This window comes from Gambusia affinis, linkage group LG11, assembly GCF_019740435.1.
Source record: "Gambusia affinis linkage group LG11, SWU_Gaff_1.0, whole genome shotgun sequence".
NCBI classification, from domain to species: domain Eukaryota; kingdom Metazoa; phylum Chordata; class Actinopteri; order Cyprinodontiformes; family Poeciliidae; genus Gambusia; species Gambusia affinis.
The window spans coordinates 28,381,527-28,452,450 of NC_057878.1; the positions used below are offsets into that span (position 1 = coordinate 28,381,527).

General features: G+C 42.1%; 3 protein-coding genes across 5 annotated transcripts in view; 2 read left to right on the forward strand and 1 right to left on the reverse strand.

Moving 5' to 3' along the window:
* The first annotated feature begins 1,212 nt into the window (after positions 1-1,212).
* Positions 1,213-28,618, forward strand: slc4a3 (solute carrier family 4 member 3). 2 transcript variants are annotated; one of them, XM_044132176.1, is made up of 23 exons: positions 1,214-1,364; positions 4,373-4,600; positions 6,774-6,939; positions 7,618-7,862; positions 7,946-8,115; positions 9,469-9,686; positions 14,857-15,002; positions 15,081-15,261; positions 15,350-15,485; positions 18,523-18,694; positions 19,397-19,502; positions 19,578-19,762; positions 20,523-20,742; positions 21,570-21,788; positions 21,876-22,024; positions 22,224-22,418; positions 23,095-23,271; positions 23,993-24,082; positions 24,154-24,320; positions 25,096-25,349; positions 25,585-25,754; positions 26,764-26,937; positions 27,866-28,618. In XM_044132176.1, the coding sequence occupies exons 2-23, from the start codon at positions 4,475-4,477 to the stop codon at positions 27,941-27,943; spliced, it is 3,744 nt and encodes a 1,247-aa protein (XP_043988111.1). In that variant the 5' UTR covers positions 1,214-1,364; positions 4,373-4,474; the 3' UTR covers positions 27,944-28,618. The 2 variants fall into 2 exon arrangements, with proteins under 2 accessions (XP_043988112.1, XP_043988111.1); XM_044132177.1 differs by lacking the exons at positions 26,764-26,937; positions 27,866-28,618 and having other exon boundaries at positions 1,213-1,364; positions 25,494-25,585.
* A 4,658-nt stretch (positions 28,619-33,276) lies between these two features.
* On the forward strand, positions 33,277-54,452 carry LOC122839550 (insulin-like growth factor-binding protein 2-B). Of its 2 annotated transcripts, none has more exons than XM_044131245.1 (5): positions 33,277-33,339; positions 41,887-42,234; positions 49,705-49,853; positions 51,357-51,497; positions 52,844-54,452. In XM_044131245.1, the coding sequence occupies exons 2-5, from the start codon at positions 41,898-41,900 to the stop codon at positions 52,994-52,996; spliced, it is 780 nt and encodes a 259-aa protein (XP_043987180.1). In that variant the 5' UTR covers positions 33,277-33,339; positions 41,887-41,897; the 3' UTR covers positions 52,997-54,452. The 2 variants fall into 2 exon arrangements, with proteins under 2 accessions (XP_043987180.1, XP_043987179.1); XM_044131244.1 differs by lacking the exon at positions 33,277-33,339 and adding an exon at positions 36,972-37,078.
* A 4,180-nt stretch (positions 54,453-58,632) lies between these two features.
* The window catches only part of igfbp5b (insulin-like growth factor binding protein 5b), a 13,922-nt gene continuing 1,630 nt past the window's right edge, over positions 58,633-70,924 (reverse strand). Inside the window, exons 2-4 of the mRNA XM_044131243.1 lie at positions 63,620-63,831; positions 63,394-63,513; positions 58,633-62,075 (exon numbers count right to left, since the gene is read on the reverse strand). Coding sequence (XP_043987178.1) covers positions 61,944-62,075; positions 63,394-63,513; positions 63,620-63,831 — 464 coding nt within the window. The 3' untranslated portion in view covers positions 58,633-61,943. The remainder of the gene's footprint in view (positions 62,076-63,393; positions 63,514-63,619; positions 63,832-70,924) is intronic.

Genomic DNA, 70,924 nt, shown 5'->3' on the forward strand with positions numbered 1-70,924 from the left:
CCCTAATGTGGTCGGGAGGGTTGATGGTTTCTCTCCAGCTGCGTTCCGGGCGAGAGGCGGGGTCACCCTGGACAGGTCACCAGTCTGTTGCAGGGCAACACAGAGACACACAAGACACACAACAAGTCACACACACACTCACACCTAGGGAGAATTTAGAGACCAGTTAACCTGTCAGTCATGTTTTTGGACTGTGGGAGGAAGCCGGAGAACCCGGAGAGAACCCACCATGCACAGGGAGAACATGCAAACTCCATGCAGAAAGACCCCGGGCCGGGAATCGAACCCAGGACCTTCTTGCTGCAAGGCAACAGCTCTACCAACTGCGCCACTGTGCAGCCCCATATTTAGTAATCATTAATAATAATAAGTAAGGAAAACAAATAACACAGTTAGAAAGCAGCTACTGATACAATTTAAAAATATTTTTAAAATGATTAGACACATCTTTAATAAATAGGGAGAGTTGTCAAAATTTGGAAATGTTCAACATATGATTGGAAGAATGTTGGGGTTGTGTAGTTAAAGTTTGCCGTTAGTAATTACTTCAAATTAACTTATTGCTTTATGTAAAATTATTCTGTATATGTACTTGTTAATACTTATGGTAAACTTATTGTCAGTAAATTGGTTTTCATAGAGGTAAGAATAAATCTTACATTTTCTATAATTTGCTTGTACTTGTGGGGTTTGTTATCGAAAGAAGAAGAAAAAGCTGTGGCTGGTGAAATGTCTGAGAATTTCAATATTAATTTCCACTCGTGCATGAAATAAGAAACGTTCAACCTAACAGGAAACTATTGAAACTACGTGATGTTTTACTGAGACTATATTTGTGTTTTTTGGTTGATTCATTGTCTCTTTTAGCAGCAGATATGTGACAAAAGTGAGATGCAAAATTAAATAAACACATGCATAAATAAATAACTAATTGAACAAACTATGAAACAAATAAATATTTACATAATTTAATAGTAATTTACTTATATATGTCAGTTTTATTGCTGCTGACACAGAAAACAAATAAAAGATTAATATAAACCTTTTGGCAGAAATCTATTCAGTTTTTCTATTTACATAACATTGAATTATTTTTTAAATTTTTTTTTATTTTTTTTTTAATGAGATCGAAATGTACTTAAACTGACTTAATTCAGATGTGAGACACTGAAGCGGTCTTTGGTTTTATTTTTTTCTCGCAGTCCGTCCACGGTCACGTGGTGTCGCATCCTTCCAGTGGGCAGACTGGCGTGTCTTTACTGGGTTACGGAACCGCGGAGCAGTCGGGCTGGTTCCGCGCATAGCCGCGGGATACATCGGCTCGTTCCGCCTCTGCAGCCGGACGCTGCGCTGCCACGGCGCAGGTAGGTTTCCGCTGCTGTGGAAATGATCCCGAGTGGGTGGCTGCAGCAAAGACACGCATGTTGCGTGTAAATAGCAGCTGCAGATTACAGCGCTGATTGTGCAGCTTTACAGCAGCGTGGTGTGTTCAGGTGCCGTGAGGAGAATCGGAGGCTGCCGTTTCCTTGGTTAGTGTCGATGCGCTGCAGCGGGAAATGCATCGCAGGACACGGAGCCTGTTGGACAATCATGACTCAGCAAACATCGAGATCCGCTACACGACAGGCGGGCGATTAGATTTTATATAAATCGAATATTTTACTGTGAAAAGGATCTATAGGAAGGATGTGCTGCTTGTAAAGTTACTCAGTAAAAATTAACAGCAATCATTTGGGTTTTTCAGCCCTTCATAAGAGAAAAAGTTATACTTTTAACATCAATTTATATAAAGGTCAGTTTTAATCGAAATATTTAATTAGCAAGCTAAATATTTAGATTGAAGCTAATTATTTTTGTTTTACCTTGTTAACTGAATATATACAAGTTAAATATTTAGCCTGTTAACTAAATACTAAGTAACCAAACTTAATATTTAGTTTAAAATGAAATATTTAGTTATCAAGCTAAGTAGGCTATTTAGTTTCAAAATGAAATTTTATATTTTGTCTCTATACAAAATATTTACATAGCTCGCTTAAGTATTTAGCTTCAAACTAAATGCTTACATTCAAATTAAATGTTTAGCTTTAAACTTGTTTAGTTTGCTAAATATTTGTTTGTTTTCATATTTGCTAAATACTGCAGCTAACCTGCTGGTGAGTAATTTGTTTCAGAGGAACCAGATTGGTCTTCTGTCTGGAATCACTTAACGTCTGTCACGTTGATTTTGTACAAATGAATTCTGAATCTGCTGATAGTTTCTGGTTTAGACTCTGGATTTAATGTATAAAGATTTGAATTCTGTCGCATCCATTTTGGGAGAATGGTGCATTTTATTTACTGGATTAACTCCAGTAAAGTCACAATCTTCCACTCTCTGTTTGCTGTGCATGAAAAAAACCTGTCAGTTTGTCAGTGTGGGCTGTGAAACTCTGCAAGATGTCTCTGCAACCATGCCAAGTCCAACTGTGTTAAAAAAATCCAAAATCACAGGATTTTATCATTTACAACAACCCATCTGTACAACCAAGAGCTTTTCTTCAAGATTTATTAAAATGGTACCTTTGTTGCCTAAAGTAGCTGACATGTTTTCCCACGGTGAATGTTTTATTTATAAATTATTCAACTGCTTTGTTTGCTAATTTTATTCCCATTCAGTACCCAAAGGAACTGAAGGAGAAGCTGGGAGAGAGGAGATGGAAGGACATCGAGTAACGAAGGCAATCAAGCTAGCTCTGCTTTTTAATGCTAACAGTGGAGCGCGTTAGCCATGCCTTTCAGTGCTAAAGCTGTTAGCTACCTGTCATTGCTAATGGTCAAGCGCTGTTAGCGGCCTTTCAGTGCTAAAGTTGAAGCTCTAGTAGCTGTCATTTTGTGCTAACTGTCAAGCCTTTACAGCTGCCTTGATAGCAAAGCTATGTTAGCTGCCTAACAGCAAACTGCTGGCTGCCTTTCAGTGCTAACAGTGAAGCTGTATTAGCCACCTTGCAATGCTAAAGACAAAGCTGTGTTAGCAGCTTTTCAGTGCTAAAGGTGAATCTGGTTAGCTTCCTTTTTAGCTCCAGCTCTGTTAGCTTTATTTTGATACCAACGGTTCATCTTTCCATCGAAGAGGTCGTTGCCCACAGGTTTTATTTCCCTGTCTAGCCTCTGTTTTGGTATTTCTCATTCACCTTTAGACCACACTGTGTGCTAACAGAGAATTACTAAAGCTTCATGTATCACCGTCTCCTCCAGTCGTTTAAAAGCTGATCCATTCAAAGCTATCTCATTACACAGACATCTGATATTATCATTGTAGTAAATACTATGGAGCTGGCTGAGCAGAAGCTGAGCCAGCATTTCAGTAGCTTCACATGATTCAAATTCTGCAAAAAAAACACCAATTCCTATAAGGAGATTATAGGTTCTCCAGTAATTAAATCAGCTAATGCAAAAAAAGAATCAGTTCATCTACAAATGATGACACGTACAATAGAGAAATGCTATGTTGTTGCATTTTATGCAATACATTTTTATTAAAAAAAGAATTTGTTTATTTAAATCTTAGTGTATTTGAGATATTGTATGAAATAGGCTGAAGTGGTTAAATGAAAATCTGCAGTGCGACATCTTTTATCCAATTACTTGTGTGATTACTAAAATACTCACTGTCTGCCACTCTAAACAGATTCATATTTTACATATCAAAAGCAGTTTTCTCAGCTCTGATTTTAGCCATATATTATAGAAATTAAATCAGAAATAAATGAGCTACGACTAACTTTGTGATGGATAATTTTGTTGACATGACTCAATGCCTAGCTATAACGGCTAACAGCTGTCACTAGCAATAGCGGCTAACAGGTGTCACTAGCAACAGCTGTAACTTCTGCAATCACTAACAGGTGTCACGTTGATTTTGTACAAAATAGAATTCTAACACCTGTCACTAGATAGCGGTTTAACAGCTGTCACTATGTATAAAGATTTGAACAGGTCATCCATTTTAGAATGGCTAACACCTGTCACTGGATATAACTCCAGTAAAGTCACAATCTTCCACTCTCTGTTTGCTGTGCATAACAGTGTCACTAGCTAGTGTGGGCTGTATCACCTGTCACTAGATATAGCGGCTAACAGGTGTCACTAGCAATAGCGGCTAACAGCTGTCACTAGCAATAGCGGCTAACAGCTGTCACTAGCAATAGCGGCTAACAGCTGTCACTAGCTATAGCGGCTAACAGGTGTCACTAGCAATAGAGGCTAACAGCTGTCACCAGCTAACAGTTGCTATGCTATCCAGTGATAAATACTGATAGTGTTTATCTCTCTAACAGGTAAAAGTGATAACTGAGAGGTTGATGTGTCTCGTTTTGTCTTTCCCCTTCAGGTTATGCCACCCCAAAGGATTACTGGACCCCCTGCGGTGAGAAGAGGAGATGGAAGGACATCCAGGTTCTCTCAGGCTTTCCCGTCCTAGCTCTGCTTTTTAATGCACCATGGCGCTAGCCTGCCTTCAGTGCTAAAGCTGTTAAACTACCTGTCATTCTGTTCTGTTGGCTGCTGGTTTGGACTCATGGCTACTGGAGGTCATGATGTTCTGGTTAACCTACAACAGGTAGGAATTCCTTCAGATTAATGTGAGTTTTATCTGTTCCAGGTGAGACTTTACAGACATAAAGCTTTTGTTTCATTTCTAAAACTGACGTAATGTTGACATTCTGGACAAAACACTTCATCTAAATGAAAAACTTCTTGCTCTGTCACTTTATTTTTGTTTTAATATCACTTTATTCTGGCAATTTTACGAATTTAATCTCATATTCTGATGACTTTAGTCTCATACTATGACGCCTTCATTCTGGTTGTAACACAACTTTATTTTCATATTTACTTAACGCTGGGATCCAACCGACGGGCTCCGTTTAAATTTCTTCAGAAATTTTCTAAGTTTCCTTTGGCAGTTGGTGGTTACCATAGCAACCAGTAACTGCCGGCCCCTCCCCCGTTTTTCTGTGACTGTGATCTGCATTCGGATTGGCTCTGGCTTTTATTTACAAATTTTATATTTTAACATTTATTTTAGACAAATTTAATCACATACAGTGTTTCATGAGTAAATTTGCTTTGCTTTGTGTATGTTTATAACTTAACATAATTAATGTTGTGCATCTTAACCATGTTTACTTTTATCACTGTTAACTGCTGCTAACGGCTCAGTGGAAGCTATTAGCTATTAGCTTGTTTATTTACTGTATTTTATTTAATGTAAGGCTTCAGAAGCTGCCTGATGATATTAACCACCAACTTTATTTCTTCTTTTGTTACATTAAATACGGTGAACCTGAATGTGTCATGAAGTTAGACTAGTGGAGCTGAAACAAACACAGACGGATCAATTAATCAATAAAAATATTTAAATAATATTAGAATTTATTAATGTATTATGTACAAAAAAACCTCATTCCCCAAAAACTGATGAAAATGTTGATACTACTGAATCGTTTCGAGCAATGCTGAGACTGAATGTGAAGGTACAGAAACGTCTCACACACACACACACACACACACACACACACACACACACACAGGACGTCTGGAAGGTAAAATCATTACAGTCTTTTAAATTTAAAACAAAGTGTTCACCCTGAAAGCGTTTTGGTTCAGAACCACAGCAGATGGCCGAAGACGTACAGAGAGATGTTGTACATGTGATCTCACTGTGCATTTCTGCATCAGAGCTGCTGCCACCAACAACCACAGTAAACTGACTGGGTTCCAGTTGTTGTATAAAAATGGGATTTTATTTGTTTTTTCAGCAAAAATCCCAAAGATTGCACAGACTGTGGGGGAGAAAAGGACAGTTAGTTTGTGCCAAATCAAAGAAATGAACAAAACAAATCTGGGTCACATTCAGAAAATATTTATTAATTAAATTTAATTTAAGGATTCTGTCATGTTCAGTCGGCTGAAATAGTCTCTTTCTGGTGGAAAAAGTTCATTTCCGTCACATCTGGTAAATTCAGGGTAAATTCAGAGTTGTCCAGTGATGAGTTGGATTTTTCCCCCAGTAGAAACCCTCTTGCCCCTGCCTGCCCCCCGCCTCCCCCCCTGCCTGCCCCCCGCCTGCCCCCCTGCCTGCGCCGCCCTGCAGCAGGTAACACATTAAATGCATCCCGTCCCCATGTCCCTCTGGTGATTAGCGGCTAATGGAGTCTGCTCAGGGATCAGACTACTTCCTGGGTCAGCACCAATCGGATGCTGAGTCAGCGACTTGTTTGAGGGTTCTGACCAATCAGAAGCTCCGCATGGCGAGGACACGCCCCCTGACCCCCAGGGAAAGAAGTGCATTATTTTTTGTTGCTGCTCAGCACTTTGATGTATTGATTAGTTCCCTTCATGCAGCTGCAGTTTTCTTTGAATGTTATGTTTGAGGTGAATTGAGTTTACCTGGGCTGGAAATGCAGTTAGAGACAAACAAACAGTTTTCATGCAGAGGTATTTATGATTTATTAAACTAAAACTAAAACTTCACAAGATGCTCAACTTTATTCTCACATTTTTGTGACTTTATTTTTGTCCTTTTAGAATTTAATTCTCGTATTATTATGACCTGGTTCTGCTATTTTTCTGACCTTATTCTTCTATTTTTGTGACTTTGTTGTTTGTGTTACAAGTTTAGCCTAGCGTTAGCATCCATCATCATTAAATCAAAAAATGAATTATTCTCTTATCTGTGGGTGTAAATGGAGTTGGAGACATTAAATGTTTTTTGTCCTGTTTTCCTCCAGGTGAAGGTGGAGGACCAGGATGCAGCTGAGGAGGAAGAGGAAGAGGAAGAGGAGGAGAGCTGGGAGAAGGCTCTGTCTGTGGAGCGCTTCAGAGACATCATCGGAGATTCAACGTCCTGCGGCGCCGAGCGGATGGGCCGACTTTACACCGAGAAGGACTTTGAGAGTAAGCCTGGTGGCACAGCGCAGACAAACACATTTAGCTTAAAGTTGATTCATTTTATGTGCTGCTTTATGGCTAAACGGTAATTAATGGGGAAAAGCTATAACTAACTGGAACTATAATTTGTTTATGAAACTTTCTAAACCATTAGAGATATTGGCTATTATGTTTATGAATCTATTTATTAGCCTTTTGAAGTGAAATAGATTTTATTTTTCCCATTAAAGCAGTTTATGTCACATGACAGCACTCCGTAATCTTCCTGGCTAGTTCACAAAATGGCAGACTAGCATAAGTCATCCATTATGCTTATGCTACTGGCAGACCTGTCATTAGCATTAGCAATTAGCTTATGCAAACAGACTAATGGCTAGTCCGTTACCCTTTTGTTAGCCCATTAGCTGACGGACAAGCCATTTGCCTATCAAAATGGTGGACTAGTATAAGTTTGTCATTTGTGCTAACCGAGCTAGCTTAAATCACTTGTTGAAATAATTGAATACAGTTTAATCCTCTGTTAAGTATTCATGACCCAATCAAAACTAATAGAAACTAAACAGCGTTTAACTAATGAATGCTAGTAAAAACACACTGAGAGCTAAAGCTAACTGAATCAGAGCTGTGGTAACCCTGGATGTTTTTCTTCTTCAGATCCAATTTAAGGTTTTGTTTTGTTGGCAGATCACAGACACGCGTTTCTCCACACACACCACCCGTTATCCACTCACCTGCCCGCGCTGCAGCGCAAGCGGCCGCACGCCGTCGACCGCAGGCACAAGAAGAAACGCAAGAAAAAAAAAACCTCGCTGCCGCCCTCCGACGTCACGCCCACCATCCAGGAAGTAGACGAGGAAGAGGCGGAGTCTGACGCAGACGGACGGCTGGCGACCGCCACGCCCACCGAGTTCCCCGACATCCAGCCGCAGGTAAAATAAGTCGGAGAAACAAACGTTCCCGTTGAATAAACGGACGTTTCCTCTCTTCTCACTGAGCTTCGTCTTCCTCTCAGTTTAGTTTTGGGAGCCAAGAGGACTTGGAGGAACCGCTACGACTTGCTGCCGTCAATGTGGAAAACGAAAAATGTTCCGCTTCCAGGAAGACGGCGCTCACGCTGATAAGGGAGGCGGAGAATAACGACAGAACCGAGGAGAAAGATGGAGGACAAGCAGCTTCCCGAAGGTTCACAGTTCCCTTTAAACCTGAACATAATCTCTTTTCCCTCATATCTGATGTTTTTGTATTTCCATTTATGTTTCTAGTACTTCTGAAAACAAACCAAACACTTAAAAAACTCACCCAGCTGTTTTCTGGTCAAAATTTCTTGTTTTTTAGAAAACAAGTTGTTTCAAAAATCCCCCAATGTTAAGTCACTTCCATGGAACTGCGCCGTTACCTAGCAACCCAAGCTGAGCACCATTACCTAGCAACCTGATCCAAGCTGAGCCTCGTTACTTAGCAACCCCAGCTGAATTCCAGGACTGAATTCCAGGACTCAAGTAATTTTATTTCTGTATGTGCTGTTGAAAATACAGAATACAAAATAAAAAATATCTAAAGTACTGAAATAAAATATTAGATCAAATACAAGAATACATTGATAAATATTTAACTAATGTATATAAATTAATAGTCATGAATAATAAATTAAATTACTAAAAATGCTCAAATTAAATAAAGTAATAAATGAAAAATAAATATAAATTAAAAAATAAAGGAATAAAATTTACATTAAATAAAAAATACACAGAAAATAATAAGAATAAAATTAAATGTTCATGAATACTAAAGAGAAAATTAAAAAGTAAAGTACTAAAAATGAAATAAATGAATAAAAAGTCAAATTAAAAATGAAAAAGCCATGAATATTAAAATAAAATAATAAAGAAAAACTATTCAGAAAATAATTACTAAAGATTAAATAAAAATAATAATATGAAAATAAATCATTTTAAATACAATAACCAACTTAATGAGTAAAAATAATAATTAAAAAAAAATTTTTTGCAATCAAAGGTGAATTTTATTTTTGCCAGTTTGACCCCCGATAATCTTCTGAACACAAATCATAAAGTCAGAGGAAACATGACAGAAGTTTATTTTTTTCTTCTCTTGTTTTTACATAAAACCATTAGAACCAGTAAGTGTTTCCCATAGGAACCAGTTATGAGCTCAGGCTCCTACCATCCCTGAATGTTGCATATTAATTGGGCCAGCTGGGCGTCTGACAGGCAGGACCATCAGAATATGAATAATTTGTTGAGTCTGTAAATCATGCATGGCATTTTGCTACGGGAGGCCCGGGGCCCCATGGCGATTGGGTCGGGCCCCACGGCCCCATGTCGATTGGGTCGGGCAGAAATGTGTTGCTGCGATTACTCAGAGGTTTCCATCAGAGCCCCCTGCTGGCCAACCTGTGGCATTACAATTCACACAGTGTCAACAGAAAACCCTGATTTATTTAAAATAAAACAAAGCTGGATTTTGTAGCTAATGGAAACATTTGCTGATTTTTTCTTTTGTTGATCTTGTCAGTTCGTCGGAAGCCGTCAGTCCGGCGCCGAGCCGCGGCTGGCTGCGGCGGAAAGCCGTCCATCATCGGCTAATGGCCCCCCAGCGCAGCAACTACAACCTGCGGGAGCGGCTCTGCATCGGCAGCATGACCGCCATGGAGGCCGCCGTCTACCAGCAGGTGCCCACCGACGAGGCCGAGGCCCAGATGTTGGTCAGCGCTGACCTGGACGATATGAAAAGTATGATCTGATTATTATTCTGTTGGTTTATCAAGTTAAATTCAAATTAACCAAATTATCAAAATGATCCGTTCTGTGTTATTATTATAAAAACTTTTCTTAAGAAAATCTGCCATCAGTTTGTTTTTCATAGTGAAGATCTGGCGCCACCTGCTGGCTGAGTCGAACAAACACTGCTGAGATTAACGGCAGGATTTTAATTAAAACTTCACTTTATTTCACGGGAGGATGAATTTATTAAAGCAGAGAAACATAAATAAAAGTACAAGTAATCATTTAATAAAATAAAATCTAAAGTAATAAATTTTACATAAAAATAATGAAATAAATAAATAGAATGCAGGTTATTAAAACTAAGAATAAAGTACTGACGGAAATAAAATGATTTAATAAATTAATGAAAATCAAATTAAAGGACTAAAATTAAATAAATTAAAAAGACAAACACAAGGCAAATTAATTAAAATAAAAACAAAGAGCTAAAATTATATTGAATAGACTATAAAAAAGTAAATTATAAAAATGTAAAATAAAGTTCTAAAATGAAATAAAATGAGGTTGTAAAAAGTACTAAATAAATAAATACAAACAAATTAAAACATTTTTAATAAATAATGAATAATATGAGTCGTAATGCCAAAATTAAATATATGGAAGCCCAAACATGGTGAATATTTTGGTAAATAATATCACATAATTTTGCAACTTTTTAAAACTAAAGTCAAACTAAACAAAGTTGCGTTTGAGGTAATGAAGCCCACCTGCACCTGTTAACAACTAAATAAGACAAAAGTGTCATTTGAATCTTTTAATAGGAGATTTTCTCATAATTTCTTATCATTTCTCTGACATAATTTCCGGAGTGTTTTTCTCCAGAGGAACATCTGCAGTCGAAGCGCTAACGAGTTCCTGTGTGTGGAGAGGAAAGCAGGTTTCAGAGTCTGGAGGCGTTAATTAACGGGCGGTAGAGTCGATTCCCCTTCAGCGCCGACCCTGCCTCTGGCGGTTCCTGCATCAACCAGAGCAGAGCAGCCATCGACTGCTCAGGAGCCATCTGCCCTGAAACCTGCAGCGCTTCACATGCAGGCTGCATGCTAACAGCTGCTCTGTTTCTGTGCAAAAACACATGAAACATGAAGACGGACTAAGATTTAGTTACTTTAGGACGTTAGCTGCCTCTGTTCCTTTTTTTAACTCTAAAGGCCTGGAATGAACCAACCTGGCAACACAAAGGCTAACAGTTATAGCTATGCTAACAGTTATTGTTTATTGAACAGATCCTCGACTAGCTGAACACATTTGACTAAATATGTTTTCATTTTTTCTCATTAACCTAAAAACTTTAGGTTATTTACTTGTGATCAACTCTTATGATTAGCTAGAGCTAACACCTAATGCTATTAGCTACAACTACAGCATTAGCTAGAGTTAATGCCAGTAGCATGAGCTAACTCCACTAATTATCAATGAAATTATTTGCACAACATATTCCAGTAACATGGAAGTTCAAAGTGCTTTTCTTCATAAAGTTAGTTAACGACATTAGCTATAGCTAAACCAGCAGCAGATGCTAATGCCATTAGCGGGAGCTAACACAAAGTCAAAACAAATTGGGAGGTAATGAAAGGATGCTTAAAGTAGCAATGAAGCATCTTTATGTGTTTTGTAAAAAATATTTCTTATAAATTAGAGAAAATGTTTTTATCCTGATGCTAACTGCTAACAGCTTGAGTGAGAAACCCACCGACTCGCTCCTCTTCATCAGTTTGGTTTGCCTCATCTTCATCACCTCTTGTCATTTCTGCATCACTTTAACATCAACGAGTTCAGTTCAAACCTAAACATTACTCAGTGCATCAATCAATCAATCAATCAATCAATCAATCAATCAATCCAGTCTATTTGTATATATCAGCAACGAGTCAGCTCAAATGCTTTATGTCATCAAAGCAGAAGAAGAAATAAAACGACAGTAGAGAAAAGGATGTGATGATCATAGATACTCGTCAATAAGTTGGTCAATGTTTCATGTATTGTTGCTCCAGCAGCTGAAGTCAAACTGAAGGAGGGAAACTTTAGGATTTATGAATGAAAGCTTGTTTTGGTTTTTCGGTGAGGGCGGCGTCAGGAGCTGTTTTGGAAAAGAGGCGCAGTGGAAATAGAGGTCGTTCCGTATCCTGCCCTGATCCGCTCCCGCTGTTTTCCAATCCGTCGATAAAAGAGGGCGGCGCGCCACCGCAGCATCAATACCTCCGTTTCCATCCTGCAGCCTCAAACTTTCCCTCAGATCGGCCTCCTTGCTCCCAGCGACCAGCGGGCCGCAGGTTCTGGTTTCTGCGCCCTCGCAGCGTGTCGGCTCGGTTCGCGGGTCTGGATCGCTGGATGATCAGAGCAACTGGTAGTGGAGAGGCGGCCGGCAGGCGGAACGCGCGCTGGAGATGACAGACGTTGAGGGACGGGCGAGCCGCGACGCCGGCTCTTCTGACGCGCAGCATGAGCGGCGTTGCAGCGCGCTGCGCGGCCTCGGCGCCGCCGCCGCGCAGCAGTACGAGCGCCAGGGCTCCTTCTCCCTGGCGGACGGCTTTGAGGACTTTGAGGAGTTTGTTCTGGACTTTGACGACTACGACCTCCTGGAGTCGATTCACAGCCACCTGGAGGCGCCGCAGGAACCGAGCCGTGAGTCCAAACCGCCGAGCTTTCCCTTCGTTTGGAGGGAAAACTTCCAGAACCAGCAGGAACCGTGGAGGATTTCCACTGAGGACGAGATGCCCACTTAAATAGCTTCAATACAGAGCCTCACTGGAGGGTCTTGCAGCAGGATCTCCCTGACTTTGACTAGGACATTCTAAAACCTTAACTTAGTTCTTTGAGTTACTCAGAAATAGGCTGGCTGATGAGTTTCATTTACAGTTTATGGTCCCAGCAAATAGGGGGATATTCTCCTTCCATATCTTCTGTTAGTGAGCCCACATCACCACACTGCCACCACCGAGCTTGGCTGCAGCTGTTCTGTTTGACTGCAGACATTAAACTCGTTAAAACTGTGGTTTCCGTCATGCAGGAACCCAATTAATAAATGAAAGGATGAAGGAAACATCTGGAATGTGTCGTTCAGTCAGTCTGTTACCCATAAATGAAATTTTACGCATCAAATCGTCTTAGCAGGTCAACAGATTAGATGCAACATCAAAACAAAATCCTAAATTAGAAACTTTTTCTTCAAAATAAGATAAAAAACTTGATAATTTGAGTTTGAAAACAAATTGAGGAGCAAAACGAGTCAAACTGAAATGCAAAGCTTGTCAAAAAAAGGAATAAAACAAAATAAATAAATAAAACAAAACTCATTAGAACAAGATTGAAGCATCTCGTTAGAGTGAGATATGAATCTGTAAAGTTTTGGGTTTTTTCCGTTTCATTCGGGTCGTTTTGTCGATCCGGGTCAGCAGTGGTTCTGGCTTTCACTCTGTCAATGGAGGCCATTTTTCTCCTTCTGAGTCATGACCTCTGACCTTTACTGATTCAGTGAGTGTAAACTACTGCCTGTAGTTTTAGCTCTCATATTACTGGGAACTATTGCATCACTGTCCTGGAGATGTGGTGCATTCTGGGATATTTTTACATGACTGATCGATGGAGCAGGAAGTGACTTTCCATGATGGTTCGGGTCGGGACTTCCTGCCTGGCATCGATCAGCGGCTCCCGTTGGGGTCAGCTGCAGCCGAGCGGAAACATCTCATTGACTAACGCAGCGGTTCTGCTTTTTAAGCTCCGTTTGGACCCACAGAACTTCAGCCTGAGGTTTTACTCCTTCAAAGTGTCAAACAGAAACAGGAAGCAAAACGGAGCCATTTTTAAACAGTAAATTTGATGATAATGAATTCATAAACAGTGGTAGAACGTTAACTAAGGCAGGGAGGATTTAGGCCACATGATGGGTTTTTGAATGAAAAGGTTCTCTGTTGTTCACATGGAGTTCCCCAGGGTCCAGTTCTTGGACTCCTTTTATGTCAAATCAACATGTTTCTGTTAGCTGAGATTATAACAGGTAACACACAGAACTCATGTGATGTCACACTTCCATGAACTTTGGAGCTGGCAGCCATCTTGGTAGGCAGTTGCTATGACAACAATAAGCAAGCCACAAGCTCAGAACTAGCTCTCGTCTCGTCTCCTTCCTGTTGATGACAGTTTTTGAGTTCTCTACTCACCTCTATGTAACACTAAGAAAAATGTCAGTGATATTTACTGCAGTACTTTCTGCTGAAGTACCAAAGTTAGCTTGGCTAACGTAGCTTTTCTCTGCTAGCTAACAAAGCAGCTACGTGTTTGTTGCTACATGGATTCCCTCTGCCAGTCAGCAGAGCTTCGTTATTGACAGAAAAGTTTGTACTTCCTTCATAAATCCATTCTGCCTGCTGAGGCGGCGCGGATCACTTCCTGTTCAGGCTGCTGGGAACGTTGATGAGGTTTCTCCTTACTGTCGCTATCTATGATAAGCAGCTCTACGTTAGAGCATCACCAGGCGAACCCTTTCAAACACAAGACGATTTAATAGATCTAGAGTTATAGATCTAGAGTCAACGCACAGCTTCAGTTACTCCAGCTGGAAGCTAGAGATCAGGTTGACCTCTGACCTCTGACCGTTTCTCAGTGAGCCTTTCACCAGCTGCAGAACATTTCAGAGGACTAAAGTCTCGGATCAGAGAAACTCAACCAGCGTTTCTCTTTAGTGGCTTTGATTTGTTTTATTCAACACGTCTCACCAGAGGCAAACCAACATATCTGCATTTTCTACTCAAACAAATCATGCAACTGCATTGGAAAACATTTGAAAAAGTTAAATTTGTCGATATTTTACAGAACATGGTTTCTCTCTGCTAATCTCCGCTTTAAAAAAAAGTTTTAAATTTGTCTCTTGTCACTGTTTTGAAAACGTTTCACTAGATTTATCTCTAGTTGTTTATTTGTAAAAGCAAAATATCTCTGAGTTTGTCACTAATCAGGTTTCTGTAAGAAAGTTGCTAAATCTGTTGCTAGTTGCTCTTTTGAGGAAAAAACCTGCAACAAACCAAAACATTTGTTGCCAGTTGCTCTTTTGGAGGAATTGTTCTGTTTCACGTTGCGTCTTTATGCCCCTCTGACTTTTTATTCCCCTTCGATTTTTCAGGCCACAGGTTTGAGGACAACCCCGGGGTTCGGCGCCACCTGGTGAAGAAATCCTCGCGTTACCAGATGTCGCGGTCCAGCATGAGCTCCACGCCGCTGTCCAGTCTGAAGAAGAAGAAGCGAGCGGCGGATAAGAAGACCCACGAGGTCGGAGGCGTTTCAGGGCAGTTCTGATGCGTTTTCGCGTCTCTGCGGAGTTTAAAAGTGGATATTTCTGCTCTGCAGCTGTTTGTGGAGCTCAACGAGCTCATCGTGGACAAAGACCAGGAGATGCGCTGGAAGGAGCGAGCGCGTTGGATCAAGTTTGAGGAGGACGTGGAGGAGGAAACGGACCGCTGGGGAAAACCTCACGTGGCGTCGCTGTCGTTCCGGAGCCTGCTGGAGCTTCGCCGCACCATCACACACGGTAAACCGCTACCTGCTGCTCCAGGTGATGCTAACCTGTCGCTCCAACCAGACTCCAGTGCTAACACCCGTTCCTGTCTGTTTTCCAGGCGCCGTCCTTCTGGACCTGGAGCAGAACACTCTGCCCGGCATCGCCCACCTGGTGGTGGAAACCATGATCATCTCCGATCAGATCAGAGCGGAGGACCGGCCCAGCGTCCTGCGAGCGCTGCTTCTCAAACACAGGTCAGCCAGCCGGCCGGCTCCTCTGGAGACCGGCTCTTTCAAATATTTTAGAAAATGCTGAGCACTGCTAGCATCTCTGCAAGCTAGCATCTCTGAGCTCACGGGAACAGCCAATCAGCGCCAAGCGGTCCTTGGATTGGCTCGTTTGGTAAACAGCGTGTCAGTCAGGATCTGTTTTCTATCAAATATTTCAGACAATGGTGAGAAACACGAGATACAAGTTAGATGCGCTAACACGAAACATTTATCGTAAACATTAGTTCTGCTAAAGCGCTATGTCAACGTAGCATTTAGCAGGAGCTAATGCTAAATTACTAACTAAAAGCTTGTGTCAGAGACACGTGTTAGAACATGTTATATCGCCCCCTACAGGGTAAAATGTGTCGTTGCTCACCTTTCTGTATGGTTTGTGCTTCAGGAAATGGGAAACACTGAAAGCTAAATGCACAACGTTTTTTCACACCAAACCAAACGCTAAACCAAGAGCTAACAAATTCAGACCTTTTATTTTAAAATTAGCGACAGATTTTTTCTTTTACCAGCAGGAATCTGATCCTGGTTCAAGTAAATATTTGCCAGATTCTTCCTCCTGGTAAAACGACAAACTCTCCTCCCAAATAAGATGCGACTAACTCATCATGAGGTGATGAGGCTGATTGAGATCCAATAAAATCATCCAAAGCTTTCTCCACTGATCAACTTATTGATTAGTGAGCCGGCGCATGCTGCGCGATCGATCCGTTCTTACATAACAGAACAGTCACTCAGTGTCACTGGAGGAAACCAACTGTTGGCGCTAATCCACATTTTGCTAATTCTGAAAACGTTCAGCACAGTTAGCTTCCCCTACATCAGATAATTACTCAATAATTACCTGATAATAAATTTACTTTGATGTTCTGTAAACTTTCAGCTGAATAAAGTTCAACGTATAAAATAAACCATGAGAACAAATATGAATACAATATCAAAGGTAATTATAGAAATTTAAATTATAATGTAAAAATTTAATTGTTGCTCAATCATTGTAGTCTTTGAAGTTCAGATATAATTTGAATTGAAGTTAGCGCTTTAGCATTAGCTTTCGTTAAATACCATGTTGATAATAGCATTTAGCTTCTGCTAACTTCTGCATTGATATAGTGGCTTAGCTTTAGCTTCTGCTGAGTACAATGTTTATATTGCCATTTAGCATTAGCTTTCACTGTTACATTGGTCCATGTTTTTATTGTCATTTTGTAAAACTTTAAGTGCATTATAAATAAAACTGTGTTTATGTAGTGCTTCTGCATTCGCTCCTGCTAAATACTGTTGGCTCTTAAACATTAGCACAACTGATGTTAGCTAGCTTCTTAGCTAGCGGTTCCCACTGCTGGAGGTGAAGAACAGGAAGTGACTTCAGGATTCCTTCCAGAGTGAGAAATGTGGACGTCGTCATACAGAAGCAGCTCTGCTAACCTCAGTCCTGCCGCCATCTTGTTGCTAAAGATTATTGGCTTTCTCTTTAAACTTGTCCAAACAGTCAGACTGGTCGGTGACCTTTAACCTTTAACCTGCCAGCTCAGGCCTGTGATGCTGCAGCAGAATTAGCTGGCTGCTTCCAGCACTCGACAGATGGAGCGAAACAACCAACCAGCTGGTCTTCATGCGCTCATTTCGCCTTCCATGTGAATCCCCGGGGCGTCACAGGCGGCTGCTCGTTCGGGAAAAACAAACGCAGCTATTAGAGTAATCACCGGCCGGAGGGATCAGATTTACGATGCGGTCAGGGGCGCGTTTAGGTGCTGCTGAAATCCAGCTCGTTTCTCTGAGCGCTGTGATGGTCCCAACGGGAGCCGCCTGACTTCAGCGTGACTTAGCGCCCCACTTTGGCTCTTTTGTCTCGGGGCGATGTCACGTCCAATTTCACGGGCGCTCTTACAGTCCGTGAGGATCTCATGATGGCGGTGACGTAACCCGGCGGTGATGTAATGAATCTGCTGAAAAACCCGAGCCAGTGGGAAAAATTCCTGTCCAGGAGGGCTGGGATGTGATCATGACACGCACCAGGAGCAAGAATGAAAAAGTTACGCAGCCGAAACTCTGTTTGGTTCAGGCTCTCCAAACTTTCCTCTAAATAAAAATAGACATTATTCATTTTCTGACTTTTTTAAGTTGACAAAAACAATGACACTTATTTCACACAGTAAAAGGCCAAAATTCAATTTTCACATGGATTTGGATGCTGTCTGAAATAAATGGCTCCAAATTAAAAACTTGAAGGAAAATTTAGTCTGAGATTTTGAAATATTTTGGATCAGAAAGATGATGAATAATGTCTTAATAATAATAATAATAATAATAATAATAATAATAATAATAATAATAATAATAATAATAATAATAATAATAATACAACTGAAGCAACTGCAGTTTAATTGCAGTTTAACTGACTGGAGATGCATTCTGGGATTAAATACAGAAGCCTGGAAGGGTTAGCGACATACCAGCTAAAACACACCCAGAAGCAGAAGTTAAGGTGCCTTCTGTTTTAGCACAGCTTCCATTTAACTGGTTCTGATTTGGCATCAATGTGTTTAGTATGCCTTCAATTTTAACATATTTTTCTTGTATTGTAAATTCTGTTTTAATATAAGTTCAGTGCATAAAATTTGTGTTTGCATAGTTTTGGTTTTAGCCTGTGTTATGCTAAAACTTAAACTTTTTTAAGTTTTTTGCATAACTTCCATTTTTTGCACTTATTTACTATTTGCGAAACTTCAGTTTTAGCATAAACTCCATTTTAGCATTAATTGCATTTTAACTTTCATTTATTAGCATGACCTCCATTGTGGCTTTGTTGGGCCTTCTGGGCCACCGTAGAAAGAAGAAGGATCCAATCATCTTGGCTTGATGAGAAGACGAGGAGAAAATGGTCTGAAGGAATTGTTGCTCCTAGGAAACAACTCAGAAAGTCAAAGAACAGGATGATTCTGACACTGGAGTCACATTTGCTTTTCACAGACTTTTCATTCTGGTTTCTTTGATTCCTCCGCAGCCACCCGAGCGACCTGAAGCACCGTTTCCACCGCCACCAGTCGTCAGCCAGCCTCCACGGCAGCTTCAACCACAACCACGTCCAGGAGACCAGCCTGCCCCAAGTGGCCGAGGAGAACGACGACAAGGGGCCGGTGTACGACCCGAAGCAGGACGTCTTCGTCAGCCTCTTTGTAAGAATTAAAGGGCCGGTACAATGTGTTCTCTATCCACATTGAGCCATTTTACAGCACAGTCCAGTCACTATGCTAACTTCAGTTGCTATAAAAATTGTGTATATATCAAATTTAATGCCTTGAAATTAGGGCTGCGTCTCTTTACGAAGCTTCTGCTCTTTCAGAAACTCCACCTTAAGGAAGTCATTACAACATGGCTCCTATATTAACCCTTTAACAACATTTTGACCAGCGCTGCATATTCCAAAATTAGCATGTTAGCTAACCTTGGAATAGGATATAATTTTATTTTGTATGCTACAGTATTTTATACTGAGTAGAGTAAGTCAATGTTTATCACCATGCTAGTTATAGCATACATGCTAATAATAGCAGTTACGCTAACATTTGCATTTAAGCTAATTTTGAAATCTCAATTTAACATACTGAACAGAGTGAATAAATGTTATTCAACATGCTAGTGATAGCACACATGCTCCACAAGGTGTTTGCTAATTCCTGCTGGCTAGTCTGAAGGAGCTGTGTGGGAAAGCAGGAGGGCAGCGCTGATCTGTGAGGCAGAATCTTATTAGATTGCAGCTCAGAGGAGGAGTTTCTGGTTTGCTTTAGGACTAGAGACTCACCAGTAAGCAGAAGCTTCGGTTCGGTGTTGGATGTGACGGTAAAGAGGGAAACCTCTCCGCTGTTCTTCCTTCCTAGAAATCCCTCCACCCTGTGCCTCCAGAACATCATCCAGCTGCTGCCAGGTCCCTCAAGCTGCTCGCCAAGATTCCCAAAGACGCCGAAGCCGTCATTGTTCTAGTTGGTAAGCGTTTTGTTATTTTTTGAAAGTGCTGCCGGTGACGGGGATAAAGCCACTCCTCTTGTTGTCGTTTCTCAGGATCGGTGGAGTTCCTGGAGCAGCCTGCTATGGCGTTCGTCCGGCTGAGCGAGGCCGTCCTCCTGGAGTCCGTGCTGGAGGTTCCCGTCCCCGTCCGGTTTCTCTTCGTCCTGCTCGGCCCCAGCCAGTCCAACGTGGACTACCACGAGATCGGACGCTCCTTCGCCACGCTAATGTCTGAAAAGGTTCATTTTGCAACGCCTGTGGACTTTAAGCTAACATTAGCATTCTGGCTAATTTTGTTATAAATAGTCATTTTAGCTAGATTTCACTATCAAACCAATGCTTGTGTTTGAGTACCTGATGTGGGATCTAATTTTAGCTTATACCCTACAGCAGTGGTGCCCACAGTGGGTCCTGGAGGGCCGGCATCCTGCGTGTTTTAGTTCTCTCCCTGGTTTAACGCACCTGGACCAAATGACGGCTCATTAGAGGCCTAAGAAGATAAAAAGGTTGTTACTACCAGCAGGGAGAGAATGAAACATGCAGGATGCCGGCAGTGGGTATCACTGCCCTACGGTTTTTGTACTGAGTGGAGTTAGTCAATATTTATCAACATGGTGATGATAGCATACATGCTAATGGTAGAAGTTGGGCTAACATTAGCATTTTAGCTAATTTTGACATACAAGCTCAATGTAACATACTGGAGTGAATCAATGTTAGTCAACATGCTAGTGACAGCAAACATGCTGTTCATAGCATTTTAGCTTCATGGATGCAGAGCAGCGGAAAGCGGAGGAAAGTCAAACCATCTCTTCCATCCGTCGGCCAACGATCAAATCCCCTACTCCAGCATCTTTCTATCCAATCAGCCACATAGCGAAGCTGCAAAAGCAAAGGAGGTGGAGGAGCAGTGCTTACCAAAAACTGATGGTGTCATCCAGAACATGTTACTGTTAATATTGTCTCATTGCTGTCCGGTCCGGTTCTGTTTGGTTGCAGAACTTCCACGAGGTGGCGTACTTCGCAGACGACAGGCAGGACCTCCTGAACGGCATCAACGAGTTCCTGGACTGCAGCATCGTCATCCCGCCGTCGGACGTGGAGGGCAAAGACCTGCTGAAGACGGTGGCTGACTTCCAGAAGCAGCTGCTGCGCAAAAGGAGGGAGCGAGAAGGCAAGAAGCTCCAGTCAGCGAACGGAGCAGAGCAGGACAGCAAAGGTACCGGGCCAGAACCCGCAGAACCCACAGAACCCGCAGCAGGCACTTTCAGTTCCTCACTGGGTTACCATTTTATTTCCCCATTTATTTATTTATTTTCACATTTAGTTATGTATTTTAAATTTTTTCCCCATTTTTTTTTTGTTTATTCTAAAATTTATTTCCTCATTTGTTTATTTTCTCATTTGTTTGTTCACTTTATTTTTAATTTTTTATTTATTTTTTATTATTTATTGTTGTTTTTTTTAAACTTAGACTTTTATTATTTTTACAGAGCAATAATACAACCATACATCAATGGTACGTAACACAATTGTTGACAACATGAAGTTTTCCGTAAAATAAACATCTTATCTTGATATCTTACGACCTCAGCATCACATTTGTAGTTTCATCATCATACAACCCAGAATAAGGAAACACTTTGGGCGGGTAGAGAGACAAACTTGTTGGGTTTATTTACGTCCACAGAGCCTCTGCTGCCCTCAGCGCAGGATAAAAATGGATTTTGGAGTCTTAATGAGTAGGTTGTCTTTTCCATTCTATACAATTCCTTACTTTTTGAACCCAAGAGTCGTAGGAAAGAGGCTCCACCTGATTGTGATGCATTTCAGGGCTGCTGTAAAAAGGACATTTAACAGATTTACTTTGTCTTCCAAACCATCTGGTAAAATACCAAGTACCGCAGCCGTATTAATTTATTGTTTTACATCCTTATCTCGTTATTTCCTCATTTATGTATCAAATGTTTTATTTCTTTATCAACTGCCTAAAAGGCCCCCGCGCCGCGCCTTGAACTCCCCTGACCCGTATCTTCCTCCCTGCAGCCGAGGCGAGTCCGGAGGAAGAAGAGGAGGCGGAACAGGAAGTGGACCCTCTGAAGCGCTCAGGCGTCCCGTTTGGGGGTCTGATCCACGACGTGCGCCGCCGCTACCCGCAGTACGTCAGCGACCTGCGGGACGCCCTGGACACGCAGTGCGTCGCCGCCGTCATCTTCATCTACTTCGCCGCGCTGTCGCCCACCATCACGTTCGGAGGCCTGCTGGGTAATCAGCGCCCCTGTAGCAACCGCGTCGTCGTAGCAACCACGTCTCGCCGCCGCTGACGCTTCTCTGCTCTGATTCTGGTTCCAGGGGAGAAAACCGAAGGCCTGATGGGCGTGACCGAGCTCATCATTTCCACGGCAACGCTGGGGGTTATCTTCTCCCTGCTGGCCGGTCAGCCGCTCCTCATCATCGGTTTCTCCGGACCGCTGCTGGTGTTCGAAGAGGCTTTCTACAAGGTGAACCGGGTTGGGATTGGTTAGCGCCGGCTAGCATCGGTTAGCAGTGGTTAAGATCAGTTAGTGTCGGTTAGCATCAGTTACTGTATTTTATAATTGGTTAGCATCAGTTACTGTAGTTTATTGTGGGTTAGCATCCGTTAGTCTAGGTTAGCGTCTGTTAGCTTTGGTTAGCTCGCTGACTCTGTGTCTGTCTCAGTTCTGTCAGGCGCATGACTTTGACTACCTGACCGGCCGCGTCTGGATCGGCTTCTGGCTCATCTTCATCGTCCTGGTGATCGTGGCGGCAGAGGGAAGTTTTCTGGTCCGCTACATCTCACCGTTCACACAGGAGATCTTCGCCTTCCTCATTTCCCTCATCTTCATCTACGAAACCTTCTCCAAACTCATCAAGGTGACAGATTTTTACTTTTAACACTTTCTTGGAATGAGACAGATAATCTACCTAGAAATAATTTTGAAAGCTAGGCTAGCATTCAAGATTAGTTCAAATGACATTGAATGCTAGCAACTAATGAGGCTAGCATAGGGTCATAGGTTGACCAATGACAGCAGATAAATGGTTTTCCAGTAACTAAGTTGTTTCTCCACCATTAGCACATCTAGCAGCGACTACATGAGGATGATTGACAGCGCTAAGCTCCTCCTCCTGGCTCTGATTTGTTGTGTTTGTTGCATTTCTTCAGGCAGTTATGGCAGCTCAGGGAGGAGGTTGATCTTTTCTCAGATTATCTGTCTCAACAGTTTGGTGGCAGTTTTAACAAATGTGTAAAAAACATTTTTTGAATAAAATTTTACAAACATTTATCACTGGAGAACATATAAAGTAACCAGAATAAATAAACAAAACAATCGAAACAACAATAATATGGATGATGAAGTCTCTGTAGCCAAAATTTCGTTCATGGGACAGGGAAAACAGGCAAAAGGGGGCAGGCCGGGCTACCAGATTGTCCTGAAACTGAACTTTCTTTTCAACAGAGCTGAACAGTTAAACGATGAATATCTTCTCCTTATTAAGCTAACCCCTCTCAGTGTGGCTAACAGTGTTAGCATCTTCTGGCTTCCAGGTGTTTAAGGAGCATCCGCTGATGACGGTTTACCCGTCGGACTCCACCCTGGATGTGGATGGTCCGGTCCTCAACCGGCCCAACACGGCCCTCCTGTCCCTGGTGCTCATGATGGGAACTTTCTTCGTTGCTTTTTTCCTCAGGAAGTTCAGAAACAGTCGCTTTCTGGGCGGCAAGGTAACAGTTTTTACCTCTGACTGCTAGGGGTTTATGCTAACAGGTTAGCATCACATTATACGTTTTAATGTAAATACACATCTTATAAATAATGGGAAAGTGAAGATTCTTGAGATTCCAACGATGCATAGCGATCAAAAATAAACAGTAAACGTTTTTATAAAACAACTCAGAAACATGAAATAATGTCCAACACTCCGTTTGAAGCCTCAATATTGTGTTGGTGTAGCATTTAGCATTAGCTTCCTCTACATATCATGTTAGTGTAGCACTTTAGCATTAGCTTCCTCTACATATCATGTTAGTGTAGCACTTTAGCATTAGCTTCCTCTACATACCATGTTGGTTTAGCATTTAGCATTAGCTTCCTCTACATACCATGTTGGTGTAGCGCTTTAGCATTAGCTTCCTCTACATACCATGTTGGTGTAGCATTTAGCATGTGTGAAACTAATGTTTATGATTAGCGTTCTAAGGTTAGCACAGCCTCAGAGCTGTGCTCACTACTGGTCCGACCATAACACAGTGTAAAATGGCGTAGCGTAGCATAAAATAGCGTAGCGTAGCTTAGCATAAAATGGCGTGTATTAGAATAAAGTAACGTACCAGGAGTGGAAATGAGGGATTCTCTGCCTCACTCAGTTGAGATTAGGATCTTATTAACCGTTTTAATCCTGGTTAATTTGCTGTTTTTTGTCGTTTTTTCACTTTTCTTTCTCAGGCTAGAAGAATTATCGGCGACTTCGGGATTCCCATCTCCATCCTGCTGTCCGTACTGGTGGATATCTCCATTCCTGACACCTACACTCAGGTGAGCTCCGGCTGTGGCGTCCGTCGCCGTCGACATTACGGAGGTCTCATCTCTTTACGTTTGTCCTTCAGAAACTCAATGTGCCGTCTGGGTTTTCCGTCACGTCTCCCGACAAGAGAGGCTGGCTCATCAGTCCCTTCGGAGACAAGCAGCCGTTCCCAACATGGATGATGGGAGCGTCCGTCGTTCCCGCTCTCCTCGTCTTCATCCTCATCTTCATGGAAACGCAGATCACCTCGTGCGTCTCCCTAGCGACACATCAGGATGTTTACACGTCGTTTACGACGCGTTTCAGGGCCGATGGAGATAGAAAATTCAGAAATGTTGATGTTAATCTCATGTATTTTCAAGATTTTTCCAGAAAATTTCTGAGATTGGAAATTGGAAATTTGTGCGAAAAAACATGAAATGTTGAAATTAGTCTGAGAATTTCTTCAGATATAAAAGAAAATGAAAATTCCTGACATTGAAAAGTCAAAAAATTGATTTGGTATAAAAAATTAATAAATTTGGGATTGACAAATTATCTAAAAAAAATAATAAAAATGTCTAAAATTGAAAAGTCGAAAGTTTAATAAAAAAAATTGAGATCTGAAATTTGCAAAAAAATAAATTAAATCTTGGAAATTTCTGAGATTTAAACATTTTACAATTTTCTTTAAAAGAACCTGGAAATTTTAGTTTCCAGTGTTGAACGTTTTTGACTTTTGGAAATTTTCTGAAATTTCAAAGTTTTTCTAGCAATTTGTTGACCATTAAAATTCCAAAAGTGATTTTATTTATTTGTGTTTTTACTTTTGTAATTTTCTTCAGAATGTGTTTTCAAACAACTTTTCAACTCGTGGAGCTCAGAAAGTTTCAAGTTTGTTTCTAGAAATTCTGAAAGATTAACCAGAAACTTTCTGAGTCTTTCAAGCAAATCCTTTAATCTCCTTCTTGAGTCTTTTGTCTGAAATTTGTTTGTATTGTTCGTTGCTCGTTCTGCTCATTTTTCTCTGGTTTTCTGGACTCAGGCTGATCGTCAGTAAGAAGGAGCGCCGCCTGATGAAAGGCTCCGGCTTCCACCTGGACCTGCTGCTCATCGTCGTGCTCGGCGCCGTCTGCCCGCTCTTTGGCCTGCCGTGGCTCACCGCCGCCACGGTGCGCTCCGTGACGCACGTCAACGCGCTGACGGTGATGAGCAAAGCCACGGCGCCCGGGGAGAAGCCCGTGATCCAGGAGGTGAAGGAGCAGCGGCTGACCGGCCTGCTGGTGGCGGTGCTGGTCGGTGAGCAGAAACCCAGCCCACAGCTCTTCCTTCCACTCAATTTTCCAATAATAATATAAGGAGATCGATGATTTAATGCTACTGCGGTAAAAATGTGATTTTCAGAGAAAGAGAGTTTTTGTTGGCTGGAGGTTCTACCTTTAGTGAGCTGTAACCCAGAATGATCAGACTGAGCTCAGCGAACCTCCCAGGCGTTCTGGCGGTGTGATCATGTGACTCTCCTGCGTCGCTCCAGGCATGTCCATCGTGATGACCGACGTCCTGCGCCACATCCCGCTCGCCGTCCTCTTCGGCATCTTCCTCTACATGGGCGTCACCTCGCTGACCGGCATCCAGCTCTACGAACGCATCACGCTCATGGTGACTCCCGCCAAGCACCACCCGGACCACATCTACGTCACCAAGGTAACCCGGATCCGTGGCATCTGTGCTTCCGCTCCAGGTTTGCCACGATTCGCTCCCTGGCCGCATGACGTCTCTGATTCTGGTGCGACAGTTGTTTTAAATCGGATCTTCGTTAACCGTCCTCCAGGATTTCTAAATGTCTTTCAGAAGGAGTTAGCTGCGCTAACCCAAAGGCACTAACTATAAACATTAGCTCTGCTAACGCTAAAGCGCTGCACAAATATAGTAAATAACTCAATATATAACTGTTGTACTCAGCAGAAGCTGGCAGTAAAGTGCTACAAAAATAAGGTATTTAGCAGAAGTTAGCGCTCATGTGCTATAGCAGTATGATATTTGGCAGAAGCTAATGCTAAAGCGCTAACTTTAATGAAGGGAAGCTAAATGCACTCAGCATTTTCAAAGTTTAACCATTTATATACAATGTTGGAAATTCTTAAAATTTGCAAATAAACACATAAATTTCTTTCTGAAATAAGAAGATAAAGATTTTATTGTTTCAAATTCACAGACAGCATTCCTTTAGTGAACTCTTCATAGAGTACTTTTGATTTTTAATCTGCAGCTAAAAAATGTGTGGAAAGTTCAGAACTTTCTGCTTAACATCAATGCAGGTTATTTATTGGATTAAAAACTGGATTAACAGGAGATCAGACTGAGCTGTCCTTCAGAAACTCAATGTGCCGTCTGGGTTTTCCGTCATGTCTCCCGACAAGAGAGGCTGGCTCATCAGTCCCTTCGGAGACAAGCACCTTGCAGTGGCAGGTGAAGATAAAACTGCCAGTAGAAAAGTGGAACATATTTACAGACAAATCAGGTTTTTTAATCTCATCTAAATACAAAATGTGTATATTTTTGACATTTCTGTTGGTTTTTTGAGTCTGTTTTCACCAACATGTTTTTCTAAGAAGCCTCAGACTGACATCAGTTCAGCCAGTGTCCACTAGATGGAGCCAGAAACGCATTTTTGGTTTCCCTGATGGAGGAGAGACTTTGTTCTGTGCTCCAGGTGAGGACGTGGCGTATGAACATGTTCACCATCATCCAGCTGGCCTGCATCGTGGCGCTGTGGGTGGTGAAGTCCACCGTGGCGTCGCTGGCCTTCCCCTTCATCCTCATCATGACCGTGCCGCTGCGCCGCCTCGTCCTCTCCAGGATCTTCGAGGAGCGGGAGCTGCAGGCGGTACGTCTGGCCGCCGCCGCCGTTCAGCGACACGCCGGCCAACGGCGGCCATGTTGTCTCTCAGATTAAAGCTAATTTCGCCCTGGATTATTTTTTTTTCCACTGGAAAATTTTATAAATTACAAAGATTAACTTTAACGTGATAATTAGATTTAAATATTTATTTTTCTTCAAGGTTTTAACCGTAAAGAGACCAAATTCATTCTGGAGCCACAGTAACTTTAGAAATATAATAAATAAAAATAAAACCTTTTCATGATGTTCACTAAAACTGTTGAGCAGATTTTTAGTTGGTTTCATCATCCAATTTGTTTTAGTTTTAATCTAACCTTTAATATAAACTTTTCCCTGTAAATTAAATGTAATTACTTTTTATTTGTACCTTTTTAACACAAAATTAATTGTTTTCAGTCAGTTATGGCATAAAGTTATAGTGTGAATACTCAAAATGTTTTCAAATAACTTTATTTTTCTTACATGAAACAAATAAAATCTAAGAGTTAACCTGTTAATAATAAATAATTTCACAGGTTTATCAGTTAAATTGTACAACCATAAAGTTTTATTACCAGGATTAAGACATAATAATACAAGAACAAACTTCTTTTGTTGAGATTAAGGTATTGACACGATCGTCTTTCTGGACTGAAAATTGATTGGTGGTGGTTACCATGGTTACTTCGACCAATCAAAAGGCTCCAAAGAACGCATCACAGCAGCCAGCCAATCAGTGACGAGCGCTTACTCACCATCAACAACGTTTTTCTTTGGAAAATGTCAGAACAGGATTTTCACAAACGCTGCTCAGAAACCATCTGGTTTTTAAATTAAACTGACAGCTGAGCCTCATCCAGGTGTTTCATGTTTTATCGTTTTTCTGTAAAATCAACATTTTGTTGCTCATTTTAAGACCATTTCTGTTTTGCAGCTGGACTGCGACGAAGACTCCCCCAACTTTGACGAAGACGGCCGAGACGAATACAACGAGATCCACATGCTGGTCTGACGATCAGAACCCGGTTCCTCCTGCGGCGCCGCCGGATCGAAGCACACAGAACCGAGTCACACACTGGATGAATCGACCCTCCGCTCCGTTTCACCCAGAAATCAGACGCTTCAACATCTTATGGATCCTTTTGTCCCTTTAACTTCTCTGCAGGTCTGGGGAAAAGTGCAATGGGGAACAAACAGGATTTATTTTCTTTTTGTAAGGAGAAATCAGAACTGCCTGTAGTTGAGCTGCCTCTTCCTCTGTACTGCCGTTATCACTTCACTTTTAGAAACTAACTTTCTGCCAGATGAACTTCTGGCCGTCTTTAAATGTCGTTTTCTGGTGGAAACTCAGAGGAAATCTGTTAGTAGTTTGACCCCTGAGCGTATAAATATATAACTCACACCCAGCCAACCGTCATTTTCTACTGTGTTTATTTTCTGGTGATTTTGTGTAAAATTCAGTCAAAATCTGGATTTTGTAGAAGGACAGAAAGAGCAAATAGTGACACTGAATGGGACAAAAACGGCTGATTTTGAAATTTAATCAGTGTTGTTGCATAACCGTTATGTGAAGGTTTTGGTGGGAATTTAGTGGATTATGTCACAATATTTCTGCTTTACTGTGACATTTATAAACTGATCTTTTATCCCACTTTTAACAAATCTGGTTCAGAAAGACGACGGTGCATTAATGTCATGGTAGATGGAAATTTTTCATTTTTTTCTAGAAAATTTCTGAGATTGATTTCAAAGGTTTCCTTTTTCAAGCACATTTTTGACTTTTCTAATTTTTTCAGATTAATCTTAGAAATGTTCTGGAAAAATTTTTTTTATTTCAGTTTCAAACATCAAAATTTGTCGACATTTGAAATTTTCTGAGATTTATTTAAACATTTTTGCATTTTTTTCAAGAAAATATTTGACTTTTCAAACTCAGAATTTTTTTTAAATCTCAGAAATCTTCTAGAAAAATCTTTAAAGTCTCTGATTTTAAAAAGTTCAGAATTGTCAACTTGAAACTCAGAATTGTTCTTTTCTGTAGAAAATTTCGGTCTGGTGATATTTATTAATCGCTAACAGGATCATCTTGACGCAGCGTTGCGCTCTTAATGAAAACAAAATCACGTAGTTGGGCATCAAGAGCTGCTCCATGACGTTAGCCTGAGCGGCTAACTGCCAGCTGCTTCGCTACAATCTTCTACACAATTTCAACAGAATGTCAATATGTTAGCTAACATGCTAATGTTTTCTTTGCTAGCATAAAATAATCAGTTAGCTGTGAGTTGCTGCTTTTAGCAGGTTGGAAACAGGAAGTGGTGCCTCAGATCAGGAAGTTATTTCATCAGTTCTTCATACTGTGACCCTCTCATCTCAAACCCAGTAGCTTTTTGGATAGCTAGTAATGCTAATGTTAGCTAATGCGCTAACACTAATTCTGCTAATAAGGTTCAGCTGAACACAACAATCCCAGCTAACTTATTATCTCCGTTTTGTGATAGTAATTACTGTTTGTTTCTTTCTCAGTGGAAAAACTACAAATTACTGAATATTTAAAGTTATTTTATTACTTTCTGAACTTTTTAACATCAGATTTTGCTCAAATCAAACACATTGTCTCATAAAGACGTTCTGTGTAAAAACTGAACAAACTGCCCTACTTCACTCAGAGCCTGCAGGGTTTCTGTCTCAGGGGAAACTGACCTTTGCTCTGTAAATACTCCCAGCAGCCCGTTGGACCGTTTGTGTACATAAAGCGAGCGACGACCAAACTCATGTACCGACTCAGAGGAGACACCGGATTAAAGAGGCAACGTTTCTCCGTTTCCTGTGAAGTGAGGCCGGCTGTGAATGCATGGAGGTTCGTTTCCCTGGCTGATCTCTGCAGTGGCGCTCGCCCTGCTGCACCGAGTTCAAACCTGCAGCCAATGAGCCGCTTTGCATCAGCGCTCTGCAGGAGGTCCACTGGAAACGAGCCGCTTCGTATCGGACCGCACCGGGTTCCTCACCGGGTTCCTCACCGGGTTCCTCACCGGGTTCCTCACCCGGTTCCTCACCTTCTGCTCAGCATGCAGCTCAGAGTCACTTTTGGTTTTTGGAAGTTAAATCACATTTCAGCTGCATCCAAAGCCGTCCTGCCCAACATTTAAAAACATTAAACTGGTTTTATTTGTAATTATTAGTTTAATGTTTAAATCTGAACTTTTCTCAAATAAATGAAAACTAGCAGCTCTGACTATATAAGCCCATATATATATATATATATATATCTCAGTTTGAAATTAAAGTTTGTGTAAATTATATTTGTTATATAAATTAATTCTGAAAGTAGAACATTTTATAGGAAATTCTCAGTTATTTAGTGTTTTTTTGTTTTAAAGATATTTTTTATAAAAAACTCTAACATGCAAAACTTTTTATTAAATTAGAAAATTCTTAATATGTTTATTTATTTTAGTAGTTAGTAAAATACATTATATTGAATAGAAATATTACAACCCACAAGTTACAGCCATGGAGTTTTAGGGCCAAAGTAAAAAAGTTCTTTAGAAATATTATGAGATAATTTGCAATAAGTTCTTAAAATAATTTATTATAATTATTAGTATTATAAATAAGAATTATAACAATTTACTCTAATAAATTATGATGTATTATTTTTAGAAAAATAATAATTTATTAGTTTTTTATATATAGTTTTGCAATGTTTTCACTATATTGTACCATTTTATTAATAGAATTTCATTTTTGGCCCTAACATTCAGTCATAATCATGTATTTTCACAAAGTATACAGGTTACCATGGAAACCCTGATTACTCGTTTGGGTGTTACGGTCAGCTGATTCATGTTAAAATACCAGCGATGAAAAGAAAGACAGTGATTTAAATTTTATGCCAGTGATGATGTGACTTTTCCACATTTTCGTCGCCACGGCAACGAGGCGGACCACCCACGGTCATCACTCTGAGTGAAGACCTGAAGCGTAAACACAACCTGGACGTGTGAGGAGAGACGGGCTCTTCCTCATGACACAAACTGCAACAGAGATGAACTAATGCACATTCATTCATTCATTCACCATCACTGTAAAGACGGTTCACAACTGTTCTACATTATATTTTGTCTGAAATAAAAATGAATGGTGTGACACTGAAGCATTTAGTTTCTGTCCTAATCTACGTCCCTGAGGGACACCAAGAGGTTTTATAGTTTATTATTTTTCCTTACAGCCAATGTTCAAAAAATGAAACTATATATGGAAAAAAAGCTGACATCAATGTGAGCCGATAAATTGGCTCAGAGGTTATCACGATAAACTGTTGTTTTTAAAGTGTAATAATGCAAGAACACATTCTCAATTTTAAATTCTAATTAACATTTTAGACTGGAACTGGCAGACATTTTAAATATCCAAACAAAAAATAAGAAACAACAAATTATTTTTTTAGATCTATGTAAACAACAACACAAAAGGGCTAGTTTAAATTAAAGCATCAGACTGAAGACTTTTATCATTCAGTTTTTGATAAATTAAATGGATATTAACCTTATTGTAATTTATGAATTGATTTGTTGCTGAGGCAAGTCATTAGTCAATAAAGACATGACGCTGAATTGTGTCTTAAATCATTTTATTCATTTTACAAATCAATCATGTTCAACAAAATGTCCCTTTTTGACAAAATAATTAAAATGAAATCACATATATGTAACTTAAAATAAATGATTGCGTTAATATTTGATTAGGTTTGTTTTATTTTCTCATTTTCCTGCTGGAAAATAAATGTTGTCCGCCGCGGTATTTTTCTTGCAGCTGGAAACAATATTTTGCTAATTAGCTAGCTGAGCTCCGGTCGGATGATTATTGGTGTTACGCAACGCTCTCACTTCCGCCAAAGAGACTTGGACGAATGCTAAGCGCTATTAGCAGCCACGGAGGGAGACGGAAAGAATCGCCGCCTGTGAAGAGTCAAAAACATTCCTCTTAAGTTTCCCGTTTAGACCGGGAAGCGGTCATATTTTACTCCTTTTTGCTCCCTTATTACTGTTTTTATTACTGTTTTCCCGTAAATTTTCATATCAGCGGGAAACATCATCTACATGCGATAATGGACCTTACCAGAGGGGCCGCTTTTCATTGGCTGATGCCCATTCTACGTGGTCACGTGGGTGGCCGTCTCACAAACACGAGCTTCCCGTTAGCTAAGTACAGCATAATAGCAGTTCTGATACAACTTCTAAACCTTGAAGCCTGTCTGCTACACAGTCTAACGTTAGCTAAACAGATCTAGAAACCGCGACCAGGACATTTCCTCACTTTCTGACGCCCGGGACAGGACGTGGAATACGGACATTATCCCGGGAAATACGGACGTTTGGTCACCCTAGCAGAAAAGGCTTTGGACTAAACTGTTACTCGTGTTAGCCACTCGAGCACCAAGTACAGCTAGTCAATCAACCATCGCTGTGTTCAGGGAAGCGCTGATTAATAATCCAGAAATAAATATCAAGCCTGGAAACTTGATACCGTAACGGACTGAATGTTATGTTTTAACGTAATCGCAGGCGATTGATACGGTAACAAGTGTGCTTAAACTATAAAGAGACAGAGTAAAAAGGTACGAGTGGTTTTGAGTTGATCACCTGTTCGGGTTATTTTAACTTTGTTTACCTTTGCTGTGGCTCATTACAGCCGCTGTAGTTTCTAAACGTTGGACTAATTACCCTGTTCGTTTGTAAGTATACCTCATTCATAACAAACATCAAATAGAACAAATAGATTTCATAAACTTTTAACAAACAAATGGCTTCTTTACCTTAACAGAGCTCTATGGTTCCTCTTATCAGTCTGTAGCTTCTCATATTGAGGTCATCAAACCAAATTTCAGATCTACCATAACTGACTGACTGACACCTGCTGGCCTCAGGTTTGCAACCAGCTTGTGACTGAGAAACCAGTAACCTCCTCCCAGATGATGACATGAACTTGTTATTTCCTCTGTCTATTGTAGTAGATGATATATTGTGAAAATCCGGTAGAAATGATGCACTAATGGAGTCATGTTTACATAGAAATAATGCGCTACGAGGCTTTGCTTGTGAGACTTGCGGTCACGTGGGTCGGTTGTGGGCGGAGCTTGGTAAGGTCCATGGCCCCTACCTCCGCTTCCGCTCCCTCTCCAACGGCTGGACTGGTGGGACGTCTTGCACCCGGCGGCGGAAAATTTCCATATTTACAAACTTGACAGGTGTGGGCAAAAAGGTCCAAAATGTGGGATTATTTTAAACTAAACGGAAAATATCACCGTTGAATGGGTGAACTCCAGAACGGAAGTGACGTGTATGTCTTCAAACTCCTCAGCGGGAAACCGCAACTTCATGCATCGAGCTACTTCGTGACTGCTAACCGGTAAGGTTTTTGTTCCAATCATAATTTTTACCTGATTATTAATTCAGAATCATATAAATACAATGAATCGCATTTTGGCCGTCATGGAAAAAAGATACTAGAAATATCTACGTTATAAATAATCTTTTTCATGCTTCATGAAGACGAAATGAAGGATAATATAAAAGGCAGGGTTTACTAATGCTCTAATTTAAGTTTACTTTTGAGGGTTTTTTTTAAGTTAATGGGAAATGTTTAATTTCTCATCTGATTTTACACTTGAAAAATGTTTCAATAAAATGATGTTTGAACTTCATCCTAAGCATTTTTGTTTCTTACCAGCTTAAAAAGGTAGGTGTGAATTGGGAGAAATTCTTTTTACTTGATTAATCATCAGAATAATTGATAATTTCTTAATTTTTTAGATGATTGTTTACAGCAGCAGACCTAGATGACAGTTTTGTTGTTGCAGCTAGGTCTGCATTTAGTTGCATTATAAACCAAAACAATATTAATAATTTCTGTTTGCATGATTTATTGTTTTTCTCTTTCTACAAAAAGCTGGGTGATAAAAGCCTGAAATTTGGTGCTTTGATGTCACTTTTCCTAATTAATTTGTATTTGTTGTTTCTGTTTATTTAAAATATCTTCCTGTTCCAGTGTTAAACGTTCATTATAATTTAAAGTTTATTGATCTTTGAGATCAATTACCACCATATTAGTTGAAAAGGTTCTCAAAACAACTATATTATCGTTTATTGCAATAATTTCCGATTTATCGTTCAGCTGTTATGTTTTCTAGTTGCACCTGTCAGCCATTTTACAACAACAGAAGTTGCTGTAAAATTTCCAGTATCTTTGCTGTTTTTTGTGTAAATTAGTGTTTGTTGGTAAACAGTTTCTGGGTTTTTCTACAGGTGTACTGGTTTGGAAAGGTTTAGATAGTTTAGATGTTTAATGAAAGTTTGTATTGATGTGGCTGCAGCTCCATCAGGATCCAAACAACAACAAAAGGTGAATAAGCTCGGATTGATGCGTCGCTGTCCACTCTTTCCATGCTGGTGTTCTTTCCATTACTCCCAGTTCCCAATTAAGTTGCATTTAACTGGATCTCCGTCACCGCATTTTATACCTTTAATTACCAAAGGCAGAAAACATGACATGCACAGTAACATCCAGGCTGTAAAACACTGACTTGGTAGTAATTGAGCTCTAAGCCTTTTCCGTGTAGGTGAGATGAACACACAGAAATGGCAGGAAGAGCGTGATAACTACCCCGGGGGCAATTAACGCCAGCAGGGTGCGCAGTGGGGGATCCTGGACCTGGCTGCACTGGGAGAAGAACGCCTGGTGGACCTCCAGGAAGACGCCGTCCACCAGGAACGTGTGACCCATGCACCAGCTCTGCTGCAGAGAGCTGTCCACACACACCATCAGGCTGTTGTAGAGGCTGCAGGAGGGAGAGAGAGAGCAAGACGGAGGGGAAGCGTTAGCGCCTCATCGGTTCCGATGTCTGCAGAGTAGCTAACGCTGGGTACATCTGGGAAATCCCCACACTGTGTTTTCAACTGGATAACTGGTTGCTAAGATGTGGTAACTGGATTGTGCAGGCCGTCTTTAAACACACCACGAGTTTCCATCACATTTCTGTGGGAGATTTGTCTGCGTCTCATTCAGGCGCTGGAGCACCAAACGGCTCATACCTGGGAGCGTTCTGGGGAAACTATAGTCGGCCATTTTACAAAAGAAATATGGATTCAGCATGTTAGAATATTCTGTCACCATAACAAATATTCCTGAACGATAAATGGTCCCAGATGTTACTGTGATAAATTCTGTTATCTTGAGACCGTTTTCAACTAATATAATATTAACGGTATAAAAATGCAAGAACACATTCTGAAAATCAAACTTTAAATTCTAATGAATATTTAAAAGTGGAACTGGAAGACATTTTAAATGCTCAAAACAAATATGATGAATTATGAAGTCTGTAAACAAAATTATCTGTCAGAAATGATCAGTTGAGATCAAAGGTCCACACTGAATATAGGGGAAAGAAATTCAGTTTTCTTCTTCCAGTAAAAGTGTTGAATGACTTATAAAGTGATAAACCAGGATTCAGGAGGAAAACATCCGGTTGTCCAGTTCGGCGGTGGAAGCTGCAGGGTGCCGATGATCTGTGACGCATTGGTGGAGAAACGGTTAAATCTCCAGAACGTCCGAATGTTTTTGCCAAAGTTCAGGCCTGATCCGAATCCAGAAGCTAAAAGCTGAAAACCAGAAAGATGGCGAGAAATATTGTTGGAGAGAAAATCAGAGATCTGCCTGACGATCTGAGGCCAAAGAAAGGCTTCGCCACTGATACTGGACAGGAAGTCATAGTTTAATATAATGTATAATATTTGGCATCGGAATAAACATTTCTGGTTCGAGTTATGTGTTATTAAAGCAGGGAAAAGGAAAGCAAAGCTGCACTTTCAATCATGTGATCCAGTCGGACGCCATGAGCCAAAAACATCTCGCCTCAGTGACTCCGAGCTTCTTCTAAGGAGAAACCACCCTCTGCTTGAGGGCTAGCTTGTATTTCATGGTCAGATATTAAATTGTCATATCCTGAAGATGTGGAGACAAGCAGAGCCTCCATAAATCATCACAAACCTCACAACCACTCATTGTTACATGATTTCAGAGTGGAAAACATCTGGGACCGAACCGGGCCGCGCAGCTGGACCCAAGCTACACTGTCAAAAATTAACAGCAATAATTTGGTTAATTTAGTCTGTAATAAAAGTGTTTACTGAGATAAATGTTTGGCTAAAGACCAAACATTTAGTTGGCAAGCTAAAAATTTAGTTTGAGCTAAATATTTAGTTTGCTAGATATATTATTAAATAATATTTAGGTAGATAATTGGCTTTAAACTAAATGTTTCTCTTGCTAACTACAATTTTTAAGCTAAATGTTTAGCCTATTAACTAAATATTTAACAAATCTAACATAAATCTTGCTAACAAAATGTTGAGTTAACGAGCTAAATTATTAGATTCAAACTACACACTTGGCAACAACTATGTAGTTTGTGCTATGTGCTTCAAGCTACAAACTTAGCTTGTAGTTAAGTATGTAGCTTTTTGCTACAGATTTGGTATTAAGCTATGTATGTAGTTTGAATTGAATCTAAATATTTATATCCAAACTAAACATTTAGCTCTAAAATAGCTAAATATTTTGTTAGCGCTAAGATAGCAAGATATTTAGCTTACAAACTTTAAACTAAATATTGAGTTTGGAGCTAACTTTAGCTTTCTAACCAAATATTGAGCTGCAAACGTAATATTTTGTTTTGAGCTTAAAAGTTTTGTCTGTAAATTAAATATTTAATTAGAAACTGATATTTACAGATGAATATATAATATGCTGACTTGTATAACAGTTTTCCCTGTTATTTCAGGCTAAGTTACCCAAATAGTTCCAGTTAATGTTTGAGTGTAGCTTCAGAACCGTACTGGGCCGGTTTCATGACCCAAACCGTTTTGGCCGGCAGTTCGAGAGGAGAACCTGGTACTCATCGGATATTTACGGTTTGACGGCCGACCATGGGCAGTCCTGCTGATAGCCGCTCGTCTCTATGCTCCGGTTGAAATCGGACCTGCAGTTCTGGACGCTGAAGTGGAACCGGTTCTGGTCGCAGGGCGGGATGGCGTCAGCGTCGGTTCCTGGAGGAAACGACAGGACAGCGTGATCAGAGCCACGGATGGTGGGTTTCAATGCGTTTTTTATTATTACTCTGCACATAATTGATAACTGTGTTGTTTTAATGCGCAGCCTCCAGATTTAAACTTTGTTTGATTTGGACTCGGTTCGGGTTTATATAAAATACAGCAGCACGTTTTCTTTAAGGCCCGCGTTCTGACAGGTTAACGAGCCAAAAGCATTAAATCCACATCATTTCGCTACAAGTTCTAAATATTTCTGTTGGAACCGGCTCTGAGGCTGGACTGGGTCCATTTCTGACATTCTTGTTATTGTTCCTTAAATTATTCAGCGATTTACTGTGAAAACCATCCGGCTGCAGCTGCTTGTTGTTTCACTGCTGCAGAAAAAGTTTTCACCACCTTTCATATTTGTTTGGTCACTGGAATATTCATCAAACGTCGAGAGAAGAAAAACAATCAACTTCTGTTAAATCAGAAAATGGTCAGCAGTTTTAAAACGACGGATCAACCAAACCTGCCTGTAAAAGTAAATTACACCCCAAACCTAAACGCTTCACCAATGGCGCCATCTAGTGTTTGTGATGTGGAGGCATCTGGAGCCGCTCTGCTTTGCAGAATTGTTTTAATTAATGTTTTGCAGCACAAACTGATTGTTTTAGGTCATGATTTACATCCAGACTTTGACTAGGCCACTCAAAACCCATTGATAGAAGCCACTAACTAAAAAGTTAGCTCTGCTAACCCAGATGATATCTAGCAGAAGCTAATGCTAAAGCTAAGTGAAACATGTTGATATCCAGCATGTGTCTCCATGTCACCTTCAGGTGGTCAAATCGTTTCAGGAAGTGATTCAGTAGATTTTAAACCGTTTGCTGTAGAAATACAGCGATGCATTCTGGGTAATAACTGTAATTTGCTGCAACGCAACAATACATTGTATTTTGTTGAAGACGACGTCGTCATTTGTGTTGACACACAGTGGACATAAACATTTTTGAATTTCACACTTTAGCATTAGCTTCTGCCAAATATCACACTGGTGTAGCACTTTAGCACTAGCATAACACATTTTTTTATTACTGCTTTAGTTTAGCAACACCTGCTACAGTTAGCTGTGCTAACCACTAGCTAAACGCTCAGGAAGCAGCAGCTGTAAACATGACCTCGTGTTAATCTGCTCAGTCTGAGATCGTTGAGTCTTTCTGCCCGTCGGTCAGTGAAGCATCGTTGTTTTCAGATTTTTGGACTCGCTGGTTCTGGTAGAACATCTCAGTGTAACCTCACAGATTTAAAATGTTTAAACCAGCCCAAAAGTTTTAATGTGTCTCTTTTGTTTATGATGATGTCATTACCTGGCCAGGTGGCTAAAAGTGTCAGCAGGAGAACAGTCGGCATCATCTGAGAAGATATGACATTCATCTGTGTCACAAATATCCTGAATCTTCTTATTCTAACTCTCAGGACGACCACATCATCTAAAATCAGAATAAATAAAAACATGTGGTTCTTTCCCACACGCTGGTCACCTGGGAAGCAGAGAATTTTAAGTTCAATATTTCTGTTCACATGAAGGAAGCTGAGCGCAGCTGATCTGTCTTTAATAGAAGTATTTAGTACTCACCTCGTCAGTTGTGATCCGTTGGTGTTGGTTTCCTCAGTGAAACCCGTTCAGTCCCAGTCAGAAGAACAACTGATGGGTCCGGTTTTACCTCTGGAGGTAATTGGATTGAGCAACAGCAGTGGGCAGTCTGCTTCCTTTCCCAGGCGGGTTCTGGCCGTTTCCCATCTCCATGTTTCGCCCTCGGCCCCAAAAATACGTGAACTACGACCTCAGAGTCACGGCGTCCGCATGTTTAAAGTCCCTGTTTACATCTGACTGGGAGGCCTTTCCCAGTCACAGCTGGAGGAAGTCCAGTGGGACTGGGATGTTTGAGTGAATAATGATGTTTCTAGAATCTCTCGTTATTAAAACAGTATTTCTTATTCAGGTCAACATGACTTTGCTTGGAGAAGTTGCAACAGAAACGCCCCAACCACACTTGCATTGCTTTTTTTGTTTTTTGTTTCCAGTTGGAACTGCAACAGATAAGGAAAGAAAAATGTGTAATTATCGCAGAAAGGGGGAGGAAGTGTTTCTATAGCAACCGCCTTGTGTTATAGCCACGCCCACTCCATCAGAGAACGGTCTGAAGGTCTGAAGAGACGAAAACAGATCAAAAAATTAAGAATCAATTTGTTTAATTTGTGCAAAATCTCTGAAAATGTAAAATAAACAACTTTATGAGCTTTGAAGATATTAAAATATCGTTTCGTTCCCATGAGTTTTTTCTGAATCATTTGAAAGTTTTTTATAAATCTCCAAACGAATATTCATAGACAGAAAAAAAAATCACACGTGTGATAGTCCGGTATGTTTGGTTCAATTCAGGACCAAAAATGCAACATTTGTTACATTTTCTGCTGCAGTGAGTCAAACTAACAAGCCCTTTGATCAGGCTGGGCGGTCCTGGTTCTGGAGGTCCGGTGTCCTGCAGCTCTTAGAGTCTCTCTGGTCCAACAACCTGAATCCAACAGCTGGTTCTCCTCCTCAGTGCAGTCGGGTTCTCCTGCTGACGACCTCATGATTGGACTCAGGTGTGTTGAAGTGGAGAAACATCTAAAGGTTGCAGGAGACCGGACCCCCTTCGGAAAAGCCTCGTTTCCAGCGGCTAAACGTTCGTTATCAGGGTTAGCAGGTTTTGTTTAACGCCTGTTGTGATTATTAAACGATGTGAAACTATTTTAACTTCTCTTCATGGCTGCTGGCGGAGGATCGAAGCCCCGGACCAGGCTGAACAGGAAAACAAATCTTCTCCCATTAGGAGTGGGACCCTGTGGAAACTGGCCCGCAGCATGACGACTGTCAGGCCAGAAACCATTAAAGCTTATTAAGGTGACGTCCAGATTCCTGGGATAAGGATCCAGTCCTGCTTCCTGCTCCAGAGGAAAACCCTCCGGCTAATCCGGTTCCGACTTTATCACATATTCCAGACGTGTTAGATAATATTCAGCAGCCCTGAAATCTCATTAATCTGCTGCGGCGCTGAATTATCAGGCTGAGTGGAAAAAGTGAGCGGCTTCATCCCGGATCTTTTGGTTCAAACGTCTCTCAGCATCAGGAGGAAAATCGAACGCTCCACATTGTTCAACTGATGCCCATTCAGGTGGAGTTGCTAAGCAGCGGCTACACATAATAACCCACATAATGCAGCGCAGCGGCCGTGAAGAAACATTTCCAAACTGAGCAGACGACTGGAAACCCGTGCTGAAAGATGACGGCTGTTGGTGCTTTTGTCCATTTTTATCGTCATGGAAACGGAAAGCAGGAAGAAAGACAGTTTGATTCCCGAGTCAAATCCTCTCCAAACGTTTCAAAAGCTGCACTTTTTGCAGTTTGAGGTTATTTTGAGAAACTAGGAAGAGTTATTAGTTAAAACCGTGAGCTGTTTCCCCAAGTCATGATTCTACCTGCTGGACGACAGTTATTGCCATAAACGATATATGAAACCATTTTTAAGTAAAATAATATTTCAAACCATTTTTCATCATTACCAGTCTAATAATAAGACTGGTTCTGGTTCTCCTAAACCAATTTTTGGTTGATGCTTTGGACCGTTTAGGCTGGAAGCCATTTTTGTTTTGTTCTGATTAATGGTCTTTAAAATGAAAATCTCTCCACATCCTGCAGCTTTTATTACCGTTGCAGTAGAAACCACCGATGAAGCTGGTAGCCATTTTTAATTTTTACCTCCATTTGCAAAACTTTAGACAGTAGAGCTGATAAAAACACTCTGACAGCATAAATACTTGATATTTATGAATATTGTCAAAATATTCAGTTTTGTTTTTTCTGTGTTCATGTCTTGGACAGAATAAATGCCACCGTCACCTTCAAGCTGCTGCAGTGGCTCCCTGCTGGGCGGCTGCTACCCTCTGTGGTAATTAGTCTCACATGATTTACAGAAGAGTTTTGGATTCAATACAACGCAACTTTCTATAAACTAAGACGCTGCGAGAGCTCCGGAGCCAGAAAAACCACAAACACAAAATCCTCCCACCACTTCCTGTCGTCCTCTTTGGTGTTTCCACCAGTAGTAACTGAACTCATGATGTGAAATACAGTTTCCATTGCAGTTTGGGAAATAAATCTGTTTCAACACAACTGAAAAACCATCTGAGAAACTTGAAGTCAAGTTGGAAAAACTCGAATTTTTTTATGTCTGAATGTTTCTGATAAAGGAATTTATTTTTCAATTTACATAATTTTATGGTTAATAGAAACGCAACTACAGGGTTCTTAAAAGACGTGGAACAAACTTTTCTTTTCTTGTGTCTGAAATATTTAAGATTGCAGTAAAATATCTGCCCAGAGGTGGACAGTTTCCAAAAATTTGAGTAAAAATTACGTCATCAGACGGACAAAAATAAAAAGTTCAGAGAAAATGTTTGTATTTTAAGGACCAAAATGACAATAATTCATATAAATAAAATCAGGCAAAAGAACATTTTTCCAAATCAATTTGGTTCAATATAAAACTTTTAATAAAACCTGCAGGTTTGTGTTCGGTGAATTTAGAGAATCCAGAAATTTTAGAAACACTTCATAATAAAATCACTTGAGTAAAAGTAGAAACTACAGCGTAGCTGAGTAAATGTTTCTTCCAGCTGTGTTGTCGTTGACCCTGTTTGGTTCAGTCAGTAATATGACAGCAGGTAGGACCCTGTCAGCGTGTTTACCTAGCGGGCCGCTAACCTGCTAACGAATCGTCAGGTTCATCAGATAACTGCGGCCTCATTTCCCCCCCAGCAGTCGCTGCAGTGATGTTCGGCTTCCTGCTCGCTCTCCTCGCCCTGCCTGGACTCCTGCGTGGGGATCTGGTGTTCAGATGCCCGCGCTGCACGGCGGAGAACCAGGACGGCTGCCCTAAGGTCACGCTGTGCGCAGAGATAGTGCGGGAGCCGGGCTGCGGCTGCTGCCCCGTCTGCGCCCGCCTGGAGGGGGAGTTCTGCGGGGTTTACACGCCGCGCTGCTCCACCGGGCTCCTGTGCTCCCCCAGCGTGGACGCAGAGTTACCCCTGCAGCAGCTCATCCAGGGCTTCGGCCGATGCACGCGCAGCGTGGAACAGGACCCGGGTTTGGACCTGCTGCCCACTAATGGTAAGAGGTTCATCCTCTTCATGAAACATTTTGGGTTCTGGTCACATTCAGCTAAAAGTCACTCTCACTACAGATGTTGACCCGGTTTACTCAATTCTTCAGATTTATGCAGCATTATGTGTTTTATTGGCACATGGTGCAAAATCAAGTCACTACATTTCCTCCAAACTTTTATAGTTTTTACTACAAATTTCAAACTAACTTTTCAGCTACATGTAGAGGCTTGCTTTAAGTAAATATTACACCATTTTGATGAAAAAGTTCTTTGTCCGTTGGTAGATGCATTAACTTATAACATGTGAAAATGTGTTGTTATAAGTTAAATAATCTGTCAATAGATCTTTTTCATCAGTATTAAGGAATTGGTTACTTAAAGAAAGCCTCTATATGTTGATGAAATGTTACTTTTAAGTTGGTTTGTCTTATTTCAAGTTTACTTGGATATTTGCACTAGAAACTAGACCAAAATGCTGGATGAAAGTTTGTTTTTGCAGTGCAGTTGTTATAAAACCCTGATTTAATACCTTGAAATTGGGCCTCTGTCTCTTTAAGAAGCTCCTGCTGTTTCTGAAGCTCCGCCTCCAGGAGGCCATCCCAACATGGCTCCTCTATTAACCCTGTAACGTTTTCACCAGCGTTGCACTGAGCAGTAGTTCCTATGATCAGCACAGCTGTTCCATCTGGTGGTTGCTAATTGCTGCTGGCTAGTCTGAAGGTGCTGAGTGGGGGAGGAGCTTCATCTTGTAGGCGGGGCTATGTCCACCCAGACGTTTATCAGCTGAATGGTTGCCATGGAGATTGAAGGATTTCTCAAACATGCATGATAGAATCATGACATGATGGAGGATAAAAAAGTTTATTTGTAATTATTACATCATTGAATCTTAAACTTTTTTGTGAAGAGGCTTAAAAAAATAAAGGTAAAAAAATATATAAATATATTTGGTGAAGAAGCCAATAATAATGTCCAACCAAAGACGAGATGGTGAACAAATCCAGTAACCATTTTCAGTCTGAGATTTTTAAAATCCTTTTACCACTGAAGAAGTGAAGGAGGCAGGGCTGTAAGAATATTTTGGGGGGAGTTTTAACATGGTTTGAGTTTCTCCTGACTGGGAAATCCCAGAGAATATGTAATGGTCACCAATTTGTCTGCAACCCGTCCAACATGAACCAGTTTTAGTTTAGTCAGAAACTGGACAGAGTGAATCAGGATGTCATGAAACCAGAATCAGAGCTCCGCCCCTGCAGGAGTTTTAACCTCTTTCATCTGGATGGTAGCAAAATATCACTAATTGGAAATAGTGTTTTTATTTTCCTTTTTTAGATGCCACCTACATAAAACATGTTACTCCAAACAAATAACCGTGAAATCCCCCTGAGGGCCAGAAATGTCAACGTTCCCCTGCTGAGCGATAGTCAGAGAGGTCAAAGTGCCAGTATTGATTGGTGAAAGTTAATGTTGACATATGTAATGCTCCAAACTCACATCTGTGACCGTGAACAAGCAGTGAACCCGCCTCAGGACTCTTATTTTGAAGGGGTTCAGGAGACAGACCAGGTACATTGACATGGAGCATGAACTGCAGAGGTTTGTTGTTAGGAAACATCTCCATGGCGATGAGTTCAGCCTGATTGCTCAATCTCATCTTTGCTGCTGATCCACGCTGTGGCTTCGAACTGAAAACATGAACTTTTGTCTTCTTAACTCCAAACCACAAGTGAAGAAGCAGAGAATAAAAAATCTGCCTCATGGCATCTTGTGTAACTGCAGCCGAAGACATGATCGATTTTTCTGCATCCCCTGTTTGACTTCCCATCTTCTGTGTGCAGACTGCAGAAACCAGCTGAAAACGAGCCTCGTTTCAGCCTGTGGTTTCCTCGGCTCATGACTGTTTTTAAACAGCATCAGCCTCTTCCTGGCTTAACTGGACCTTGAAGATGTTTCTGCTGTTGCCCGCTGACATTACATGCTAACATGTGAAGGATTAGCCGACCGTTTTGGTCTGTCCAGATTTCCTTTCCTCCGCTGCTCCACCTTAACTACAAAAATCAAAGTTTCTGGACAAATGCATTATCTATCTGTCCGGAGGAGCTGAGGCAACATGCCAGGTGTGGCAGATCTGTCAGCGACACGGATACATCATCGTGCAGCAATATTTGTTTTAGCCGTCAACATTTCAACATGTACAGTATTTATGAAGGGAAGGTCTGTCGAGCAACGCATACTCTTCGTTCAGCACGGCTCTGTTATTCTCGCTTAATTGAAAGTTGAAACTTTATACATTTTCCGCTGCCAGCAGCGTCGCCGTTCTGTCAGTGTTTTCTCTGGAGAGCGAGAAAAGCACTTGGGAATCTGGCGGCCGAAGTCGGAAGCATCAAATCCAGCTACCACTTGAAAAACAGGGAGGAAGAAGAAGAATTATTTCTGGAAGTGTCACCATGACAGATACCAGACTTCAGTCTCTGCTCGATTTACTGGACAAATTCTCCGTGAAGATGGAAAAATGAGTTGCTGACTTAATCTCAGAATTCGGTTTCTTTATTTTTGTGCTCCATGTTGTAAACACAAGTGTTTCAGAAAGCCACAGTGTGTTTTTATAAAGTCAGAGATCGTAACAGTAACTAATGTTTCTTCAAAACTGTGAAGCCAGAATCTGTCAAATCTGAGTAACTGGAAAGTTAAACATCTAAAATCGCTAACATGCATCTAAAATGGATAGAATCCAATTAATGCAATTAAAATGACTAATGCATTTAAATTTAAAATACACATTTAAAACAGTAACATACATATAAAATAACTAACAGTCTTAAAATGGCTACCATGCATCTAACATGGCTGCAACATTTAAAGTGGCTAACCTTCATGTAGAGTAGCTAGCATGCGTGCAAACAGCGTCTAAGCAGCTCCTGGCATCAAAATGATTCAGGTTCATAAATCAAGACAGGATTTTAGTTCCTGAAGAGTTAAAAATGCTGAATATTCTGCTCTCCCCAAACCTTATGAAGAGTTCATTAAACCCCAATTACGTTCTTTCTGTAAACGTTTTAGTGAAATTAAACGTGCTGTAAATTGAACGGTGTCACAAATCCAGTGTGAACAGATTTGAGTGTTTCTCTGTGTTTTAACGGTGTGGCTTCGCCTCGGCTCCCCTGCAGGAGATTCTCTGCTGGAACTTGCTCTCCTCCTTCACTCACTCTGCTCTTTAATTACTCCAAGGAGAATATGTGATGGGTGAAGCTCTGGCCCATCGGCGTGTGGCTGCCTGCTGATGAGCCCACGTGCTGCTGCCTTTCTTCATTCACTGGGTCTAACTTTACCTGAGGAGTAAATCTTTTGTGCTGCTGCTTTTGTTTTTCTGAATTTATGACCAGATGTTGTAACCTTTATGTACTGAAGTGGGACTGCAGCTCCAGTCCTGCAGAGTGACCGTTTGCTTTGGGTTTTTATTATAGTTTAGTTTTATTTCATGGTGACTATTTGTCTAATTTAGCTTCTGCTAAATACCGTGTTGCTTTTAGCATAACTAACTTTATGGTTAGTGCTTTACGGTTAGGACAACCAACTTTATTGGTAGCTTTTGAGGCATTTGTCTCCAAATGCCTCAAAATCATTGTTTTCCTCCATTCATTAACTGTGTCAAAATAATTTAAACTTGCTGCCTCTGTCCAGGAATGTGCAGTAGAGTTTTTATTTATTTGTAAGGCGTTACCTCAGTTTAGTCTCATCAGCAGGCTAGAAGCCAAAGAAAACTAGAAATCGATTTTTTGCTTAGCTGGTGAAATAGGAGTAGAGAAACTGCTGTGAGTGATCTGTAGTGATGAAGAACCAGTGAAGTTTAGTCCAGTCCTCGCTGATTGAGTTCAGGTCGTCAACGATGAGCTTCTGATCAAATGTCCTCTGAAGGAACCTTTCTGGTACATTCCTGTAGGAGAACAACCCCAGGTTCACTGCAGAGCTGCACAAAACGTCGGTGTTGGATTTCTGGACCAGAATTAGCAGAAGACTGCAGATGTTAGGTCAGCGATTTGAGTCTCGACCCTCACGGTTTTTATTTCAAGGGTTCTGAGCTGAAAGGTTTCAACTTGGCAACTTCCGAGGTTGCAACCGGACAGGAAAACGTGCATAAAGGCAACCGCTGAAAGCAAGAACTACCCAGCAGCTTTGAAGTGGCCGGCCGACAGGAAGAGGCATTCATGCAGACAATGGTACATTGTCCGGCCATCAAAGGCCCTGACGGCTGTCTGAGACACGCCTCCATATGATAACAGGGCAAACGCATTAATGAGAAGCAACAGTCGGAGAGGCGCTCATTACTCATTGTGCGTGTTGAGAAAGCTGTGAAAGCATCGCTCAAAGGCACGAGCCAAAGCCAACCCTCCACAGCTTCAGACAGGTAGTTTCTAAGGCGCTGAGGCAGAACAGACGCTGTTTGGAGGGCAGGTGGTAGCTAAGGGCTGTAGCCATGGTTACGCAGGTCTGACACACAATCACAAAATACCTTCTGAACCCGACTGAGCTTTAGCAAAGGCTGCTGACTCGGGTTGGGCTTCTGAACACGTCCATCAACATGGCCGCAGTGTGGCTAATGTCGAAAACCTCAGTCCAGTTATTCAAGATGTTGCTTTGTTCTTCACCCTCGTGTACGCGCTGCTCAAAGTGCTAATGGTGGAGAAACAACTTACAGTTACTGAAAAACCGTTTATCTTCAGTCATCAGTGGCCATGCTGCCTAGCATTAGCATCTGTGGTATGCTCTGCTGTGGGGGAACTAGCTGCAGAGAGCAAGGAGCTATACGTGAGGATGATTGACAGCGCTAAGACCCTCCTTCATGTTCTGATTGGCTGTTTCTGATGGGGATGGTGCATTTCTGCAGATGGCAGCAGAACCACTGGGAGGAGACAGAAAAGCTCCTTTATTTTCATAAATTATCTGTCTCCTACTGTCAGGACACGGTGACAGTTTTAACAAATATGTAATAAAAATATTTTATTTATAAAAGTTACATATCGCAGTTTTAAAGGGCCAGTATCATGTAAAATATAATCTTTTTTATCTTTCATGTTATGTATTTCTCTGGAGTTTTGCTTTGAGTCTTTCATGTTTGAGAAATCCTTCAATCTCCATGGCAACCATTCAGGTGCAAAACACCTGGGTGGATCTGGCTCCGCCTCTGAGGTGTAGCTCCTCCCCCACTCAGCTCCTTCAGACTAGCCAGCAGTAATTAGCAAACATTTGCTGAGTTCATTAATGGAGCTGCTGCTCAGAGCAACTCTGGTAAAAACGTTAAAGGGTTAATAGTGAAGCCATGTTGGGGTGACTTTCTGGAGGCGGAGCTTCAGAAAGAGCAGGAGTTTCTTAAAGAGACAGAGGTCCAATTTTAAATCTTTTCATCAGGAAGTCAAATTTCTTTTAAGTCGAATATAATATATGTAGCATTTTTATAACAACTGAAGGTAACAGAGTTACTTTATTGTGTTGTAAAATGAAAACGCATAATACCGGCCCTTTAAATGACTCATCGATCTAATTAGCGTCATACTTAAATTTACACTAATAGATGAAATATCCAAATTTAAACTCCAAAGAATTTAACATCTGACCACAAAAACTAAAGTAATGCAAGTTTTTTTTTTTTGTCACAACTGGATATAAATGCACTGAAGGTTTAAAAAGTTTACTTTAACTTTTGAAACAGATAACATTGCCACCTGCTGGCCAGGGGTGGAAATGTCCACATTTAGATAAATAAAGGAAACAAACATTTGTTTAAATGGAGTAATAAAGTGACATATTTAAATGTAATTTTTTTCTGGAAGATTTCACATCAGAAAATAAAATCAGAGTCCTGCTGTTGCAGGTTTCCCACCTGGCATCTGTGTGTGTGTGTGTGTGTGTGTGTGTGAGTGAGTGAATACACAGCTCCAGGACGCGGAGCTGATTTACAGCCTCTGCGTTCTGTTTCGGTGCTAATTACACCGACACCAGCCGCAGCTCGAAGCCTCTGGCAGGAACGAGCTGCTGACTCAGCATCAGGTCGGCCTCCTTACAAGTCTGGACTCCCAGGACTGAAATCCTCGACTCTCGGCTCCTTCTTGCTAACGAGAAATGTCACGGCTTTGAATCCTGATCAATGCAGAGTTTACTGTCAAAGTTTGTCTCCGTTTCAGGCTTTCAGTTCTGCTCTGACTTTCTGCAAACCCGGGATTTTATTTGATGCATGAAGCTGTGTGTAGTCGGGAAGAGGACGACACAAAATGGCTTTCAGGATTTTTAGCGGGTGGAATAAATTTCTGCAAACTAAGAATCCGACTTTTTCTGAAGAGAGAAATGTGACATTTTCAGTTTTCCAGGGCGCTCTGCTCAGAGCAGCATGACCGACACTACGATGGGTCAAAACCATCACCACAGCGAAACATGGAGGTGGCAGCATCATGCTGTGGGAGGGGGGAGCAGGGCAGAGTCAATAGGAAGAATGGAGGTTGCAGAAGACCAGTCACTAAACATCCAGCCAAAGATGTTATGGGATGGTTTAGACTAGTGGCCTAGTCAAAGTTCAGACCTTAAGCCTACTGAGAATCAGTGATGTTCTCTAACAGAGTAAGAAAGGATGAGGAAAAGCCTTAAACTTTGCCAAACTCCAGAGAACCTGATTTTGTTCAAGTTTTATCTTTTAGAGCAGGTGTTGGGTTCAAAGGTCACTGCTTTAAAACCCTGAAGTTATTGTTTGGATTTAAAGAGGAATGATCGAGAGTCAGCTCTCAGCTTCAGTCATTACAGCTGGAGACTACTGATCAGGCTGACCTTTGACCTGAACCTTCACAGTCACATAGAGACGGTTACAAAGTCGGCCTTCTGTCACCTGTTGATTCATAACAACCAGAACGTTGATTAATAAATATGATGCATGTTTGCTTGATGATGGTGTTTGACTAAATGTATTGCTTCCTGTTTGTTCCTAAGGACTTCCTGTTGTTTTTATCATGTGAAGTCCTTTGAACCTCCTTGTTTCTGAGAACATGAAGTCGCGTTAATTAGCCGTTTAAATGCGCCACGTCGGAACAAAGACGCATCTGAAGAGCTGCAGGACTCTGCGCCGTCTCAGAGGAAATCTGGAATCTGGGTCATAATTTCTGCCTCAGAAAGCCCGACCAGAGCTTTATAGGTTGTGACCTCACTGTCGCCACGGTAATTGCAGCCGTCGCAGCACCTGAGTGTTCGGTGCAGCATTAGTCACCGCGAGGCGCAGGACGCCCCGAGGACACAGACTGACATTGTCCTGTAATTCCAGAATTAAGACCTGCGCTTGTAAAGAGCGCCTGTTAGCAGGAAGGAGTTTCAGGAACCCAACGGGTCGCAGAGCGGAGATCTGGAGGACGCTCCAGGCGTGGGTTAAAAGCAGACGGGCCGAACCGCCGACCGCATGCAGCACATTTAAAGGTTGTTTTCCTGTCGTCTCCCTGCAGAGGTGCACGGCACCGAGAGTCCTCTGGTGAAGAGGCCGCTGGCTGACCCCTGGAACCGGCAGGAGAAAGCCCGGATTCAGACTCAGAATGAGCTGAGAACCAGGATGAGGACCAGCCCGCACGACGAGCGAGTCCAGAGAGAGCCGCCGGTCAGAACCTCGACTACTCACACAGACTGGAGCCAGTCTGGATCCCAGTTTATAAAACCCTGAATGTTTGCTCCACAACATCTTATAAATATTTAGTTTGGAGGTAAATAGTTGGATTCAAACTAAATATTTAGTGCTAATGTGAACCTAAATGTTTAAACTATTAGCTAGTAAGCTAAACAGTTAGCCTCAAACTAAATATTTAGTTAATGAGCAAAATGTTTATTTGTAGCTAAATAGTTTAAATAAAGCAAGTTAATTGTTCAGCTCCAAACTAAATGATTTGTTAGGAAGCCAAATGTTTAGCTTACTAACGAAACATTTAGATCCAATCAGTGCCAGTAAAACTGATGTTTTGTTTTCATATAAAGTTGTGGAGAGTTGCACAACTCTATTTAACCCGACAGTCTCAGAGTGAGCCCTTCAAAATAAAAGCTTGCAGTGAGTTGGCGGTTTGGGCCGGGTTGGTTCTGGTTGAGGTCCGCAAGTCTGTGATGAGAACAACGATACTGCAGCTCGTTTTCTCTCATTTACCAAAACCGGGAGAGAAAACGAGCAAAATGAACAACAAGGCAGGGGGCGGGGCCAATCAGAGGGCAGTCAGCCAGGGGGCGGGGCCAATCAGAGGGCAGTCAGACAGGGGGCGGGGCCAATCAGAGGGCCATCAGCCAGGGGGCGGGGCCAATCAGAGGGCAGAGTCAAACAGGGGGCGGGGCCAAGCTGGGAACTGGGTCAGTCAGAGAGCCAATCAGGGGCGAGGGTAAACTGGGGGTGGACATGTGAGGTCAGAGGTCACAGAGCTGTATGTGACCATGAGCAGACTGTACAACGTTTGCTTTCCTTTATAATCACTGAAGCAAAGCACCATGCACATACAGGTCAAGGTCAAAGGTCACTTCAAGACAATGGAGGACCTCATCCAGGGCTGTGCAAAAGTTTTAAACCATCTGTGGGATGTTTCTGTCATCCTCTGAGGAGTTTGTTCTCCAGACTCTCCAGTTTTTCTTGGGATTCTCTCTGCTGTCAGGCTGAACGTTCAGATCCTGTGATGGAAATATTCTAAAATCATGAATAAAAAACAAAAACATTTTTTTCCTTTTCCCATTTTTCTTCTCAAAATATTCACTTTTTAAATTTTCTTTCCATTTCCATTTTTTTCTTATTTATTTACAAGTTTATTTTCTTTTTCCTGTTTTTCTTCTATTTTCTCATTTTTCTTTCAGTTTTTCCAATTTACTTTCTTATGTATTAAAGAACTTTAGCGTTTTGAAATGTTTGATAAATGTGATAAAACCTGTTAATAAAGCTGTAAATGTTTTTGGTTTACTGGCCTCGCCGTGTGTGGAGCTCACAAAACGACTCAAACCTTCACAACTAAAGACTGTTGATGTTTTAGCAGCTCCTCATCTGCTGCGGCTCATTTTCCCAACAAACGCCGTGAGGAGCAGCTGCTCCTGATGGGCTCGTTTTGACATGAGCGTGTTTCTGCTGTGTCTCCTCCAGAGCTCCTGTCAGCAGGAGCTGGACCTGGTGCTGGAGGAGATCTCCAGGATGACCTCAGAGGACAACCGGGGCCCGCTGGAGAACCTGTACGGCCTCAAGATCCCAAACTGCGACAGACACGGACTGTACAACCTGAAGCAGGTGAGACGACCTGGGGTCAGTTAGTCAGAGAGAGACCAGGCTGGGATTTAAACCCTCAACCTCTGTGGTGCAATGCAGAACAATCAATCTGTACAACGCAGGAGGGCGTCCAAACCTTTTACCACATGGATCAAAATCATGCAGTCAAAATGACTGTCTGGGCAAAAAAGGGGAAAAAGAAACAAACATTGACTTTTTTACTCAACAATAAACTAAGTTTTTAAACTAAATTAACTAGTTGGTAATTATTAGTTTATGAATTAACTAGTTAGTCATTAGATGCAAAATATGATTTAATTTGAGATTTTTTTTCCAGACTGAATGATTAATCAATTATTAAATTAGCATTAATCCATTAATTATAATTAATGTGATTAGTTGAAAATCCCTCCATAGATCATTGACTGCTCATAGCTACTCCACATAACCCCAGTCTAAAGAAAAACATGAAGATAAATTATAATTTTAGGTTTAATTTTGACAGCAGAGATGAAGATTTTTAGCATTTGTGTGTTGAATTGGTCAGGATGTTTAACTCACTGATCCATCCTTTATAAACTCCAACACACACTCCTGTTTCTCAGCATCCTGCCTTCACACACACACACACACACACACACACACACCAAGGTGTGAGAGGATGTCATCCTGAACCAGACAACAGGCTCCTGAGCTGAAGGTTACAAGACAATAAAAGTGTTTGGCGAGCTGCAGGGGAAGACTTTGGCTAAGCTGAGAATGAGTTGTGCTTCTGCTCGTCTGCAGAAATCAGAGGCTGAAGGTCAAACAAGGTCACAGATCCAGGTTTGATCGTAGGGAGATAGTGGAGCAGAGCAGAGGATCTGAACAGGCGTCATGGTTTCCTGAAGGATCTGCTCACAAGCAGCAGCATTGTTCCTCAGTTCCCAGGATGCATCACTGTACTTCCTCCATACTTGAAGTGTTCCCTCTGCACCGCGCCGCAGCCCACCGCGCCGCAGCCCACCGCGCCGCAGCCCGATGCGCTGCAGCACCTCCCAGCGCCGCGCACTAATTACTGTAACTGTCACTTCTTTGTTCTTCCTCATAAAAGGAAGAAAATAGAAACTTTCCCCTCATGAACTGAGTCTGTTTCCATCACGACCTCATTTAAGAGAGGAGTGTGTGTGTGTGTGTGTTGGGGTGTGTGTGGGTGTGTGTGGGGACGGGTTATTATTGGGTGAATGTGGTCCCACCCGGACCAGAGCCCTCGCTCTTATCCAATGATCCTTCACCCTGCCTCACACACACACACACACACCTCCATGCTTCATTAACCCGCTGTGCCTCCTGCGCCCCTCCCCCGGCTGTTTCTGTTCCTCCTGCAGTGCAACATGTCGACTCACGGCCAGCGGGGCGAGTGCTGGTGCGTGGACCCGCTGACGGGCGTCCAGATCCCGGAGACACCCAGAGTCAGAGGAGACCCCAACTGCCACCGCTTCCAGGAGGCGCTGCGGGCGCCACCCACCACGGCCCGCTAACACACACACACACACACACACACACACACACACACACACACACCAGGTTTGATCCTGCACTCAGTAGAAGGAAATGCCTTTTTTTTAAGATTGGCCATTTTCACACTGCAGCCTGAAGCGACACAAACCTGATCTTTATGATGAAACGTGTTTTTGCAGATTAACTGTCTCTTAGGTTCCAGTTCTGACTTTATGTTTCTGTTAATTTGTAATTTTTCTTCAGTATTTTTGCCTGAGCGGTTTCTCTGGCCTCTCGGGTCAGACGGTTCTCAGTTTCATTTCCCCGTTGGCTGCAGCCAAACGTTGCTTTGGCTTTAGAAACTTGGAGAATCATTTTCCTCACCTAACAGAAATGATTGTTTTCACATTTTCCAATTTATTTACACAGAGAAATAACTGGATAAAAATACAAAAATAACAAGAAAATTATTATTTTTATGTAAAACCTGACCTGTTAAAACAATTTAGAGATATTTATGGACTGTATTGGCTGCTGCAGCTCATTCAGATACATTACTGTACAGATCGGCGTCTATTAGCCGTTATTCTTCATGGAGTGATGTCAACAGAACCAGACTGATGAGCAGGAATCTGCCACAGAAACAGACGCAGCGCCCTCATTTCCTGTCTAATTTCTGTAAAATAAAGTTAAATACTTTAAAAACCGTCACTTCAGAATGTGGTGTAAGAACACAGCGGCGGTGGGTTGGTTAATTTAACCCCCTGATCTACTGGTGATCCGTCTTTGTGTCGCCTTATTTCACCCTTCATTTAAGGGTGAAATAAATGTTTCTACATGTGAACTCACATCTACACGTTCAGTTTGTCAAAGTCAAGCTAACTCACGTCTCTATTCTATTTTCTGAAATGTGTTTGTAGACAATGGATAGTAAAACATCACGTCTCTTTATAATTGTTTAGCACCATTATGTCAGTTTCCCACCGCACAATACCAACGTCCAGTCCAGTCATTTATATCGATATATCTAGTCTGATGGTGTCAAATTAAGATTTTAATCTCTCACAACTGGAGAAACGTTTGACATTTATTTTGGCCAAATGATCAGAGTGAGTGTGTATCAGCTAGCATGCTATGCTAACTGATCTGAGCTGAGCTGCTGCTACTTTCACTCCTATGAGAAAAATTTTCTGATTCTCCAAACTCGGATGACTCTGACCGCCGGGTAAGATAGTCGCTGCTCACAGCTGCTCTGCAGCATCCTGAGAGCCAACATTTCCCCAAACAGATCATCCGACTGAGGAGCAAGAAATCTAAGAAAAGTTGTTCAAACTGGACGTTTCTTTCAAAGTAGAAAACACACATGTTGCATCGCGTGACTTTGTCCTAAAGCAGATTCTTTTTTCACTGTTAAAGAAACTGAACTAAATTGTTGTGTTCTGTAGTTTCCCTTTATGTTCTTAAAAGTAATAAATTCTGGATAAAATCCTCATTTTATTCAGTGTCAGCTTTGGTTTTGTGAAGTTAAATGGACCATCAGACGGATCCGTTTTCCAGAACTTTCTACGTAAACAAAGGGAGATTTTATCAGATTTTATCAATTTCCTGAATATTTGTAGATGTGGTGAATTTCCCCAAGAAATTCTGATTTATTTTTCATTTTAAAAATGACAATCTAAAAAAAACATAATAAAGTTTATGAATAGTAGTTTGATATAATGAGCTCTGCTAATTTAGTTGTGCTAATGCTAAAGCGCTAACTTTGATTATATTAATATCTGCCTTTGAAAACTGGAGCAACAGTTGAGCGAAGCTAAAGCGCTAATAAAAGAGTAGCTCCACTAATGGTGGATTAGCAGAAATATTGAAAATTAGTTTTTATGCTTTTCCTCTGGCAGAAACGTTTCTGGGATGCAGATGGAGAAATTAATTTAAAAAACTACAAAAAGATGCAAATGAATCTGAATCAGTTTTACTGAAGAGAAAAGTGAATAAAAGTTCTGACTGTTCAGTGAGGACTGAAGTTTTATAAATTTATAAAAACCCGTAGAAAGAAACGTTAACGCGTACAGAAACACCAAACTGAGGGGAACCATGAATCTGAGGACGAATCCTGAGCTTTTCATGCAGCCAGAATAAGAAATTTACCCAGAATTCAAACTTCGGCCCTGAAGACGCCCGTCAGGATCCAGTGCTGGGTTGAAACCAGGAGCCGTGTTTGTAGTTGGAGCCAAAAGCGGGTCATATGAGCCCAGTCCTGACCGGCCGTAACTTTAGACATGTGCTAATGTGCCAAGCAGTCGGTCACCAGGCCCAGGCTGTGAAAATGCTTTTACAGCTTCGTCCTCCGTTGGTTTTTATTGGGTTTTAGGAACCGGTCCGCAGGTGCTGGAGGGAGTTCAGATCACAGGCGTTTTCTGGGCTTTTCTGCACATTTATTGGTGGTTTTATGCTGAAAACGAATCAAACGAAGAGTCTTTTGTTTTGGCACAACGGGGGCCAGCATCTCTGCCGAGACGATAACGTTCCCTCTTAAGACTCCTGTTTGTTTTGTTAGCTTCCAACAACTTCCTGGGATGTGCAGATTGTGGGTTTGTTTCTCAGACTTGTTGAATGTTAACAAAATAATTGTTGTTTTATCTCGGTGAAATGACGAGGTTCTCCAGGAAGTGCAGACATCAGTTTTATATCAAAGACAATTATTATGCTGGAGGTCGTCGGTGCGGGAAGAGGGAAGGAACGGTGGGAATCTGCCGAGTCGACTTTCATTCTGCTGAAAACAATTTTTACTGCAACTATAAACCAAAAGTTTCTCTGATTTCTGTTGGACCATAATTTGTGATCATTCCTGGATCAACGAGTCGTTACAGTTAAAAATGAAGCACATTAATAAGATGGGGTTTGGTGTATAGAGGAAAAGCAAATTTTCCATCTGAAGGTTAAAATTAAAACATTTCTCCAATAAAAGTTTTACAGCCTGATTTCTCCTGGACTCAGTAGTTAATAAGCACACAGTGGTCCAAATAAAACCTTCAGTAGTCTCTGCTGGATCAGGAAATCCTCGGTCAGAGTCTCCCGACATCTGATCACTGCAGCCGGAGAAATGTTCCCCGATTTCTAAACTTTGGCTGATGTGGTTCTTGTCATTCCGGTTTGCAGAGCAGCAGCAGAGCAGCAGGATGTTTGGCAACTGAGGCACACGGAGACTTTTCATGTTTCAGATGGAATATTTTAAATGCAGCACAAAGTTCATCTGTTGATGATCATAGCTTTTGTCCTTTTTGATTTCAAACACAAATCGGCATCATCAACAAATACAGCAAACGTTTTCAAATAAATAACGACCCAAATCTTGAATAGAGAAGTCTTATAAAAATAAAAAGTTATATTCTTGTGACCCTTGAACTCTTTAAATGTGACGATTTTGGCCAAAAGTTTGGACTTCTCTGGTCCAACGTGGCCCATAAATCCACATATCTCAATACAACTTTTAAACAATTTAATACAATACGATTTTATTTATAAAGCAACTTAAAACATCCTGACGCCAAACAGAAAGTTTTCACAAAATGAAACGAGTTTCTGTCAAAATGTTGAAAGTTTCTTGGAAAACAAGGAGAAATGTTGCCCACCAAGTCCAGAACCTGGACTGGGCTCAGATGTTTTCTAGGAAAAGTAAAACTAGGAAATTTCTGAGTTTCAAGAGTAAAAAGTTTGGACATTTAAAACTCAAATTTCCAAAAGTTTTATTTATTTATTAAATTTTTTTTACTTTTCAAGCTCAATGGTTTTTTTTCTAGAAAATTTATGGGATTAATCTCAAGATTTCTCAGTTTTTCTAACAAATTTTTGATTTCCAAGCTCAGCGTTTTGAGTTTTTAAAAAATATTATTATTATTTTTCTTTTATGTAAATTTACTCCTTTTTTTCCTACAATGGCTCTGATACGCCGTCGTAGAAACTAGATTGAAATGCACTTTTTGGACATTAAATCACTATAATCGTTAATTTAGCTTCTCTTGAATCGGACTCAGATTTTTTATCTCCATCATATTGACACATTGACGCAGAGAAACTCCGCCATTGAAATGCCAGGTGGGAAGTTTTGGCGTAATGTTTGGAGAGACGTTTTGGGTGGAAGTCACCTGGACTCGGTTTCTCCCTGGTTCTGCTGCAGGTCGGATCCCATTAAAACATTCCTCAACTAGCCGCTAGACGCTTTCCATGCCTGGTAGTGAAATGTTAAAATTATTACTGTACGCTGCTTTGGTTTTATGGTGTGTGGGATGTAAGAGGAGATTATGGTGGCGGTCACATCGGATCCCGGCGGAGGAACCCTCCATTTGGGAGTCCGTCCGTCCGTCCGTCTTTGATGAAAGGCTGGAGGAAACCAGCAGACACTTGTTTGATTGTCCCAGCCTGCGCTCTGCATTCCTGCAGATCTCCTTTTATCTGCTCCTCTGTGATGACAGGAGCTAAACTGATGACATTATGGGAAGATTCAAATTGCTCAACTTAAACCTCTGTATTTGTACGTTTTTGTAGTATTTGCAGATGAATTAACTGAAATAATGCGATGTGTGTGTTGATTTCAGATGCTACGACGGAGAATTAGAGCAAGAAAACAATAAATGAAACTGAGAAGCTGGTGTTGGAGCTAGCATTTTTGGTAACTTTGAAATGTTTAGCTTCCCATAAATAAATGTTTCCACTTATTTTCTCGTTTTGTAAACTTTGAGTTGAATAAAACCGCCACTGATGTGACGTATGTGTCATTAACGTCCAGTAACTAACTGCCATGTTGACATGTTTACATCATCAGGACTAATATTTATGATTAGCACTTTAGCTTTAGCATAATTAACTATTTTGCTAGCTGTGCCAACCCGTGCGCTGATCAATGAAAAATTCAGGTCTTGTGATGATATTGTAGCTCCTGTTGCTCAACAACAGAGGCGGACAAACTTCTGCTAATGCAACATATTTTTAGTTTAGCGCTTTAGCCTTTTTGCTAACTTTGAAAACAGTTTTTCCAGAAAAAGTCAATACTTCTAATTTACTGGGCTGTTCTGTGGAGCTTCAGTTGAATGACAGATGATGTAGCACAGAGTCCCTGACAGACGGAGGATATCAGTGCCACTGGTTAGCATAACGCTCTAGCATTATATTATATTGTTGGTTTTGAACATTAAAATCCATGAATAGGCGGCGGCCATTATTATTTCTGTAACCATTGCGCTTGCAGTTTGGAGTTGTAAACTGTTCACACTGAAGTCTGATTGGGTTGCATTTAATTGGCAAAAGAAATCTGATTTCTGCAAAAAAAAAAAAAAAAATTATCATGAAGATGTAAAAACCTGGGACCTTCTGAAAGATCGGACCAAAACAGAAACACTGAATCAATTCCTCCAGATTGGATGGCCAGGAGTTTCCATAGCGACGCTTTCTCCGGTTGGTTGCGGATCTGTGGGGTTGCTGGAGCGGCTCTGACTGAGGAACGCGCGACTCGCCCTGGGGTCAGGGTTCATAACGCCACTTCCGGCTCGCTGCGCCTCAGACTTACGCCTCTAAGAGGTTTATCAACTCGTGGCTCGGAGATTACCCGGCGCTTACGATCAGGATGATCCCTCCTCAAACGGCACATCTGAAGCCAATTTCTACAGAGAACACCAGACGGTTTAAATGAATACATAACTTTATTTAAATAAATGCTTTGTCATTACAAAAAAGACAAAGGTTAAGAGTACATAAATTACAAGTTGAATAAATATTACACAGTGATATTCACTTTTATAATTTGAGATTTTTTTCAGTTTTTTTTTTTTTAATCTGTCGCTCCAAATACTGACCAATATTTCCCGCTGCCACCGATGGGTCTGTCTCAGAACACCAAATTACGAAAACCCGATTGTCTTTACCACCAAAAATCTGTTATGTACTCTGAACTAACAAGCTGTGCTGCTAACTGTGCTACTGAATAATGAGTTTAAACCAACTGGAGACGGGACGTTTCCCAGAACTCCCTGTTTCTGTCTCTAACTGGATCTAAGCGGTGAAATCGGTGACTCCCTCATCGGGGGCCGTGGCTAACGCCTGGTAGCGACCACGGCGCTCACTCGCTCTTCCTCCTCCTTCTCCTCCTCCTCCTCCTCATCCTCTCTGTCTCGGCGCAGCGTCTCCAAACCCAAAGAGTCGTTGCTGCATCTGAATCCAGGCTTGGGCGTCAGCGGCCCCTGTCACTTTAACTCGAAACGCGGCTTCAGAAAGGAAAGTTCGCCAGACTTTAGTCTCTGCCGACCTCAGGATCGTCGTCGTGCATCAGGATCTACTGTGAGTTTGAAAAATAAGGGCAAGTTGCTTTGCTTAACGTGATTCCACTGGTATAGTGCTGTGCAAAAGTTTTAAACCACTCCTCGTTTTTTAACACTTTGCTAGCAAACAGTCAAATGTTCTGCTAATGCTAATGCTGGCTTTGATCAGCAGATCTTCCAGTTTTCTGACGTTTCTCTTTGGATTTTAGCTCCTTTATCAATCGAGTTCATAATTACTGGGTTGATTAAATTCAATCAATGGACACTAATGTGCACCTTTAAATGGGTTTTAAATGGAAAATATCTTGTGATCTCCTTTAGCATATTTCTGCTAATAGTAGAGCTAACTTTTAGCTTAGTGCTTTAGCTAACAGAGAACATTTAGCACACTTAGCTTCCCCTAAACTGATGCTTTTCAATAAATTGAAGAGTTAATTTACCTTTTTAATTAAGTTTTGGTAATCAACTGTTAAGAACTCTTTAAATACTTAGACGTTTATTTTTTTATCATTTCAAGTAAGCGGATTAGCATTAGCTTTAGCACTAGCAGAAATAGTGCTTTGAAAATATTTAGCACACTTATCTTCCCTTAGATTAATTCTAACTTGACTGTTTTCTAAACTTTTACGTGAATAAGGTTCAACATCTTTGTTGAAATTTTGGATATCGGCTAACTCTTCTGTCACGTTCTTTAGCATTAGCTTCAGCTAAATACCATGATGATGTAGCGTTTTAGCGTACTTAGATTCCTTTAGGTGAAAGTTTTTGGGTTCATCATAAAATACTAATTTACTTGATTGATCTGTAAACTTTCAGTTGAATAAAGTTGGACATTTATGTTGAAGTTTTGATTATCGTATTCTTCAAGTATTCAGGCTTTTATTTTGAAGTGAATAAAGACTGTTACGCAGCACTTCAGTTTTCTTTCTTTTTTAACAATCGCTGTTCCACAATCTTATGGCAACGTGGAACATTTTAAAATTAAATTGGTGCCAGAGGATTGCAGTCTTCCAAGGGTCGATGTAATTTGAGTTGAAGGTAGCACTTTAGCATTAGCCTCTGCTAACTAGCATGATGATGTAGCGCTTCTATGTTTGCAGAACTAGCTCTTTGTAGCGCCAAATCTGTACATCAACTATTTTCTGCATGTCAAACTGTTATTTTTGTTGTTAGACCTGAATGATTAGAAGACGGCTGAAATATAAAACATCGAGCAACTAAAGTCCGTCATAAAACACAATGAGAACCCTTCAGGTAGCGGAGAACCGTTCAATAACACCAGTTTAAAGATGGAAAGAGATTGTTTAAAAGCAGAAGTAAAAGGAACGACTGGGGATCTTTGCTCAGCATTCCCTCTCGCATTCGCAGAACAAGCAACTTCCCAACATTCCTCAGCTTCCCGTCTAACTCCTCGTCAATCGTTGGCATTCACAATAAAACAGAAAAAGTGAGAATCTTAGCTTATTAAGTCAAAGGAAGAGCAGGAGGTTCTGAAACAACGCGGACAAACGGAGCTGGACTGAATTTAAGGGACCGACCACATTCATGGTTCTTCTCCGTTAGCCTTGAAGCTCGTCCTGAATATCGCCCCCTGGTGTCGCTTTCACACCAGTGCTTAAGTCTGTTTGTAGGAAGGCACAGAGAGGAGAAACCGGGTCCGGAGACCTGCTCATGTCATGTTCTCACGGCGCTCCGCTGAGAAAAAGGCAGAAAGCTGAGAGACGAGGCAGTTTGTACTCCCACTGCCCTGTGAGCTGCTGTAACAGGACACTTTCCAATTCTTTACAGGCAGAGTCTTTGTTTTCTTTACATGATCTAGCTTTTCTCTACAGGAAAAACCCTCAAAGAATATTTAAAAGTAATACACCATGAATATGTTGTACTGACGGAGAAACATGGCTCAAAACATAGGACGATCTTTTACTTCACTGAAGGCAAAGAAATCACAAATAAAACCACGAAAAAAAGAGTCAGTTGGAGAGGAAACCGCCCCGATCAGCAAGGTTGATCCCCCGCCCCCGAAAAAAGCAATCCCAACTCGGAAAAATCAAGCGTGCTTCCCGTCGCTGAAGCTGAGAGTCTTTGATTTGACCAGCGGAGCTGCGTGGCGCCGCGCCCCGCCCGGCAGCTTTCATAGGCACAGTTGGCATGTCAGGCTAGCTACGTGGTCGAAGAGCCGCTCACGTGTTCGTCTGCGACCGTCTGAACGCTCCGAGTCCCAAAGACGTTCGCTGCGTTGGAGAGGAAGGGCCGTCGGGTTGGCGACGGTCGAACAAAAGAGGAGGAAACGCAAAGTTCTGCTGCTGGTTCTGAAATAGGCTCACTCTGTAACACACCAACGCGTCACACTTTCACACAGGTTTCTAAACAGGATCCCCTTTCTATAAGTGCTCTGATAAACCCCCAGAAAAATTTCTCAGCCAATTCTCGGTCCCACGACACACAGCTGGGTCAGTTTTGTCCTCCTTCTTGTGGTGAATTTTTTACAGTCAAATGAAGAGGTGGGGGATCCGACGTGGCCTCCTTAATCAGAGAATAGTGCTTTATCTTAGTGTCTCTGGTTAAAACAGGTTGTTGGTGTGAACAGAAGGCGGAGCATACAGGTTTGACTCAGAGAAGATGCGTGGGCCCCGGGTAATGTGACGGTTATGGGGGCGGGGGAGAGGGGCCGGGGCTTTCACTCGTTGATGCTGCTCTCCAGGTCTTTGCACTGAATGTCCCCCCCGCTGTAGTCCGTCCCCGGCAGCATGACGCCGTATTTGTCCACGCACCAGCAGATGCCCCGCTTGCGGCCGCGAGACGGCTTGCACTGCAAAACCAGAGAATGGGACAGTTTCAGTGGAAACGAACACAAAGCAAACAAAAATGCATCACAGCGTACTGGGCCACATTTCTCCAGCACAGCTAAAGGCAATTTCAAGAGCCGGGCTAAACCAGCAGCCACATTCACTGGCCTGAGCACCGACTGTTCAGACAAACTGTAGCCTCTGCATCGTCGATTTCAAGGCTGAAGTCTAAACAGTTCATGTCCAGCATGTGCGGGATCTGCAGTCGTGTCAGTCTACAGATCTTGTAGACGTTATGATGTTTTAACTACGTTCACACAGCAGGTCTTGATGCTCGGCTCCGACTTTTTGCTTAATTCCAATATTTATTTTTTTGCCTAGTTGTTCATGCTAATTAAATCAGAGTTCTGTGTGAACGGTTTGAGACCTCAAAGCGACCTAGATGCACAGAAGAACAACATAGTTGTCACGCAGCAGCACTCTGTCCTACGGAGGTAGTAATGGCCGCTGCTGACAGAAGCTGCTTCAGCCTCTGTTTGCGTCCAGATTTACTGGGTCCGAAGTCTTTCGGAGCAGAATTATGATGCATGTCTCACACCAATGACCTAAAAGTTAAATAAAATGCTTTGAAAACTATGGGATGTGTGATATAGTTCCACATGTTGAAGTGCCGCTGCACAGATCATGACTTCCTCTGACTGTCCTACAACATGTTAAGTTGATCGACCGCTCTAATGGAAGCGGTTCAGTAAAGTCACATCTCTGACCAGTGGTGGTATCCACCAGCCCCACGTAACCCTGCAAGGACTGAGCTGGTACATATGGATGGATGAGCCAACCAGTGACCAGTGGACGGATGTTTGGTGCTAAGGCAACCAAAAGGACTCTGTCCATGCCTTGTTGACCTGCACTGACCACAAACAGCCACCCAAACCTCCCCAGGTCCTTAAATCCACACTTGTCTGCTTTCCTTCATGAACGAACAAGATACCAGCTGCTACCAAAGCTGTATCATCCCTGAGGAACCCTGATCACATCCAAGCCCCACTAAACCCTGATAAAGACGTTCCAAAGGTTGGTTCTGTGCCATGAAGTGTCAAGTCCAAATCCTTTCATCCTTAAAACTGAATTTCTATCTGGGTTTCATCAGCAAATATCTGCCATAATGCAAAAGATAAATCAGAAGGTTGTCAGTGCTTTGCACCTGCTAAACTGAATTATTAGCAATGTTTACTCAAGATTTAATCGTGTGCCTCGCTGGTGTGGTGTGAGGCAATGATTACTCCAGATGTAGAAAGGATATGGGTATTAAAACCTTCTGATAGCTGCTGCCTAACCCACCTGTTTGCGCTTGAAGAACCCTTTCCTGTCACAGTTGGGAAGGTACAGAGACAGCGCCATGACCCGAGAAGTGTCCTTCATTTTCTGGATGATCCCATCCAGTTTCCTCCGACAGGGACCCTTCAGAAAAATTCAGCAGTTTGTTAAAAACCAACATTTAAAACCTTTAACAGGTATCAGATAGTGGAGAAATCCCAGATTAATAAACGTCCCCAACAGAACTTACGAATTCAGGCTCGTGCTTGTCGATGTCCATGGGGGAATAATCCATGCTGGGGCTGAAGGAGCGCTGCTTGCCGAGCTTCCTCTTCTGCTCTTTGCGCACTGCGATCACTTTTTTACTGTTCACGATGTCTTTGGGATGCAGCGGCACCTTGGCCGGCTGCACCACGCCCGTGACGTCCGGAGTCATGTCGACGTCCACCCGCGTCTCCCGATCTGCAGGACGACACCAACCAAACGTCGTTACAACAACCAAACAGCGACGAGCAGGAGAAACGGATGTTAACTGGAGGATTTGCTGCATCAGGGCAGAAATGATGCGACTTTGTCCACCACAGGAGAAAAAGCAACAAACAGCATAAAAACAGAAGTTCATCCAGATTCTGCAGCTGTAACCGAACAGGAGACTGGACTTTCTCTCCAAAAGCAGCAAAACTTAAATATTTGTTAGCAAGCTATGCTAACTCATCAAGTTGAACTGGTGAGCAACTTCTGCTAATGCGCTAATACCAGAGCAAATTTTTTGCTAACCTTAGAAACCTTTAGCTCACCTAAATTAGTTTGGATAAATTATAACGTAAAAATTTACTTTGTAAACTTTTGAATAAAGTTGAATATTTTTGTTGAAGTTTTGGTTATTGACTGTTGAGGATTCTTCAAGAAGTTTAATGTTCATATTTATGCTCTTATTTTGAAGTGAATGAAGGCAGCAGTTCCATTTCCCCTTTAGCATTAGCTTGGACAAGTTGATGTAGCATTTTAGCATGAGCTTCTGCTAAATAACATGTTTATCGATTCATTGTTAACTGAACTAATGTTTGACTGCTGCTTTAGAGTTAGTGCAGCTAACTTTCAGCTAGCGCTTCCCCATGGCTGCGGTTCTGGTGCAGCTCGCTAACAGACATGGATCCAGATATTCGTGGGTCGTAGGAATATATTTGAGTCAGAATCTGATCTGAGACGCGACTCGAACCAGTGCTGCTTGGGTTTCAGGTTTAAATGGGAGATTTTCCCAGTGGAGATCCCTGCCCCCTTCTGTCTCTGGGGGTCCGGCCTCTTAAGCCCGGACCCCCAGCCAGGGGTCCTTTAAGGCCACAGAACCAGCCCCCGGCCCCCACACAACCCTCTGTCCTTCTGGGCTCGGCTGGACCCGAAGTGCAGGGCTGTTGTGGCGGCGGTGCCAGCGAATTACCCCGGTTATATTTATCCAGTTTGAAAAACTCGGCGTTGTGTTGCACCGAATCAGACCCAAAGAACCGGAGAGGACCACCGGAACCGAACACGGACCCGGGTCGAGTAGGGAGGGAAATCACTGTTCTTCTGGGTTAAAGAGGAGCAGCCTGACCCAGCGTGAGCGTCTGGAGCGGAGGGACCGGCGGGGGGCTGATTATCAGGACTTGGCTTCTGCTCCCCGTCTCTGAAATGAATCTAACAACTCATGACTTGGCAGGCCCGGCTTCGTGTTTAGATACGTCGCTGTGTCTCCGCGCTCAGACTGCCAGGCTGTCACTCGCTATAAATAAATACTTCAAGCATTCCTACATGTGACCGCTGTGGAAAAACTCATTACTCCCGCGCTACAGTCCAATAATTTGGATTGAAATGCCACATATTTGGCCATAAAACGGCTGCTGAAAACAAGGTCTTTTTATTTTTTTACACGCCTTTTTGTTTTGTGTGTAATTTCATTTGCAGCAGAACAAAAAAAGGCCATAAATTAAACACACAGCTCACTGACTTAAAGGGGCGGAATCATGGAAAATCAGTTTTCTCAGCTTTTCATGTTTGAATGTTTTTCCCTCATCAGAAACAAACTGCAGTGTTGCTATGATTCATGTTTTTAACCTCCATGTGAAACAGTTTCAAACGCCTGGGTGGACCTAGCCCCGCCTTCGAGGTGAAGCTCCTCCCCCTCTCAGCTCCTTCAGACTAGCCAGCAGCAATTAGCAAACAGCTGCTGAGTTCATTACAGGAGCTGCTTCTCAGTTAAAAAAGTTAAAGGGTTGGTAGAGGAGCCATGTTGGGATGACTTCCTGGAGGCGGAGCTTCAGAAAGAGCAGCAGCTTCTTAAAGAGACAGAAACCCAATTTCAAAGTGTTATTTCTTTTAAGTCATATCTGATTTACATTTTTAGCATTTTAATAACAGCTGAAGGGAACATGGTTACGAGATTGTGCTATAAAATGGCAGCATGTGCCTGGAAAACACTTTACTGCCCCTTTAAGGAGAAATTTAAATTTAAAAAAACGTTAACCATCCATTGCAGCTCAGTTTTTCCATGCTCTGGTACCGGGCCGGTACCGGGCTCACAGGGTGACAGCTGCAGCCGTTGGTCCGCCAGGCTGAGCAGCGCCGCACCTGATACTCCTGTTTAAAAATTAACATCTGCACACAGTTAGGCCTCATGAATATCCCAGGTTGCTCTTGGGCCGCGGGCCAGCAGTGAAAGACGAGCCCCGGATCTCTTCGTGTTTCTCTTTGCGCTGCATCGGGACGGAGAGAGGCGGGTCCGGTTCTCCCAGCTCTCACCGGGTTTCCGCGGCTCCCAGTCCGCCGCGGCCCGCTTTGGTTCGCTGCCTCTGAAATTACATCTTTACCAGATGTAAGACAGCAGTGAATGGAGATAAACGAGCCTGAGGGCCGCGGGGCGCGCAGAGGACAATGACAGTAAACCATCCCGCAGCATGACGGGGCCGCCGCAGCCGCTGCTGAATATTTGAAGGCTTCAGCCTGAAAACGCTGCAGCGCAGCAGGAAACATGAAAACCTGCAGAGTTTCATTCCTACTGGCTGCATGGAAGGAAAATCTGAAGAAACGACGAGTCATTTGGTCATAATGTTTTGCCTGATAGTTATTTTAAAAAAACAACTACAGACTAAGAATGGGTCTCATTTTGACGCAGCTGAAAAGTCAGGAAAATCTTAAAACGACGAAGTTTTGGTCGGATCAGTGAAGCCGGGTCGGAGCAGCAGGATGAAAGCCTGTCGGAATCGGCCGGTTCTGATCGGGTCGGGTCAGAAGTCCTGGGAGAATGTTGAGGTTGGTGCTGTGGATCTGTGCGGCAGGAAGCGGTTCTTCATTGTGAGCTCAGAACTTTTCCTTTGCAATCAAAAAGTTTCCTGCTTTTCTGGATGCAAAGTATAAATAGCAGCCAGAACAATTCCAGGGTGGCTGATTTCTAAACAGGACTTCAAGAGGAGCAGCGCGTTCCCCCGAAGGAAGAGCTGCTATCGGTAAGCAAACACGCCGAGCTGCTCTACTGGACTCGGCTAATTTTGGTCTGAGGTCTTGTCCCAAATTTGGGTTTGGGTTTGCAACAAGCAGGCAGCACGAGCAGGCAGCGTCTGGGTCACCACAGAGCATTTACTGGCTGTGACGAACCTCCAGATAAATCCTCTGGATCCTCTGGATCCTCTGGATCCTCTGGATCCTCTGGATCCGGAGCGAAGCGTTGAACTCATTCCCACTTTCAGCACCATGAAGGTTCTTAAAGAACCAGCTGCAGCAAGATGCACTTGAACAAACTGTTCAAACTTTAGAGCTTCGTCTGCATTCAGTAAGGAGTTCTTCATATTAAATACATTTTCACACTGATTGGTTGTTTGCTGTCACAATCGCAGGTTTTCAGATGTTAACTCAGAAATATTTGTGCGTAAACGTGACATTTTGTACTTGCCGTATCGATCACGCGCAGCAGCGCTGTAAAAGCAAATGATGATTTTAAATGTTTGCATTTAGCTCACAGTTATGCAAAAAATTAGCATCTGTTGATCCTGCCTGAAAAACTGCAGAAACCGATTGATGTAATTTGGTGTCTGGAATCTAGACGGCCACATAAGAAGCTTCGACGGGCCAGATTTGGCCCCGGAGCCTTGAGTTTGACACATGTAGAGCATCCTGAAGCTAAAACCTAATCCACTCTTCTTCTTTGGATATTTTTCTGTAGCAGCTCCAGATAGAAGCAGCTGCTGAATGAATTTCATGAACTGTGGATGTTATTTCCTCTAAACGTTGCTTCCTGCACCAGAGGAGAAAGATGCATCGCTGCCAAACATCCTGGAGGTTCAGAGCTGCGTCTACAACCATCGAGGTCAAAAGGTTCATGTCGACTTTCACTCTGTTAGCAGCTAAAAGCTGCAGGATCTCCAGCTCTGTTCTGGCCAAGTGAAAACAGGAAACCCTCCGAGAAACAAAAACCAGAAACTTTCACTGATTCCTGCTGATTATGGGAACAGAAAACACGTTTCTGACGGGAAACCAACGGCAACCGAGACGATCAAAGAAGCTTCTGCAATCAAATCAAAGCAGTTTTTATGTTTACTGACAAATTGCATCAATCAGTCTCCAGGTTTTTATGGAAATTCATGATTGTGAGTTTATTGCAAATTTTCTGCAAAGTTGGTCAAAAACATGTAAGTGACAAACTCCAACCTGCAGGTGGCAGTATTTCATCCTTCTACTACACTGCAGCCTCAGGTTTAAGACGTCAGCGAACAGAAAGTCACATTGTGTCAAATGTACACATATCGCAAAATCTTTCACAAAAATCACAAAGAAATGTTTGATATTAAACTTTAATATCAAACGTATTGATATTAAATGAAACGTTAAACATTTATCAAAGTTTAACGGGTTTCATTAATACATCCTGGCACAACGGGTTGGTCAGGTTGATGGAAATGAGTCTGACTGGACGCCGGTCGTCTGAATCAGGCGTGAACAGATGTCAGCACTGAAAGCCGACATGCGGCGCTTTCATGCTAATCGGAAACTCTGGTACCGCCGTACTTATGTGAAGTTCTCGTGCAAACATGAAACTGGAGGCCTGCGGCCGCCTCATCTGCTGATGACTGTCAATATTAATCCCAGAGTGGCGTGAGATCGGCCTCGTCTCGCAGGGTGAGACTCTGCTGCAGGTTTTCTGTTGCTTTGCAAGCATTCTGCCGTAGGAGCCACTTCTTAATCATCCTCTGCTTCTTGGCAGAGAGAAATCTGTTGAAACATAAGGCCCTTTCAGAAGCCCCGAGGGTACAAGGCCTGCTGCCATGAAGTCATATCTGTTGGCAAGCTTCCCTGGGTCTGAGTCACTCGCAGAGCCAACAGAGAACACACCAACCCCGGAGCAACTGGGATCCCAGCGCAGGAGGACAGCAGGCATTAATGGGAAGGCGTGCGAGTTCACGGTTCCTCCTTCTGGTCTGCCTCGCTCAGCTGGTCCGCTGCAGAAACCAGATGCAACCGAACGGCTCCAGGAGAACGGACCAGCATCATCAACCCGAACCCGGCAAGAAGCAGCAACAAACAGGAGTCCACTTCATCCGTCCGTGGCCTGGACTCACTCATCCCTCTTCTGGGCTCAGGTGTCCGTCTCCAGGAATCCCACCTAAAAACCAATCGACCCAACAAACCCTAGGATCTCACCCAGAAGGTCAAGTCCAACCTGCAGCGTCCAGAGAGACACCAGGCCTGGTTCACATGGAAACGCCTTCAAAACCTGAAAGACCCCGACACGATAAAAAGTCTCAAACTGATTTAATTCACCAAAATTCAGATGTGACTCTGAAAATCTCACAAAATCTCAAGACCAAACGTGAGTTCAGAGTAACTAAACATGGCCGACTGGGAAGAAGCAAAGCTTATAGTTTGTGAGAACATTTAACAGAAAACTGATACAGAGACGTTGCCGTTGATTTACTGGTTTTGTCTTTGTTGTATTTTGATTCCCTTCCATGTTTCTGTCACTTGGCTTTCTGGTTGGCTGCATGTTGCATTCAATGTGCTGATATCAGACCAAGACGATCCAACGTGTGGATACCAGAGCAGAGCAGGACACTCTGAACACACAGCAGGAAAGTCACTCAACAACATCCTGAAAATCAGGGCCTCCTTCAGACTGTTGCAGGGAGAAATCAGGACAAAAATCAGCAGGACAATCTGTGAACTAGAAAACCACCTGGACGTCTCCAACCCACCAAACACCAAGAAGTAAATGTGGTTCACTTGGCACTTCGTCAGTCAAACCGCCGCATCATCAGCCAGTTTTCCCAAGATGATCTTAAGACTTGGGGGAACCTGGAACAGGTCAGGGGTGAAAAGTTGCCTCATGGAACGTCTGATGTTCAAAAGTTGATCAACTGGATCAACCGCCGGCTGTCGACCTGAACCTGTAGGCGGGGTTGGCTGGCGGACAGTTAGCTGGTGGACAGTTAGCTGGCGGACGGTTAGCTGGTGGACGGTTAGCTGGCGGACAGTTAGCTGGTGGACGGTTAGCTGGTGGACAGTTAGCTGGTGGACGGTTAGCTGGTGGACGGTTAGCTGGTGGACGGTTAGCTGACGGCGGCCGGCCGGACGGTGCGTCCTCTGGAGCATTCAGACTCTCTGGGTGTAAAACTGCCTGACTTGTCTTCACCACCAACCCACAAGCCTGAGCCCAACACACACACACATTTCTGTCAGGCAGCTCCGGCTTCACGTGACGTCAGATAGCGATCGATGCTTCGCACAACGCCGGGTTATATTTAGAACAACAGAACACCTTGGTTCTGAAACCTTTGTCTGGACCAACTGGATCCAGTTGCTTGTGAGCCGATGAAACCCCAGAGTGACGGACACACCTTAAATCATTCAGGACAAACGGCTCCATCTCTCAGCCTCACACACGGTAATCCGACTCTGAGCACCAGGCAGGCGGCCTGCAAACCCAAACCTGCATCATCGTCTCCCGCTGAGCCACAACGATGCTTCACAAAATAAATTCATGAGCTGACAGACACAAACCGTAAGAACCACGCTCTAAAACGACCACGAGTCGCGATGCACAGCTTCTTCACTTCCAGCTTCAGTCATTCCTCCAGCAGGGCTGCATCCGATCTGCATGGGGCCCGGGGCAGAACCAGACCCTGATCCACCTCCAGCTAAACCCACCAACCGAACCGAACGTATCAGTTATGATGCAAAACTTCAGGACATAAACTAAAAAGCACAGCATGCAGATGTAACCCTGCAGAGCATCACACAGGAAAAAATGTCTAATTAAGTTTATCCTAAAAATAATTTAAACTGATTTTAGCAAAACTAAAAAAGTGTATCAAAAATTATATATTAGAATTTTGTCCTTACTTTCCCTCCATACATCTTACATTTATTTTACATAAATCAAGACATGTAGCAACAGGTGCAGAACAATTTGCTTATTCTTTGGGCCGGCACAACAAATAATCCCACACAAAAGAATAATCAACTGCAAACATCAAAAATTGCATCTAGGTTTTGTGGCCATTTTCACTCCTTACATTTTGCATTTTTATTT

Excerpts from the sequence above, each read along its gene's own strand:
- slc4a3 (XM_044132176.1), top strand. The coding sequence starts at position 4,475 with ATGCACCATGGCGCTAGCCTGCCTTCAGTGCTAAAGCTGTTAAACTAC. Across the intron at positions 9,687-14,856 it reads TGACCTGGACGATATGAAAA|GCCACAGGTTTGAGGACAAC; the intron begins GTATGATCTGAT and ends TCGATTTTTCAG. Across the intron at positions 21,789-21,875 it reads CACGTTCGGAGGCCTGCTGG|GGGAGAAAACCGAAGGCCTG; the intron begins GTAATCAGCGCC and ends TTCTGGTTCCAG.
- LOC122839550 (XM_044131245.1), top strand. The coding sequence starts at position 41,898 with ATGTTCGGCTTCCTGCTCGCTCTCCTCGCCCTGCCTGGACTCCTGCGT. Across the intron at positions 42,235-49,704 it reads GGACCTGCTGCCCACTAATG|AGGTGCACGGCACCGAGAGT; the intron begins GTAAGAGGTTCA and ends GTCTCCCTGCAG. Across the intron at positions 49,854-51,356 it reads GAGTCCAGAGAGAGCCGCCG|AGCTCCTGTCAGCAGGAGCT; the intron begins GTCAGAACCTCG and ends TGTCTCCTCCAG.